The sequence below is a fragment of the Pinus tabuliformis genome, chromosome 8, assembly GCF_031772625.1.
Source record: "Pinus tabuliformis cultivar Carrire ecotype Pingquan chromosome 8, CPIR1, whole genome shotgun sequence".
Taxonomy (NCBI): Eukaryota; Viridiplantae; Streptophyta; class Pinopsida; order Pinales; family Pinaceae; genus Pinus; species Pinus tabuliformis.
The window spans coordinates 908,312,179-908,384,267 of NC_142294.1; the positions used below are offsets into that span (position 1 = coordinate 908,312,179).

At 39.3% G+C, this 72,089-nt stretch overlaps 1 pseudogene; it reads right to left on the bottom strand.

The window, feature by feature from the left end:
- Positions 1–3,137: 3,137 nt before the first annotated feature.
- LOC149238481 (alpha-galactosidase 1-like) lies at positions 3,138–52,580 on the bottom strand (annotated as a pseudogene).
- Positions 52,581–72,089: the final 19,509 nt, after the last annotated feature.

Below are 72,089 nucleotides of genomic sequence, written 5' to 3' on the forward strand. Positions count from 1 at the left end.
GATTTTCTTCCTGCTGAAGAAACAAGGTGTCCTTTGCTTCAAATTCTGATCTTCCTTCATCATGTGCTTCAGTAAAACTATGCTCCTGGGCTTCAAAAAACTCTAAATAGGTAGATGAGTAGATATATTCTTGGAAAAACATTTCAACACATGAAACATATGAAGAGGAATCTGAATGGAAATCCTGAATGTTTTGATCTTCTGTGGTGTGAATGTATTGAATGAAGGTCTGATCTTGTTTTTCATACACTGACTGGATTACCTCCTCATGAAGGTTGTATTCTAATGAACTGAGAACATTTGGATCCAAAACTTTTTCTTCTTCATCCCAGATGATTTCAGCAGCAGATTTCTCTTTCATAGGATTCTGTACTAGGCATTCTTGGTCATCACAGTCTGAATCTAGAACTGAAATAGCTGTCTTGACATTATCACATTCTGAAATTAGAACTGAACTTACTTGCATATCGTCTTCTTCTATTGACAGATCTGAACCGACACTTTTTCTTTCATCAACTTCAGCCATATGGAACTCTTCAACCTGCTGATCTATTTCATATAATTCATCTTGACTGCCAAGATGCAGAATTCTTTCATCTTCCACCGTACTACAATCTTGATCATGCTGCAAATTTTCATGATCGTCTTTATGCTGCTGAAAGGGATTTTCATACAGGGCTTCCATGATCTCATCATCCATGAAATTATCATCTTCATAATATTTTTCAAGGCTTTCAATAAAAGTAGAAGCATGTTTGCAACAGTCATGAACTAGATTTAATGATGGATAAGATTCTTTATACTTCTCAAAGAATATTGAATGAAAATCCTTTAGACAATAAATGGAAGCAGGTGGCAAACTTTCATACCAAGATCGGGCTTCGTCTTCCAGAGTAGCCATAAACATTTTCATCAAATAGTCTTCAGGAAAATCGATCTTTAATTTATGCACGTGAATGTGAAATTTCACCAGATGAAGAGCAGCATCATTACCTTCCACATTTTTGAACACAGGCAAATTCTTTGACCAATCTACCTTGGGCATTTTATTTGGAAAACCTGGGATGTGATCTCGGCTCATGGGAGCGTATCTTCTTGCAATCCGATCCATCTTAAGAAATCTCAAAGCTACTGATCCCTCTGCAGTGGAGTCACCATGAAGGATTGATTGCATGGATTCTTCAGTGAATGGAGTCGCCAGGTGAATGATTTCAGCCATCTTCTTATGTCTGATCGTTGTTCACCATCAACAATCAGCTCTAAACTTGAGATATGTACTGGGGCAAAACAATCTACAAGTAAACCATTTCGTCCCCCAGTGGAGTCGCCACTATGTTAGCACCTAAATCTACCTTAGGCTGAAAGAAGGAAAAAAGTAGGGTAACCACAAACCACGCTCAGTCTGGTAGCTAGCCCTACCAGAGCAGGAGAGGGCTCTCTCCGAGTCATGCTCAGTGGATGGATAAGAAAAATGGTCTAAGATGACTTACAATGCAATATTTACCTTAGGCTAATAAGTGAAAATGGATTTTGAAAACAATTTTATGAATGACCAAGCTTCTAGGATGCATATGGGACTAGTGCTCAGCAAAGAACAGAGAATTGAATATGAAGGCATAGATTATTTCGTGAGGCAAGGTAGGCGGAAAGTGCAGCAATTTCGGCTTAAGGTGATGCGGAATAGAAAGATTGCTAGAGAGAGTGAAAAGGGCATGGTCGCATGAATCCTTTTCAAAAGAAGAGTAACACTGCACATGAAATTTTCCCACAGGCAGAGCAATATAAATTGAATTCTACCTAATCTCACTTAGAAAATTTCAATGAAATGAAACATGAAATGAATTATGAAACATAACAAGATACATATGTAACATAAGAACACATTTGCTACACTCAAAACCACAAGAATCTCATGAAACAGAGCCACTGCTTTTCATTAATTCTCTGTCAAAAAATACACAGTGCAGAAACAGAGTTTCTTTCCCACAGTCTCCCAGAAGTTACAAGCCAGCCAACCCTTTGCAAATAACTTGCATACAATATATAGAATGTGTAAGGAAGAGATAGAATGCCCAAGGGTTGGGGAGTTACTTGAATCATTGCAAAATGGAGATGGAGAGCCAACCATCAGCTACAGGTGCAGCGCTACAAATATGACATTTGGCTTGGGTGACAGTTTTCCTTCCTTCGCCACTTGGATAGAAGCCAATCTCAAGAAAAAACACTTTAAATTCTGCCTTTGGTGCCAAAAAACCAAAGTGTAGATGAACGGGCCCACTTGGAGAAGTCGCGAACCGAAATTTCGCGAAACGGAAGCAAATTGGCAATTTTTCCTCTGTGCGTCGCACTACTTTGGGGCCTGTTTTGGGGCACTTGCAGGTGTCCAAAATGTGCCCAAGTGGGTTTGCTGGAAATCTTGTCCTATCTACTTTTTAACCCAACTGTAATTTTCAAATTTGGTCCTCATTTGCCCCTCCAAATCTCCATTCTCCCAAGACTGCTTTCTGTGTGTCAAAAAAGTGGCAGAGAGGCCATTTTTGGGTGTTTTTTGACCTTTAGGAGACCCAGATCTTGTCAAAATTTCTTTCCCGAACACCAGTATTTGTGATTTTCCATGCTGAATCCAAAAATGCAAACCATTCCTCATTTGGAGCTCCATAATTTTAGGGTCACGCCAATGGCGCGACGCACAAGGAGAAAATCCCTGTTTTTTGCCCAAAAAATTACCATGGGACCCAAAATTCCCCAAATTCCTTGAAATTTGGGCTGGAGGTTCTCTATGGGGTGCTATGATGTGCCAAGGAAGTCTTAGCCAAGATTCGAAGCCGATCTTGCTATTTTGCCTCTTTTTCCCTTTTGATGCCTTCCTTAGGTTTGCCTTCAAATTCCGTATTTGTGCCTTGCAAACCTTGTTCCGTGCCCAATAGTGATTTTTCATGTGCCTGAGAATGTCCCTGTCCTTGTTTTCTTTCGCCAAAAACTTCTCTAAGTGGATGTGGATCCTCTCTAGCCAAACCTCTCAATTAGCCTCTATCTCTTGCTGAATATGTGTCCTTTCATTTAGGCTTCTTTGGGCAGCCTGTTGGTCTTCACAGATGTTTTTCCAGCTCTATGAGGCCTCCTGGGTGCATGTACCTCTATTGGTGAATCACTGTGGGTCTCCTCCTCATGAGTGTAGACTTTGCCATCCCCCATAGAGTCAACTGAGTTATTTGTTCATCCAAATTAAGGTTGCTAAAGCGATGTGGACCTTCTTTTACACCAAGGTCAGTTAACCATCCAGGTGGAAGCATGTCTAAATCTGGCCAAGAATTCCCCCTTAAACCATTTGCTCCTATCGAATTAGATTTAGCAAAATCTCTTGACACATCGAAGTGGAACTCTACATCGCTCCAATTATCCCAATCATCATTTGTTATTCGATACATATTGACAAAAGAGTTTATTTGCATGGCCATTTGTGGTGTAGCATCACTTCCAGGTGAGAGAGAGTACACCATAGGATGATCAAGCTCTTTTAAGATCAAAATCAACTCCCCATTCAACATATTGTGTATATAATGATCTGAGGAAATCCCTCCCAGCTCCTAGGTTAGTTTGAACATTCATGAACATGCAGGCATCCAATAGCAAGTTTGATTGGTTAGACCAATGTCTTTAGCATGCCAAATCTTCCCACCTTCTTCATAAGGGACACCCTGGGATCCCATGATTGGAGTATTAGCATTAACTGCTTTGAGTACTAATTCCACGCTTGACATAAATGCCAAACTTGAGACCCATCTTATGCACATTATCTGCAACCTCTTTGAACCCTTTGCCTCCTTTTTAAGATGGCCATCTTGTGGGATTTGGGATTGGCCTTCCCCATTAATCTAAGATATCAAATCCTGGAGAATTTTGAGATGATCCTTCTTCTATTTTCCTCATAACCATGTTGTAGCAGCGTTTGGGAAGCAATCTGAGCATTCTGTACACACTGTTCTTCGGAGGTAATCCATGAAAATGAGTCATATGATTTCCATCCCCTTGGTGGAATATTTGCCTGAACATCACCTTCTGAAACTTGTATCAATATGAATTTAGGAGATTTTTTAGTGAATTTATAATTTTCATGCTTTCCTAGCTATATGCGCCGCGCCTTTCATGTGCGCCGCGCCAGTGTAAATTTACACTAGAAAATCTCTCCCAGTGCGCCGCGCTCCCTCTATGCGTCGTGCTCTTTTCCAGGTGACTTTTGGAGGCCTTCCCGGTGTGCAAATTGGGCGCAGGATAGCTCGTTGGAAAGGTATTTGAGTCTAATTTCAAACCCAACCATAATTTTTCAATTTGGAGTTCATTTTCCCTGTCAGAACTCAAATCTCCCAAGGCTGTTAAAAATGTGCCAAACGAGGCTGCCTAAAGGTAGAGTGTTGTTACAGTCAAATTTTGAATGCCTTATGCAACTCCAAATTGAGCTCATGATAGCTCATTGGAAATATATTTGTGTCTAGTTATCATTTGACTCATCAATCAAGTCATTTGGCGAACTTAGCTAGGAGAAAATTTGATTTTCCCAAGGTCACTTCAGAGGTGCATCAATTCTCCTGAGGCAACTATATTTTTGAGATTTCTCCAAAACCATAACACCTGTGTAAAAAGTGAAGGAGGTGTTTCTTCCTTGGCATGTTTTGGACAAAAACCTTTCTCATTTTTCCCAAATTCATCTTTTATTGCTCATAAATCTCATTTGAGTGAAACCTATCCCAATGTGTGGGACAAGGATTTGTCGAAATCAAGCGGAATGAAGGGGATAGGGAGTTTCTAAATTATTGAGGAAATTTTGGGAAGTAGGGAGGGATTTTAGAAAGTAGAGGAAAGTGTAATCTTAGATATTGAGTGAGGGGAAGGGGTCCAAAAAGGCAAAACACAGGTCCAACCTATAAAATTTCCAGGTTGTAGCAAGAAACTAGGGTTTGTGCGAAAATGAGGAATTTGGGGGATCTAAGTGATGGGAAGTGTTTGATAAGGTACTTTAAGGATAGGAGAAGGTGTATGAACATCTGGATACAAGTTTTTCCGATGATTTGGCCGTCCAAGAGAAATTGCCTTCAAAACCCTAGGAGAGGGAAATGACCTTACCTAGGCACAACTGAAGCATGAACAAGGTGTAAAATGACCCAGTGGGACTTGACATGATAATGAAAACTCTCTGAATGATGGTACACTCAGCTGAACTGTGACATGGACCGACATTTGGACAACGTTGACAAGGGTAAAATCAAACCCTAGACCCAATGCCTAGTGACCAAATTTTGCTTGAAGACTCACTGAAATGACAAAATTTGACCTTGACGCATTAAAATCACTTTGTAAGAGCATGTTTGATCACTGGAGCAAGGCTGTAAAGACTGACACTAACAAGGTGAATCCTATCATAGACTAATTGTTGGATAGGTAAATCCCCTCTGCGGACAGAGGCGATCCCACTAGCCTAAAACAGAACTAGCCACAATCAAACCACGCTGCTACGCAAGTTCCTAGTTATGCACCAAAGGTGAATTAAGAAGACCAACCTGGAGTCCAACGCTATGATTGAAGCAGAGTTGATATTCCCGCTCCCTCGCTCCAGCAGATCATAAACGAACACCTGCACATGCAAAGGAAGAGACAGATACCAACATAAAAACTACCAAGGCACAACTATATTTCAGTCAGAAAGGAAATAAATCAACACATCACCATAATAGACAATGAGATTGGAACTATAATAGCAGTCGCTCATTAATTAATAATAAACAGGAAAAGTTACAACCATGGTTCTGACGTTGAACCTCTCCTGGCTGGGCGAGTAACTATATGTGTCTTGCAATGCATCTCCTCTCCGGCAGCATAACCTCTCTAGCATTCACTAGCATTCCTCCAAGAACTCAAGAACTCAACATCTAACACTCCATGACTAACGACTATCACTAGCTTTTCCAATGCATAAGGACAAGCTTATATAGATAAAGAAGGGAGGAGGATGCGATGAACCGGGACACCTATTGTGGATTAACATTATCCCCAAAAGCCATTAAAGATGGAGATAGGATAGAGCTCGACATAAGACTGATTTTTTATCCTCAAAAAGCTCCATGTAATGAAGGAAACAACAGTCGGGCGTGCGTTAAGGCAAAAAGCATGACTAAACTTGGTTGGCGCGACTGTTGCTCTAAGACAGAGCGCCAATGGTCGCACCCTCTTTTGAGGATCTCCATGATTGGCGCGGGTAAGATACTGTGGACTTGCACCAATGGAAAAAGAGCACTTTTTAGGGATAATCAGTAGAAGGTGTCTTCAGGGAACATGAAGTACATACTCAGGGGAACATAATGCAAGTGTTTTTAGACTTTGTCACTTCCTATAACTCCCGGGATGAGTCCTCCAAGGTACGACAAGAGGAGTAACAGGGATGGTGACAAATTACTGTGTAACAGATGCCCCCTAAAGCATGAAGTCCGAGAGGTGGAGAGGGGTGAAATGCTTTACAAGAACACACAAGAACATGTAAGAACACATATAGTTACTGCCGCCGAGGATCTGTGTTAAGAGACATGACTGATAGTTCAATTACATGATGTACATGGTATGGTCGCAGCCATCCATAAGAGAGTACATAAATAATCTAGATCCATAGTATGGACGCAGCCATCTGGTTAGGATCAATGAATTGACTCAGGTATGGTCGCAGCCATCCAGTGAATCAGTCAAGTACCAAGAATCACGCCTGGATTACAACAGACACAATTTGCGCTCCATCTCGACCCGAACAAGAGTACAAGTTCAAGCATGTGAATATATGAGCTGAAGTCGAACATGCATGAACATCGTCTGATTACCAGTCAATAGTGGAAACTGTTAACAGACGCGAGAGGTACCACCAATAATGACAATGGTCCTCAAGGTACTATAGGTACAATCTACGGCGTGTGAATTAATGATCTGAAGTCGAACGCCCATAGAATCATTCGATCGGAGGCCAATGATGAAAACCTCACGTCGAACACGAAGAACCTGCCATTGAGGCATGCAGGCTCCAAGGCACCTGAAAGGAGTCCCTAGATCAACTTCCTGGATAATGAGTTGAAGTCGACAGGAAGTGACCTTGATCGAAGGTGGGCCATAATGTTTCCCACATCATCGACACGAGACAGAGAGATAATGTTGTGAATCAACATTGTGCGAACTATCAGAGGGAGGTTGTTTCTTTGCAGAGGTCAACTTCTCTTGAACATATCGGCGGCACATTAATGGAATTGGCAGTATTCGACATCAATGTATCAAAGGTCATGATGACGAGGCAATGAGTGGATGAGAGGTCAAATAAGGTACCCAAGTCCATGGAAGCAAGTGAAAGATATGAGATGAGATATCCCCACCCCGGACACGAAAGCAGAAAAGTGCCATGTTCAAGAGCGACATACTGCCGTCACGGTAATAATTATGGTTCAAAAATTTTCTTTTCCCCCCGCCATTTCTGGCGAGTACCCCAGTTATTTTTAACAAGCTTGATGGGGATAGCATATGCTTGTGTTGTGACAAAATCCGATGTCATTAAGTTTTAACGAGTCTGACAAAGGAAGAACTCGACGTCTTTTCATGTTTAGAGAGTTTGAAAAGACAGCAGAAAAGGAAACTCCAGGGATGTCCTTTTTCGTAAAGTTGTGTCTCTCGGGCCCGAAAAAGTATAAAATAATACCCGAAAGAACCGCCCGATCATGATGATCGAGGAGTACTTTTCATAATTAGTGATTTCGACCTGAAAAAGTAAAAAAGCGGTCAAAACCACGTCGTTTCGTAACCATTAACGAGTTTGAAACGACAAAAAACCCGGTAATATTTTTATGTTTTAACGGTCGACAAAAAGAACTTAAAACGACCGCCCCTTATTAACATTTAACGAGTCAATAGGAGCGACTCGGCAATCTTTTCCTCTTTAAATGGTCAGAAAAGAGCTGAAAGCGGACCTCCATTTTTATTTTCTTTAACGAGTCAAAAAGGAAAAATACTCGGCAATCTTTTCATATTTTACGAGTCAGAAAAGAGCGTAAAGGCGACTCGTCCTGTAGGAACGAGTGGTATAAAAGGTAGCAACTGGTTCCGATAATGGTGGAACTACTCAAAACATGTAATGGTCAAGAGGCTGGCTAATAAAACCACTCATCGCTGCGGTTCCTCAGGAAAGGAAAAACAACCAAGTGAAAGCGTATGATCGGCCAAAGAGATGGTGGCGATGGAATGAAAACAACCAAGGCTCCTCTAACAAAATTTAGCGGATAGGCGGCAATCACAAGATGTGAATCGAGTATGGGTTCATTTTTACACAAGCTTGAACCATGGAGAACTCTGCTTGGATTCGGTTTCATGTTTACACAAGCTTGAAACGAAAAACTATGCTTGCTATAAATTTGCATGCCCCCAGCATGATAACGCAAATTGAGGTACATGCCCCCCAAGCTTCATTGCATTCAGCAAAGTGGATGGAATGAAGGTTCACTCTCGAGATCGATGAAATACTCGACTTGTATTTTACGAGATCTTAATCAAAAGACTCGATTTGGAAAGGGAGGTGTTTCATTTTTTTAATGAGGTTGAAACAGTAAAAGAACTATCCTCATAACCCTTGTTTCATTTTTTAATGAGCTTGACACGAGATCAGGAACTATGCTCGGCAAGACCTAGTTTCATTTTTTAAGGAGCTTGACATAGGAAAACGAACTATGCTCCGACCAAACCTCATCATAATGAACAGGAAGTCGGGGCTGCCAAGAGTGCCACTCCCGGTGGAAGGACAACATCTCGGAAGTCAGGACCCAATGCCCCCAGGACACTGTGCACGACGGCGGTATCGCTGGATACAGGCACGGGATAGGTGGCCACGTAGTTGATCTGTGGTGGGGCAGATGCAACTGGTGGATGAAAACCAGGAGGGAATGACGACTGCGCAGATGGGACCTGTGGACGAACGAACGATAATTGATCGATAGTCACAATTCTTCCATCGTGTGGAAAGCAAACCACATGGAAAAGTGAAGAGACAAGGGCCCCCATGGCATAAACATAGTCACGACCAAGGAGAAGAGTGAAGTCTAAAGCACCTTGGGTAACCCATACATCTATATAGACGGTCTTGCCTCCCAAAGTAATAGGGAACTTTGGAAGGAGCCCTAATGGTTGGCTAGTTCCTCCGTCAAAAGCAGTCAGAGTCGATGCTACGGGCACAAGCTGTGGGGAACCCAAAGCTTGCCAAGTAGTGGCAGGCATAAGACTAACAGATGCACCCTCATCCAAAACAGTGCCAGGTATTGCCTTGTCATAGGCGTGTACCGTGACCCAAAAAGGCACATGAGATGGGAGGCGGAAGGTAGTCAAACGTCTCCAGTCGAAGGAAGCAACTGAACTACTTGGTGGGGGAATCGTATGATTGCCCCCCTGCTCGAGAGAGAGCGCAGTAGGACTCTCAGGTGTAGGGGTATTTCCAGATGTAGGAGAATCTGAGGAGATGAGAAGAACAGGAGAATGATGCTCTTCTGAAATAGAGTGGTCGGCGGGTGGTGAACTCGATTCGACACTCTTTCCGACCAATGGTTGGTCTGGAACAGGCTTGGCAGAGCCAGATTCAGGAAGAGGAGGCTGGACAAGAGAGGAATCTTGGTTGATTTCTTTGTCAGCAAGGGAACGTTCTGCAGTTGCAGAAAGACATTGATAACCAGTAGGAAGTTGGGTTGAGGGAACTGTAAGACTTTCCAATACAATAGAGGCTCTATCCATGAATGGACAAAGGTGAAGGGGATGATTACCTTCACAAAGTTTACAAGGGATTCGAATCTTCTCCTTTCCCTTACTGTTTCCAGGTTGTAAGGTAACATCGCCATGATCTAAAAGGATGATTTAGGGCAGTCTGGATCATGAGACCATACTTCTAAAACCCTGGGAATGCCAGGACAATCGCGGAGAAGGTGGTCTTCCTTGCACAACTTACAAGGAAATTTGACCTTTCGCGGAGGAGCACAAGGTGGCTCGACTGGGGTTATACCTTTATCCTCTGGTTTAGGGGTCTTCTTCTTCTTTGTCTTCTTCTTCTTTTTCTTCTTAGCCACCTGGTTACTTGAATCCAGAGGTTCACCAGGCGAAGTAGAAGATGAGGACGCAGCAGTAGGTGAAGAAGGGGAAGGGTCCACCTTGGAATCAGCAAGACGTTGTTCGGGTGGAAGAGGTGGTGGTGGACCCGAACTGAACGGAGGAGCACTAGAGGGTATCTCAGGCTCCTTCCCGGTAGATGGCGGGTAATCTTTTGTTCGAGTACTGATATTGATGGGTACTGTACCAGCCATAAACACTTGAGAACCAAAGGAAGAGGGAGGCTGAGTAGGGTCAGCCACCATTTGAGTTTTTTGAGTGTGTTGGGTGGGAAAGGGCTCTTTGAGCACCGCAGGAGTCCCAAGGGTGCCTTTTAACAAACGACTAACTTCGGACCGCCTCAGGCAATCCTTGGTATAGTGATCCTCATCACAGATAAAACAAGGATACTTGGGTTTGCGTTTAGTGTCGTCCTCGGGTTGAGGTTTTGGGGCTTCCTGTTTGGGTTGTTCTAGTTTATTTTTCGCTTTCCCTTTTTTCTTCTCTTTCGAGGCCTTGTTTTCCATATTAGATTGGACGGCACTAACCTTAGAAGTAACATTCGAACCAGGCGATGCCTGGGAAGTGGGTGCATTCGGAGCAGAAGTTATCACACTCGAGACCACCGAGTTTGAAAACAACCATACGGGCAAACCGATGGTTAACCCAGGCAAAGACAAAGTTGTGATATACTGAACACCGACATTTCCAACAGAAGGAAATGGACTAGGGTTTCCATCAGGGGGAACACCTTGGCCGGTGGACTCAGGGAAGGATGCCATTGAACGAGAAAGAATCCTACTCAAGCTAACGCAAACAAAATCTAATTGGGTAAATGTTATCGTGGCCAATAAATTTTAAGACGCCGAACTTGACCTTTTCATATTTTAAGAGTCGAGAAAAGGATAAAAGATGACTCTAGTCTCCTTCGAATATTTAATGAGCACGAAGTGACAAGAAGCTCATAGGCACCTTTTCTTTTAGGGAGTCCGAAAAGGATCAAAAGTGACTACTCTGGAGACTCTAGGTAAAAGGTTTACCAACCAATCCGTAAAACTGCTTATACACCTTGGCAATCAGATGAAAACCAAGGACTTCCCATACTGCAGTCAATCTTCCCGAATGTTGTGTTCAGTGCATTACGGCTTGTAAGGCGGCAGACTCGGCTTCCTATGGATAAAGGATAATAGCCTAGTGGGGTCTCCCGTATATACGCGACAGTACGTGGGAGCTCAGTCCGTATTGGCACCTATCGTTTCACCGTGGAGGAATCACCCAACCACTCGACGATAAACTACCAGGTTTAAATATGCCGGAACACGTCTCTAACCTAGACCTCTAGAGTATTTGCGTTATGTTCCAATGCGTTGTTATGTTCATTGAGTTTATTTTAAAGTTTATCTTCGATTATGTTTCAGTTTTTTGGTCCTACCGTATGTGATATCTCAAAAACTTCTTAAATGCAAACTATATGCCAAAATTATATCATTTGATTCGATGAATTCTGTCTACAGGAGGGTTGAGATCTTTACACAAACGAAATGATCACTCAACAAACAACAAAGATCCTAATGCAGCTAATAACAAGAAATGAAATTTTTTCTTTTTCTTTTTAATAGCAACAAATAACAACAAATGCTAACTAATATAATGCAAAAAGCTCTTTTGTTTTTTGATTTTTTAAAATGGAATAATGCATGTAAACAAACCTCAAGAGATATCCACAAGTATAAACAAACACAATTCACTTAATGGACATAGAACCAATTCAGAAACATGAAGATGAACTGTCAAAGCAAAGGAAAACACGAAGACGTTCAATGAACCATGTGATCTAAGTTCAAATGAAGTCAAGCAAGATCCAAGCAAGCTAGAAGTGAATCACTCGAAGCATAGAATACCAAATTTTAACAACCACTAGATAGATGCAAAAGAGTATCCAAAAAGCTGACTGGGTCAAGAGAAGACCGAAACAGAAACTGGCAAACACCCAAAGTATGGAAATGTAATCTATGCACACTTTTCATTCATATCCTGAAAATGAGAATTCTCAAACACACGATGATTCTAATGTGATCTAAGAACCAATCAAGTGCAAACCAAGAAAACGGGTGAGAGTTCCAAAGATCATACACTAAAAACACTCAAAGGCGATTAACACTCATACACAATTTAGCCCCCCCCGGCGAATGAGGGGGAATTTTTTTTGCAAAAACAAAAGCAAAAAGATGCAAAATTGTGAAAAGATCGAGACAAACCTCCAAGTAATGATCAAAGGAAATCAAATCAATAATTTGCCAGAAAAAGACTCAAAACCAGTCAAAAAAGACTCTGATACATTCAGATGATTGAGCAGAACAGGAAACCCAAGCTTGGGAGGCTGTAAACAAGCAAAATGAACAAGTTCACAAGGTTGGCGCGACTGTCAGGAAGAAAACTGCGCTATCAAAGGATTGGCGCGAGTTGCTTTTGAGCAACATGCGCCAACTGGCGCGACTGTCAGAGTAATAACCGCGCCAATTAAACTTGCCGGCTAGAAAAATAAATGATACGACCTCAGGTCGGGTTGACAGTGCTCAGATGGGTCAAACAGTAAAGAATAAACTCAAAACTGACCCAGGAAGCTCATTCACTCAAGAAAGCAGAAGAAAGTTAACATGCAAGACAAATTTCAAATAGCTTCTCCCCAGTGAAGTCGCCAAATTGTTGGATAGGTAAATCCCCTCTGCGGACAGAGGCGATCCCACTAGCCTAAAACAAAACTAGCCACAATCAAACCACGTTGCTACGCAAGTTCCTAGTTATGCATCAAAGGTGAATTAAGAAGACCAACCTGGAGTCCAACGCTATGATTGAAGCAGAGTTGATATTCCCGCTCCCTCGCTCCAGCAGATCATAAACGAACACCTGCACATGCAAAGGAAGAGACAGATACCAACATAAAAACTACCAAGGCACAACTATATTTCAGTCAGAAAGGAAATAAATCAACACATCACCATAATAGACAATGAGATTGGAACTATAATAGCAGTCGCTCATTAATTAATAATAAATAGGAAAAGTTACAACCATGGTTCTGACGTTGAACCTCTCCTGGCTGGGCGAGTAACTATATGTGTCTTGCAATGCATCTCCTCTCCGGCAGCATAACCTCTCTAGCATTCACTAGCATTCCTCCAAGAACTCAAGAACTCAACATCTAACACTCCATGACTAACGACTATCACTAGCTTGTCCAATGCATAAGGACAAGCTTATATAGATAAAGAAGGGAGGAGGATGAGATGAACCAGGACACCTATTGTGGATTAACATTATCCCCAAAAGCCATTAAAGATGGAGATAGGATAGAGCTCAACATAAGACTGATTTTTTATCCTCAAAAAGCTCCATGTAATGAAGGAAACAACAGTCGGGCGTGTGTTAAGGCAAAAAGCATGACTAAACTTGGTTGGCGCGACTGTTGCTCTAAGACAGAGCGCCAACGGTCGCGCCCTCTTTTGAGGATCTCCATGATTGGCGCGGGTAAGATACTGTGGACTTGCGCCAATGGAAAAAGAGCACTTTGCAGGGATAATCAGTAGAAGGTGTCTTCAGGGAACATGAAGTACATACTCAGGGGAACATAATGCAAGTGTTTTTAGACTTTGTCACTTCTTATAACTCCCGGGATGAGTCCTCCAAGGTACGACAAGAGGAGTAACAGGGATGGTGACAAATTACCGTGTAACACTAATATCATTGGTATTCAACCCAGCAATATATTTTTGTCCCATGCCCTTCAGATTTAATGTTGGGTGGACAAAATAGGAGGGAATTTCATATCTGGTTGCTCAAGCTTGGAAAATACCAATAATGGGTTCACCAACATACGTGTGGGAGAGCAAGCTCAAGAACCTAAAAAGGTCATTAAGGCACTGGTTTAAAGTTAGCTATTATCCCCCAGGGTAGAGGCGACAGGAGTTAACAAAAAAATTGGAGAATCAACATATCAAGCAAGAGAGAAAGTTGACCGGGAAATTTTTTGAATCCATCAAGAAAGAGGAAGAGTTTTGGAGACTTAAATCTCATAGCTTATGATTGCAATATAGTGATTAAAACACAACATTCTTCTACAAGTAAGATATAGCCAAGGATTCTAGAAACCAGGTCATGGAAATCACCCCTAAAGGAAGGCCAAAGGTGACTTCCTTCATAGAAATAAAGGGGGAAGCATTTCAGCATTTCAAATCTCTTTAGCAATAGGATGGGATGGTAAATTCACCCCTTGTTTAGGCTTTTCTAAGTTGTCTTCCCCCTACGATCTCATAAGAATCTAACAAGTTTCTTATAGGTGAAATCACAAAACCAGAATTTCATGAGGTAATTTGGTAATTGGACTCGAATAAAGCTCTAGGTCTTGATGGCTTTTTTATCAACTTCTACCAAGTGTTTTGGATTTTGATAAAAGAAGATCCAATCCACATGCTAAACTATTCAAAGGCTAAGGCTAAAGTTGGAGGTAGCACAAATTCCTCATTTTTGGCACTTATTTCAAAAGAATCAAATCCCTTGAATTTCTCAAGATTTCGGCCTATTTCTCTTTGTAATTCAGCCTACAAAATTATGACTAAGGTTATTGCCTCTAGATTCAAAAATTTCCTGTCGTATTTTATAATAGAAAATCAAGGAGGATTTATGTAGTCTTGGCACATACTAGATAATATTATACTAGTGCAAGAAGCTATACATTCTAGCAAAGAAGCAACTGAGGTAGGAATGGTGGTAAAGCTAGATATGGAAAATTCATTCGATAGAGTATGGCACTCTTTCCTCTTTCTAGTTTTAGAGAAGTTGGGATTATGTGTAGAGTTTATAAGATGGATCAAAGCTTGTATTGATTCTCCTTGGGTGGCCCCACTAATTAATGGAAGGCACACTTCTTTCTTTTATGTATTTAGGAGATTAATGCACGGATTCCCTCTATCTCCGTTACTATATATCATCATGGCAGAAACACTCAACAGGAATTTGAAGTAGGAAAGGCAAGAGGGAAAGCTCCGTAGGATCAATATAGAAAGAAATGTTAAATGGATAAACCACTCACAATTTGCAAATGATACTCTCTTGTTAGGAGGGGCCTATGCAATAATTACATATCATTTTTAAAATTGAACTATTACCTACAGTTGTCTAGAGGCATGGTTAATAAAGAGAAGATCCAGTTATACAAATGGAACTACTTTGAAAACACTCTCTTGGAGCTATCTCGGATTTTTGAATTCCCGATAGTCCATGAGTGAAAGTCTTTTATAGTTTATGGATATCCCGATTTTATTAGTATCTTCTAATGCAGATGAATGGGAACTAGCGTTTCACAATATCAAAGGAGAATACAATCATCGGGGGGGGGGGGGGGTTTGCAGGGGAGAGAGTGGCTTAATTTCGCATGGAAGGATGTGCTAAATAAATCAGTTCTATCAACCTTGCCAATGTATATGGGTTCAAGTCTGCTATCTCCAAAAGCAGTCACTCATCAAATAAAGTGTTTCCACTTTCTAAATTGGAATATTGTTTGCTTTCCAAATAAGTTTAGAGCGTTAGCCATTAAATATCCCAAGCATACGAATTTGGCATTGGGAAAAAATTGGTTTGACTTCTGGTTTTTGAATCAAAATAATGGTGGAAAGTCATTTTTATTAGAAAGTACTTTCACAAGAATCAAATCATTTGTCTAGAGTAGGAATTGCGGCCGGAGCAAGGCTCCAAAATGTGGAAACTCTATAAATCTATAGCTAATATCATATTGGACAATCTCAAGTGGTAGTCTAGTAATGGTGTCAATATGCACATATGGAAGTGTTGTCGTTGCTAGAACACCCACCAAAATTTCACTACATTTGAATTTTGGAGCCTAGTATCATTGTCAAATCTAGATTCACTTTGATCACCAAATGTCATTTCATGTTATTCTATGTGTTTCAAGTGCCTTTGAATGGTCTCAAGTGTCATCACATTGGTCAGAACATATTTTTGTGCATTTCGTGGTCATGACATCTTTGTTGTCATAAAACGACACTTTTTTTATCGCAGTTGCACACACTACACTCATTGCAATTGGGGAATGTGTATAAAGTGGATTTTGACATATATTCAGAATTTTTCAAGTTTTTCTAAGTTTTTTTGATGATTTGGTATGTGTCACATGTGGTTCTATGCCTAAACTCATTTTGTTCGCCCCTTGCCTCATATTCTAGACTTAGACAAATATTTGGTTTCAAAGCAAAGTCAATAAGGCCAAGAGCACATGAGCACACTCTAAAGCCTTGATGGGGAATCCTTCACTGTTTGTAAGTGCACCATGTGCCCTCCAAGGGAGCAAGGCACATTTCTTAACCCTCTTCCCCCTTCCTTACTCTAAATTGTGCCCCCCTAAAGACCATGTCTTCCTTGAGTGCACTCCTTCGACTCGAAGAAGTGCTCCCTCTCTGAGCACATAGGCACACCCTAAAGGAATTTAGCTCCCCCCTTCAGCCTTCCCCAACATGAATCTTCCAAACCCTTTGAGCACATGAACGCACTCTGAAGGCATGAAGCTCTTCCCTTAAGCCTTCAAACTTACACCATGCTCCATCCTAGGTGTCTTGAGCCCACCCTAAAGACCTGAAGCCTTCACCCTTCAACCTTTAGGAGTGTGCCCTACACCCTCTATCTCTCCCTTGAGCACAAATGCACTTGGGAAACATGAATCCTTGCCCTTCCTCCTTAGGACTTGCGTCATGCACCCTATCTTGATTGTTCCCTCCTTTTGAGCACATGCCGAAGCCCTGAAGCCTTCCCTCTTCATCCCTTCAACCTTTTAAAGTGAACCTATGCGCCCTAAAGCCCCTTTTTTCCCTCTTGAGTGCAACCAAAAGGCATGAATAGAAAATATGCATGAAACATGGTAAAATGGGATATTTTCACGTTGATGGTTTCTTGTGATTTGTAGATACAAGTATTCCAGAAACATTGTGGCAAGCACACATAAGGAAGATCAAACAAGGATAACAAAAAAAGGAAGCTCAAAAAGAACAAAGAAAATTCTTGAATATTGATGATCAAATCACCCCCAAGAATCCATTTGATAAAATACCCTTTGGAGGCTAGATGACATCAATGATTGAAGTTGCATGAAGAATGAAGATACAGTTGACAGCCATGTCACCATTAGAGAAAGTCCATGTCATCAGTCATTATTAGTCCCATTCATCAATGATAGTGAATGGTCAAGTATCATAACACGATGATGTAGAATTCATGATGTACTTTTGTACTCATTTCAAAAAATAAATAAGTGGAAGACCAAGAATCATGTACGAACTAAAGAATCATGGAAGTCCAAAAGACATGTAATGCCAAAAGTCATGTGTAAGTCCAAGAATCATTTGGAATTCCAAGGGTTGTAGAAGTCCAAAGGTCAATAGAAGTCAGCAGGTCAAGAGTCATGAGGATGTTAAAGGACTTTTAACCTTGTCTTATCCTGAAAGGCATTAGAGATAAATAGTTGGTACTTTTAGGGAGCAAGTAGTGGCTCTAACACTCCATTATTGGAGCTAGTGGTGTTCATTGTATTTATGTATCTTGGGACTTTTGCTTAATATTGAAGCCTTTTAGGCCAACACATTTTCACACATGGATTGTGAATGTTTCTAAGACTATTCTTTGAATGTTTATGGTTCATGTTTTCTTTCATTAGTACTAGAGTAATTGAACTATTTCAGTGACTTCGGTTCTTCTTGTTGGAAATGTGTTGTTATGTTTATAATGATCGTCGCATCCTTGTGAACTATTCCGCTTGATGTTAGATCAAACTTTCTCTTTTACGTGTGTCTCCATTAGGGTAGTATTATTACTTCTCTCTTATAGTCTCACTTCATTTTCCCCTCTGCAGTAAGATAACCTTGATACATCTACAATCAAACATTCACAAGGCACACTAGCTTTCTCATTAAAAAGGATATTTGCACTTATCTCTTTTGTTGGCAGCTAAATCCAAGGAATATATTTTAAAAAATGGTATCCAATTCATATTTTTGATGGGAATATACACCAAATAGTGTGAGTTCTATTTGGGACCTTATATCAGGGAGATCCCCTGTATGTTGGTGATGTCCATCGTTGTGAACATTTTGGTGCTAGAAGGAGGGCTACTAGTTTTTAATGGTTGATAACTCCACACACCCAAATCATTTTTATTCCAGAAAATGTAGCAACATTATGAGCACCATTCCAACATTGATTCATAAAGAAGGAGGATCTTCTCAACCTAGCCTAGAATCAACTTGTGAGATTACCTACGAGAAACTTTGGGAAATTCAACCCATAACCTATCAGTACACAAAGGTTATCGGACTAACTCATGGAGTGCAAAATATCTCACATTTTTTGAAGAAAGAAACAATCAGTACTAGTATATTAGTTCCTATAGTGAAATATTTAGTCTTTTCCACTCTTGAAGAGTTGGCCGAATTCGTAGACGATACAATACATCAAGATCACCTTCTACCGAGCTGTAAAAAGGGTCTCTTTCACCTCTAATTACCTCACATTAATTTTTCAATCCAGGAACGTTTTGTTATTTCAAAGAGTGTCTCAGTCTGAGGCTATCATTTGCCAGAGTAATGCTAGTAGTATAGTGCTCAAAAATACAAGAGTAAACGGATGCTTTTTTACAGCAAACTACTTTTAAAGACTAAATCATGCATTCAGAAAACTAAGAAATTTATCAATCAAGGGTTCAGTAGCAGTAACTCATCCCTTTGTAAACTGATGGGGCCAAAGGAAATCAGGGAACAGATCGTTGATCTGGGGGCTAGACAGTAAATGTCAACGCCCGCTACAGTCTTAGATCATTCTTCACACCAAAGTAACAATAACGCAAATAACAAGAAATGGAACAACAAACAAGAAGTTGTAATAACAATTAAGTCTAATAAGAAACAACACCTTAGTCTACAAGATCAAATGCAATAATCGTGTCCTACAGAAACCAAATGGAAATCCTCCACTTTTAAGGATGAATTGAACAACACACAAAAATGGAACAGCACTAATTAATAATTGACTATAGAATAGCGCTTGAAAGCCACTCATACATGCACACGACACACCTTAATAGTAATCTGATTTTGGTAATCCAGTTGTCAATCTTAGTTATAAAGAATACAACTGTATTTTAGAATGGAACAACAACGTTTATAGATTCAACAATCGCAAGGAAACATAATCCCTAAGATGAGTTCAGTAATACCAATGAATAAGTGTACACACAGGTACTCTGTAATTGAAAAGCAACAGTATTATGTAAAGACTGGCAATATTATATCAGCACTTAAAGGAACATTAATACGTTGCAAAGTTAATACAATGGTTCTGTCTTTAGAAATGATATTACTCAATAAATCAAACATAATAGAGATGTGATGTAAATTAACAGAACATATCAGATTAACAAATAATGTTGATGAGAAAACCACACATAAACCAAAAGTAATAGTACAGGAGCAAGTTTTCCTCCAGGGCCAGGCCCTTAGCCTCCAGGGGTACACCGCTTGAAGTTATTCCAGAATCAAAGATGAAATAGCAACCGAGTTTGTATTAATGCATAAGACAAAATTACAGTGGATCACTTCTCAATCGAGAGTCGATGATCAAAGTCTCAACTTTAAGAGAAATTACATAAAAACATAACAGACTCCCAGGCTAACAGTGCTGCCCCTTTTTATAATGGCGAAGGCAAAGATGTCTAGGGGTAAAAATAGTTAAAGCAGCGATCCCTCAGGATCAAAGGATCCTGAGGGATTCGCCGAACCGTTGGTTCTCAGTTATCTCTTTACTTTCTTGCGCCGAGCCGATATCTCCATTTCCTTTCCAGGGCTGATACGCTTTGATTTGGTTTGCCTTGTTTGCATATGGTTCCCCGTCAAAGGGACAGCGGTTAACCTGGCCTTGTCCTTTCCTTTGGAACGACAGTCTTTTGTTTTTCCTTCTTCCTGCATAAGAAAATGACAATTGTCAGTGTTTTCATTTTGCATATTAATCTTACAGGTTTTATTACAATTCCTTATCATCTACCTAGTTCATGATGGAAAAGGTTTGTAAGTTTTAATGAAAATATGCTGAAATAATCATCAAAAACATACCTTCTTTAGTACTCCACACACCCCCCTGCTTATCCTTTTTCATGCCCTCATGAAATCATTGTAGTTGACATGTAAGGTAGTGATAGAGTAGGCTGGAGATGGAATCTCATGTGGAGGTCTACAACCATGATGCATAACTAGGTGTTCAAAAAAATGGCCTGTCTGACCCTCATGCATCTCGTACAGGGCTTGGTATCCAGGTGCAGGGTGCCAAATAATTGGACTCCGGAACCTATATCCTAATCAGGATGGCCCTGCCCTCAAAATGGTTTCGCCATAGAGGCGCAAGCGATTAGCGGCTAACTTAAAATTTTCATAATTAAATGGTTCCCTGAGTTGGATATTCGGATTAGAGATCTGGTATCGAAATTTAGCTGCGTTAATGGCAAGGTCTTTAATAGTGAAAAAGCATTCTATTCCCTGCTGATTGATTGTTGTATGAATGGGTCCTAATGCTTCAATTACGCTTGGATTCCCCATGAGGTTCCTATGTTCCCTCCACAACTATACTGGATCCCTAGGCTCAGCTCTTACCCACAAGTCTAATCCATTTTCTTGCCTTTGGAAAGCATTATAGGCTTTAAGCCATTTAATTTGATTAACCCCAAATGAAATAAATGCCTGTAATTGGATATCCCCAACAAAATGGCCAGGGTTAAGCTCGGTCTCCTGGTCTAACACAAGGTTATGAAAATAAAACTCACACAGTAATCTTTGAACTTTTACCCCGTAGTGCTTACAGAAGTTTATAAAATCATCGATGGTATTAATGTGTATAAGGGCACCTGCTTTAATAGCCTTTATTTTCAATTGCAAATATCGTTCCATTAAAAACAAGGCATAATTCTTAGCAGGGGCTCTACATGCTAGGACGTCATTGTACAAAGAACATAAGGTATCCATCTGCTTGATAACTATATCTAACCTATGAGTTACCTTCGCGACTTTTTCTTCTTCCCTTCGCCATCCTTCAAAGGCCTGGCTTTCGGATAGATTGATGTTCCTTAGCTGTTGTTGTAGTTCTTCATACCTTTCTCAAGGAACCATTTGTTCTATGAGCTTTTCTGCTGCTTGCTGAGCTTACATCAAACCCTCTCATAGGGTTACCATCCTCGGATCACTATCCCACATGGTAGTGGAGACCAGGAGGTTTACTTGGATCTTCCTATTGTGTTTTTTCATGGCTCGCATTCCTTCAGGGGACTGTGCCTCCGTCTGTACTTCTTTCTCACAGGCCAATACATTATGGGTAACAGTCAAATGTTGTTCCTTTTGATTTTGAATAGCAGACTGCTACTCAACAACATTTGGAACAGTAGACCGCTTTTCGACAGGGTTTTGAACAACAGATGGACTTTGGTCCTTTGAACCTTTTTCTTGGGAGGTTTTGCTGTAATGGTTGCATGTCTCCCCCCAAAAGTCCTTTTTACCCTTTTTCTTGTTTTCAAAATCCTGATCTGCTATTGAAGATGAACTATTACATTCAACAGTCTTGCTGTTCTTTCTATAATCTCTTAATTTCCTCAATTTCCTTAGAAGGAACAATAGACTGTTTACTGTGGCCTGGACTATGATCTGGATCAATTCCCTAATTTTCTCTTTGGTGTGCTTCTTCGTTGCTCTACTATGGTTGCTCAAGGGCAAGAACCCTAGCTGGTTCTATTATTTCTTGGGTGACTTCTTTTTCTGCCTCCCCTTCTTCCGGAATTTCTTCTGGTGTAGTCTGGCTAGGAATGGATTGTTCCTATTCTGCATCGCTTTTCTCTCCTGTCATATTTTCATCATGAACAAGTTGACTCTCCTTTTCTACCTCCTCGGCATGTAATTATTCAGGTGCATTTCTATCCTGAGCAGAGTGTTCTTTTGGTTCTTCTTCAGCATGGAGATCTGATGGGCTGGAAGGTTGGCCATATTCATCCATATTGGCCAAAATTTTGGCCAATTCATCTTCTCTTAATGGATTTTGCAATGTGTTGCCTTCAAGTTGTTCTGTTTCCTCCTCCTGCTCAGGTTGCTCGGTTTCTTCCTCCATTTCTCCTTCCTCATTTCCCTGCATTCCTTTCTCATTTTCTTCTCCTTCTAATCGTGGGGGTTGCTCATCCCCTGAATCGTTTACCTCTACTGGTTGGCTGGTATCTCCTTGGGACTTTTCCATCCTCCCTTTAATCTGTGCTAATCGGGCCGATTTTCTTCGTTTTTCTGGATGCTTACGTGTACTGGTGGCATGTTTACGTTTTGGGATGGTGTGGTCAATCCCCCATCTATCATGGCAATTAGCTCTTCCCAGCTGCTCTGTTATTGGGTAAGGCTATGGCTAACTATTAACTGTATCAACCCATGGTGACTGACGACTGATTTTACATGTTGTGCCTTTTTCGTGCTCCGTGCAACATCATGAAGTAATGAATTTAAAAATGCAGGTAAGTTTGTAGATCATTTTTGCTTTAATACGGCTAAAAGTTTAAGGTGTCGTGGTCTTACCATGTCTTTTCTGCCTTCACAGGTGATGTAGCTCTAAATAGTCTTCGCCAATTCCACCCACAGTTCTCCTAATGCTGCTGGTAGAACCCCCTTTCCTCTAATTTTCAGGCTCTGGCCTTCCTCCTAGAAGGTTTCTATGATCTTCTACAATCTCTCCTTCTTTAACGTCCATATAGGTCTAGCGGCTGGCAGTCCCGATACCTCTACGATTATGTAATCGGTGACTGTTATTTGTCTCCCCCTCACTGTGGAGTGATCCTCTTGCAAATTCTACAAGAATTCAATTGCTACAGTCTCATTGGATTCCTGTAAGCAATTGAAATAAGTTAACCATCCTGCTCTTACCAGGATTTCCTGTGCAGCATCAGAGACTGTTAACACCTGTGGTTCTCTCTGAATCAATCTTCCTCCCATGTTTGTGGTTTCCCTGTAAAATCTCAGAATTTGACAATGGAACAACAAGCTGTTCACGCTATTAAAACACAGAGAAACTAACAGACGTAGGACTTGCTCAAAATCTAAAGGGCTTTACTAATGCCGCAGAGCATACTATGGAAATGGCTTAGGAATAGCAAGCCATGCAAAAATAAAAAAATAGTATATCGTTGAGCCGTGCTATTCCCAAGTACGAAATTTCCCGAATAGTGGTCTGACACGTAATCCAGGGAATGATGAGGTTAACCTCCCCCCCCGAAATGTGATAGGTCGTCCCGGCCGTCAAATAAAGGAGCGGCGTGTCGATCTGCCCTGGAACAGAGTCATAAAGGAATAGTGTATGGCAATATGCCATGTTTACAAAAGTGGCAGGTTACTGAAATTGAGGTGCAAGGTCGAATTTCTTAATAAGTGAGAGAATGTTGTGATATGATGCGAGGTTGGGAAGATAGGATAGTTGTCATGCATATAAAGTGTCATGCGGTCATTGTCAACTTTTCTGTCATGATTGGTGATAATAGATTTACATGCGTTTTATGGTTCGGGAAATAATATACATTCTTCTTATGTGATTCATTACTAAGGTATAAGAAACAGAAGGGTGTTGATAATTACCTATTAGTGTAAATAATGTGACTTCAATACCATTAACAGTGCTCTGCTGCCAACAGGTGTCTATAACCTTGGAAGAGTTGTTTATTTCACCCATGGAACCATGATCCTTTGTGTATACTTAGGAAATTTTGTGCGATGTCAAAATGTAGGCCATTATGCTGGCTTGGTGACCAGTTAGCCATAATTCCATTCACGAGGAAGGAGCGAGAGGTGGGCAGGCCGGATCGTGATGAGACCTCCTGTTCCAAGGGTTCTTAATTTGATATACCTTTTGGACCATATCCCTGGTGTGGTGGCCATAGTGGGAATGCTGCTTCACTTTCTTCCTCATGATCATGGTAGGCTGGCTCTTGATGAGACCCCCTATCCTGCATTTGACAACTTATATAACCAAGTCATTAAAACATCATTTTTCGCTCTTTTTTCTTTCTTTTTCATAAAGTACTTTCCCGTTTATACACAAAGGGTGGTTCAACACTCCTTAAGAGTAGGAATGGTGGAAGAAGTCTTAACATCTCAATAGGAACATGTAAACCCTTTGCTCTTATTCCTGAATAATAATCGAAGAGAATTGTGAAAATTTTAAAAGGAACCAACATGATAAAGATAACCAATCAGAGCAGAATTAGTGGAACAATGACAGCAAAAGATAATGGGTAAGTGTGTCCTTCCCTTTTTCCTCTTACCAATTCAGAGCAATTTCTTATAAAAATAGCGATTTTATAATTTACTGATTTCAGTATGTTGCCATTTTGTATCCATTGCATAAGTGCATAGTTATGTTCAAAAAGACTTGAAAGAACAGGAACAGTAGGCATCCTTAATTTAGAGCAGCAAGGGGAGCAAGCGTAAGTAAAAGGAACACGAGGTTGTTTTTGTTTCAAAAAGGAAGAGAAAAAGAATACAAGTGGTGTTCCTTTTGAAAGAGGAACAACAAAAAATCAAAAATGTTGTTCCTTTGGAAAAGGAACAGCAGAAAACACAAATGTCGTTCCTTTGGAAAAGGAATAGTAAAAATCGAAAATGTTGTTCCTTTGAAAAAGGAACAGTAGAACACACAAATGTCGTTCCTTTGGAAAGGGAACAACAAAAAATCGAAAATGTTGTTCCTTTGGAAAAGGAATAGTAGAACACACAAATGTCGTTCCTTTGAAAAAGGAACAACAAAAATCGAAAATGTTGTTCCTTTGGAAAAGGAACAGCAGAAAACATAAATGTCATTCCTTTGAAAAAGGAACAGCAAAAATTGAAAATGTTGTTCCTTTGGAAAAATAACAGCAGAAAACACAAATGTCGTTCCTTTGGAAAAGGAACAGCAAAAATCAAAAGTGTTGTTCCTTTGGAAAAGGAACAGCAAAAATCAAAAGTGTTGTTCCTTTGGAAAAGGAACAGCAAAAGCACAAGGTAAAAAAAAGAACAACAAAGTTAAAGCAAAATGAACGACTGATCCAAAAGGTGTTGTTCCTTTGAAAAAGGAACAACAAAACGGAAATGTTGTCCCTTTGAGAAAAGGAACAACAGAAAATAATAAAATTGTTGCTGCTCCGAAAAGTAACAACAAGGTGTTGATACAAAAATAATTCAACAAAACAAAGAAATTATGTACAAAGTGTGAAAGGAGGTAAATCACTTAATGAATCACAGGTGAGGAAGACTTCTCTCCCTCCCCCAAAATTTCCATATCAGAGTCTTGGCGTAGCTGCTGGCAGAAGGACTCCCGAGTGAGTGGTTTACGATAAAGTCGAACTCGGTGGCCATTTGCCTTGAAGGCATATCCAGAACCGTCAATAGTGATTAGAGTCAGAGTACCATTTTCATGTACCTTCTGGATTTTGTATGGTCCCAACCAATGAGTCTGGAGTTTCCCGGGAAAGTCCTAAAACCTAGAATCGTACAAAAGTGCCCAGTCCCCTTCGTGGAAGACTTTATTTTTAATGAGAGCATCATGCCATTTAGCTCGCTTCTGTTGGATCAGTGTAGTGTTTTGGAGTGCAGAGAGCCTGATTTGATCCAGCTCATTGATCTGTTGTAATCGATTAATTTGTGCCTCGGTTAGATCTAAGCCAACTTCCTGTGTTGTTCGCAATGTTTGGATTCTGAATTCTATGGGGAAGATGGGTTGTTTTCCAAACACTAATTGATAAGGTGAGTAACCAATGGTACTTCTCCATGTTGTTCTATAAGCCCACAGTGCTTCTGGTAGTCTGGCAGCCCAATCACATCTATGTGACGCAATGGTTTTTGTTAGGATTGCTTCTATTATTTTATTGTTGCTTTCTACCTGACCATTTTCCTGTGGGTGGTATAGAGTAGTGATTTTATGCTGGACATGATAGTTTTTGAGTATTGCAGCTATTCTGTTCCCAACAAACTGTGGTCCACCATCCATAATTATATCTCTTGGAAGACCGTAGTGCACAAATATATGGAACAGGAACTGTATGACAGAAACCTCTGTAGCTCTCGGCAATGCCTCTGCTTCAACCCATTTGGTGACATATTCTTTTGCCACCAAAATATATGTTTTCTGGTTCGAGGGTGGGTTAATTGGTCCAACAAAATCAAGGGCCCATCGTTCGAATGGTTCAATGACTAGCTGTGGATTCAGGGGCATCTCATCAGACTGACCAAGTCGTCCTACTCTCTGGCAACTGTCACAAGCTTGGACGAATTTCTTTGCATCTTTAAAAATTGTAGGCCAATAATACCCTGTTTGCAGCACCTTATGTCCAGTTCTGCGATCAGCGAAATGTCCGCCACATGGTCCATCATGGCAGGCTTTTAAAATGTCAAAGATTTCATCATCCTGAACGCATCTTCTGATATGCATATCTGACCCTGTGTGGAACAGGTAGCCTCCAACCCAAGAGAATTGTGCACTCCGCTGAACAATCTATTTTCGCTCATTAGGGGCTAGATGTTTCGGTAGTTTACCTACTGCTAGGTAATTGGCAACATCAGCATACCAGGGCGTTTTAACAGCAATAGCAAACAGATGCTCATCTGGAAATTGATCTTCAACTGTTGCTGCATCGATTGGCTTTCGAATTCGTGAGAGAAAATCGACTACAGGATTTTCTTTTCCAGGTCGATCCTTGATTGTAATATCAAATTCCTGCAATAAAATCAGCCATCTAGTTATTCTACCATTTGTGATAGGCTTGTTTGCTAAATATTTTATGGCAGAATGATCTGTATACAAGATAACAGGATATCCAGTAATGTAATGTCTGAACTTATTGACAACATGTATTACAGCTAGAAATTCTTTTTCAGTAATAGTGTAATTTAATTTAGCAGGGGATAAATTTTTGCTAATATAATAAATTGCATATGGTTTTTTATCCTCTTCCTGCCCAAGGACTGCTCCAATGGCTGTATCTGAGGCATCTGATGATATCTGAAATGGAAAATCCCAATTTGGTCCTCGAAGGACTGGGGTTGTGGACACAAGCTTCTTTAGATCCTGGAAAGCACGTTCACATTTTTCTGTCCAAAGAAAATCAACATTCCCTGTTAGTGCATACAAAGGTGCAGCAATATGTGAAAAATGTTCTATAAACCTCCTATAATAACCAGAAAATCCAAGAAAACTGCGTACCTCTGTTTGAGTGGTAGGAGTGGGAATAAGAAAAATTATTTGGATTTTGGTTGGGTCTACCTGAATGCCAGCTGCTAAAATATAGTGTCCTAGAATAAGTCCTTCAGTCATCATCATATAGCATTTTTCATGGCTTAAACAAAGCCTAGTAGCAATGCAGCGTTGTAGGACTTTTTCCAGTGTGTCCAATGCTGGATTGAAATCATCTCTGTACGGTGTGAAGTCATCCATGTATACTTCAAGTCCTTCATTTATTAAGTCTGCAAAAATGCTGAGGATAGCCCTTTGGAATGTGGCAGGAGTGTTGCATAAGCCAAAAGGTAGAACTCTGTAGGAAAATGTTCCCCAAGGACAAGTAAAAGTGGTTTTGTCTTGGTCTTCAGGGGAAATCTAGATCTGATTATATCCACTGAAGCCATCTAGGAAAGAAAAGAATTTCTTTCCTGCCAAAGTGTCTAATACTTGATCGATGAATGGGAGAGGGAAGTGGTCTTTTTGTGTTGCTTTATTTAATTCTCTGTAGTCCACACAAATTCTCCATTTCCCATTCTTTTTTGGTACCACCACAAGCGGAGAGACCCATTTACTATTGGATATAGGATAGATGAAATTTACATCTAAAAGTTTTTAAAGTTCAACTTTTACCACATATTTTAGATGAGGATTAAGTCTCCTTTGAGGCTGGCGAACAGGTCTCGCATCTTTTTCTATGTAAATGTGGTGTGTACATAATTGGGGATCAATTCCTTTCATATCAGGGTAGTCCCATGCAAATGCTTCTTTATATTTCCTCAATAAATGGATGAGCTTCATTTCTTGTTTGGAGGTGAGGTTGGCATTAATGTTTAAGGTTTTTCCCAGTTCAATTTCCACAGCTTTACTATTTGCAACAGAGGTAACAGGTATTTTTTGGTCATGTGTATCTTTAAGAGGATCTTCTTCTAATTCGTTATCGAATGCTGCCTCTATCATGTGACATTGTGTGCGGGATCTGAGTTCAGTTTGACTAATAAAATTATTAATGGCATCGTCTTCTGTTTGGTCTTTAAAATCAAGTGCCTCTTGTATAGTTAATGGAGATCTAATGTTATCAGTAAGGTATGATACAGGGTGCCTATTAGTTTTCATTATTGTTACACTTAGCTGTGCTGGAGGATATAAAGCTAAGTTCTTGATATTCACTCCTCTGGTTATGGTCATATTGCCTTGTTGGTAGTCAATGTAAGCATCGGCAGTTGCAAGCTAAGGTCTGCCTAAAATCAATGGGTGTCCATCAAGTTGGTTTTTGGGATTTATTATCAGAAAATCGGTCGGATATTCCCAGGAGTCAACAGATACCATGACATCATGTAGTGTGCCCTCTGGCCTAACCACAGACCGGTCAGCCAGTTCTAGTAAGGTAGAGGTGGGCTCTACAGATGTAATGCCTAGATTTTGGCAAGTAGTAGTTGTTAAGATGTTGATTGCAGCTCCTAAATCAACTAAGGCATTGGGGAAGGTTTGACCATAAATTTGTACGGTTACTATTGGATTTCCTGGGTCTTCGTATTTAATGGGTGTTTCTTTTCCTGATAATAAGTCAGATAGAGTGCCAACTACTTGGACTCTTGGATTGTTTGCTATATTCCTCCTTGGTTTCTTTACACACAATTCTTTGATAGTCTTTGCATATATTGGAATGTCTTGAATGGCTTGGAGGAATGGAACTTTTATGTACAAATTTTGTAATTCTCCCAGAATGTCAAAATCAGGATATTGTGTAGGTCGAGGTATGATTAATCGTTCTAGGAACGGGGGAGAGGATGTGGTTGCTTGGTTATGAGATTTTTGTTTGTTCACATCCTCTTCTTGTGACGGTTGTTCTCTAGGTAACTGATTTTCAACATGGGCTGTCTTATCTCCCTCAGTTTCAATAATACGCCCAAATATTAGTTGAAGATCATTACACTCCCTCAGATCGGGTCCTATTTCTAGTGTTTCTACAATTTGGACAGATTGGACTAGTCTATTATTTGGGTGAGGGTTGGGTTGGGTTGGGAGTTGCGGTATCAGGTTAGACTGGGGATTTTGTTGTAAGGTTGGCAGTGTAGGTTGAGGGAGCGAAATGGTTACTACTGGCTGATGCATCGGTCTTTGCCAGTTTGTCTGTCAGGCTGGACTTTATGAAGTAGGAGGGGTCCATTGTGCTGGGTATGTGTTACTTTGCCAATATGGTGGGGCATAGGGAAAATTCGGCCAATTAAATTGGCTTTCTTGATTCAGCCACAGGGTTGATGAGGGAAATGACTGTGGTGACCAATTTGGAAACGGGGGTTGAGGTTGATTTTGCCACATATTATATGGTTGAGAATTATACTGTGGGGACTGAAAAGAAGAAGTTGGGTCTGAAAACATACCAGACTATCGCGGCTGCCACTAACGGCGCTGATTGAGCAGATACATCGATTCTGGCTCTTCTTCTGCTTCCTTGTATACTTCTTTTAATCCGAGAAGTGAGGGATAACTTTCCGTAAGGTGGTATTTTGTGCAGATGGCGCATGTTTGGACTACATCTAGTGGACACTCCTTATGGCTATGTTTCTTCCTGCATCGGGGATAGAAGATTGCCAAATTTATTTCTGCCTCCATTTGCTTTTATTTGGCCTGCATAATATCAAGTTGTGTAGTTAGCATCCCTAGTATATCAGTTTTAAAATTTTCCAATAAATTTCAAATTTCTGCACGCGTTACTCCTTCTACCGAAATTTTATTATCTCTTACAAAGCGATCATGTTCTGTCGGTTTTAGTCTCGTGCTGCCTCTTGAGCTCCTGATAGATAAATCAATAATGTTAGCAAAATTTTCCTGATAAATATCTCCTTTCCCCATAATGTTTAATGTTTCAATCCATTTTTCCCTCATAACCCTAATTAATGTTGTTTTTAACACATTATCAGGTAAAGGTAGGGATGCATAAGGAGATCTTTGAAGATTATACTGAAAACGTTCCACGTACTCCTCTAATGTTTCATTTGGTCTAGCTACCATCTAGAATATTTCGTCTTTTAGTTCTCTAGACCTACAATAGTCTTGATATTTTTTTTTAAAAGATTCTTTCATTTGATCCCAGTTATTTATAACTCCGCCACCTAATCCCATAAACCATCTTAGAGTAGTCCCTTTTAATGTAGAGGGAAATAATTTCAGTTTCTGGGGGTCGGTGGTGTAATCATATCCCCTACACAGCACATCGAATTCAAATAGGAATGCATCCGGATCCTCAGATGTAAGACCATGGAATGTAGGGATATGCTGAAGAGGGATTTCTTTCATAGGTTCATTTGCTGCAGTATCCACTATGGGGTATTGCAATGTAGAGGTTTGGGTATTTGGCTGGTTTTGGGCCATTTGATCAAATATATGCCAATAACCTTCTGGGATATCTAGGAGGGTATTCCTAGGTTGAGAGGGAATGGCTTTAACAGGAATGGTTTTAATAACGCTTCCTTTATCTGGGATAATGAGAGTGCCTAATTTCTGAGGAGATTGGGTTTCTTCAAAAATGATCTTTGCAACACTTCCCTTATCTGGGCTTTTCAATGGCTGAGTTGTCTCAAGAGGAGACCTTGGTTCCTCAGTTTCCCCTGTCTCTCCTCTTCCTTCACAAAGATTGCTGAAATTCCCTTCTTGCAATAGTTATGGAGTAGAATTTTCAATTTCTTGAAAATCCTGCTGTTCAGTTTGACTATGCACCTCAGCAAAGGCTACAGATGGTGATCATGTGGCCTGAAGGGAACTAGTAGGCTGTCTGGAAATAACTTTTATGGGTCCTACTGAAGGCTGAGATTCTGCTTTCTTAAAAATTTTGTCTATAAAGGTTGATCGGCCAAGGGTCACGGCCCCTTAGCTTTTTCTGGCTTGGGTAGAGGTTTGGAATTCTTTTCTGGCTTTTTCTGCTTAGTCATGCACACAAATCAATTGCTAGATTCTACCCAAACAAAACAATTAAAAATATACAGGAAAGCGGGCAGAGGAGCAGGGCTGTTACGTGCTCCACACGTAGGTTCTTACCTTCCGTTTTTAAAACCCAATTCTTCCCTAGCAGGATCTTACACTACTCTGAAAAGAAACAAATGGCTACACTCTTTCCCCGGCAACGGCGCCAAAATGTCGAGCTGTAAAAAGGGTCTCTTTCACCTCTAATTACCTCACATTAATTTGTCAATCCAGGAACATTTTGTTATTTCAAAGAGTGTCTCAGTCTGAGGCTATCATTTTCCAGAGTAATTCTAGTAGTATAGTGCTCAAAAATACAGGAGTAAACAGATGCTTGTTTACAACAAACTACTTTTAAAGACTAAATCATGCATTCAGAAAACTAAGCAATTTATCAGTCAAGGGTTCAGTAGCAGTAACTTATCCCTTTGTAAACTGATGGGGCCAAAGGAAATCAGGCAACAGATCATTGATTTGGGGGCCAAACAGTAAATGTCAACGCCCGCTACAGTCTTAGATCGTTCTTCACACCAAAGTAACAATAACGCAAATAACAAGAAATGGAACAACAAATAAGAAATGGAACAACAAACAAGAAGATGTAACAACAATTAAGTCTAATAAGAAATAACACCTTAGTCTACAAGATCAAATGCAATAATCGTGTCCTACATAAACCAAATGGAAATCCTCCACTTTTAAGGATGAATCGAACAACATACAAAAATGGAACAGCACTGATTAATAATGGACTATAGAACAGCGCTTGAAAGCCACTCATACATGCACACGGCACACCTTAATAGTAATCTAATTTTGGTAATCCGGTTGTCAATCTTAGTTATAAAGAATACGACTGTATTTCAAAATGGAACAGCAACGTCTATAGATTCAACAATCGTAAGGAAACATAATCCCTAAGATGAGTTCAGTATTACCAATGAATAAGTGTACACACAGATACTCTGTAATTGAACAACAACATTATTCTGTAAAGATCAGCAATACTATATCAACACTTAAAGGAACAACAATACGTTGCAAAGTTAATACAATGGTTCTATCTTCAGAAATGATATTACTCAATAAATCAAACATAACAGAGCTGTGATGTAAATTAACAGAACATATCATATTACCAAATAACGCTGATGAGAAAACCATTCATAAACTAAAAGTAATAGTATAGGAGCAAGTGTTCCTCAAGGGTCGGGCCCTTAGCCTCCAGGGGTACACCGCTTGAAGTTATTCCAGAATCAAAGATGAAATAGCAACCGAGTTTGTATTAATGCATAAGAAAAAATTACAGTGGATCACTTCTCAATCGAGAGTCGATGATCAAAGTCTCAACTTTAAGATAAATTACATAAAAACATAACAGACTCCCGGGCTAACAGTGCTACCCCTTTTTATAATGGCGAAGGCGGAGATGTCTAGGTGCAAAAATAGTTAAAGCAGCAATCCCTCAGGATCAAAGGATCCTAAGGGATTCGCCGAACTGTTGGTTCTCAGTTATCTCTTTACTTTCTTGCACCGAGCCGATATCTCCATTTCCTTTCCAGGGCTAATACGCTTTGATTTGGTTTGCCTTGTTTGCATACGGTTCCCCGTCAAAGGGACAACAGTTAACCTGGCCTTGTCCTTTCCTTTGGAACGGAAGTCTTTCGTTTTTCCTTCTTCCTGCATAAGAAAATGACAATTGTCAGTGTTTTCATTTTGCACATTAATCTTACAGGCTTTATTACAATTCCTTATCATCTACCTAGTTCATGATGGAAAAGTTTTGTAAGTTTTAATGAAAAGATGTTGCAATAATCATCAAAAACATACCTTCTTTAGTACTCCACACCTTCCACCTCTTAACGAAGGGTACAAGGATGACACAGTTTTTCTTTCTAACGACCTCTTCAATGGATTAGACAGTGAATATTCCTTAGATTTTAATAAGGAAGAACACTGAGATAAGAGCATGGTCGACCAAGATTTGGATTAGATGGCCCAAGGGCCTCTTGCTCTTCTAGACAATTTACATAAGATGCCAAGACATCCAGAAAAGTTGCTTTCAAAGTATGATCCAGATAAGAAGACAAAGGCAGAAGATCACCTCGATGATTTTTACATGCATATATGAATGTTGGAGGTGAGGTACGATGATGATGCCTGCAGACTTTTCCCTTATACATTAGAAGGCAAAGTAGTAACATGGTATCAAAGTCTGCCTGTCAATTCAATCCACACTTGGAGGGAGTTTAAAAAGTTATTTCTCAAGAAGTTTCTTGATGATAAGATTTTCACCATGTTACTCAAAGATCTCGGAATCATCAAGATGGGGGGAAAGAGAAAGTGAAATATTTTAGTCAAAAATTCAATCGTATATTGAATAAGTTTCCTCGAGGAATGAAACCACGCAATTTAATCACTATTGATTATTACACAGTTGACTTGCCCACCAATATTTCCCAATTTGTGAAAAGAACCATGAAAGTGACATTGACATTAAATTTTGCAGAAGCGGTTGTCGTTGAGAAGGGCTTGCGCATGATTGGAGTTATTACGGATGATGATGAATCAAAGGACTCCAAAGAAACTAGTAGGAAGTAGCAACCTTATTCTAGTAAGGATAAAGGAAAGGAATCATTAGACATCGAGAGCTTGACCACGATGGTGAAGACACTCACCAATGAAATCTCAAAGCTAAAGAAGAGATCAAGCGAGACTTCTACCAACAAAAAGCCTCCCAAGTCCTTCCTTTTTCGAAGGAATAATAATACCAGCAACAATCAACCTTTCAAGTCTGCATAGAGCTCGAATGTTGTGATGAATATAGAAAGTATTGGAATGGATAATTATTGTTCTTTCCATCAATAATATCATTCAAAAAATATGTTCCCTCAGTGAAATCACAACATGAACGCTCTAGCTACACACATTGTGGATACCCTATTAGCAGACAAGCAGACAGAACAAGCAAAAGAAACAGAAGAACCTGCAGCAGCTGAAGAAAGAAAAAGTGTTGGACATGCAGTGAATGCATATCACTGTATCTACAATATTGACAAGAATAATGTTGAAGAACCACCACAGAATGAGCCCCCCCCCCCTACAAAATCAAAATGGTTGATACAGTTTAAGGAGTAAAGGGCCCATCTCTGAATAGGAATTGACAAGACAAAAATTAAAAGAGAAGTTGCTAAGAAGAATCTCACCACCCGTCAATCCTGCTCAGAATGCACAGAGTAAGTCTAGAGATGCAACTAATTCCAAGAACACTTCCTCCAACTGTAAAGGTAAGTCTAGCACTTCAGAATTGTCAAATAAATCCACTCTTCCAAACACTTCAACATTGCCTCCTATTAGTGAAATTATTGATTATAACATAATGGAAGATATGAAGAAGACGTGATCCAACATTTCTATCTATGAGCTCGCAAATATTGCAGGACAACGTGAACTTATTGTCCAAACCTTTTCACAACCTTCGATGAGTGATAAAGCTTCCTCTTCTCAAAATTTGTTAGGTAAATGTTCTGGTTCCCTTGAATCTATAGTGAATGATTTAACATTAAAATCTAAAACTCTTTGCCCTATGTTTTTATCAACATTTGGAATTTTCAATTATAATGTCCATAATTGTTTATTCGACTCAGGTGCATCCTTAAATGTAATGTTGTTATCTGTAGCAAAGAAAATATATGCAAAATGGGAGAAAATCGATGCATAAATTATTCAGCTGGATAGGTCTCTTGTCCATGATATTGGTGAGATTCTGAATGTGCTCATCAGGTTATCAAAAGATGATTGAGTTCACCAATGTATAAATATTGTAATTGAGGACAAACCAAAAGTCTATGGTGTGACTCTTATCAGATATTGGTCTATCAAATTTAAAGGGTATTTTACAATGGATTGATCACATTTGTAGCTTCCATATAAGAGCAAGAATAACTAGATTTGAGTGAATAGTGAGTCATACATGAAACACACCATGACACCACTTGAGGGCCATAACGAGCCTTTTTCTTTTGGCGACCTGATTTTTTGGAATTGTTTCCTTGAGACCAACCTCGGGTGTTATCAGGCACAACCATCACCCGTTCCACCAGATACATAGCTAGAGATCCTTCCTTGTTCTACAGCTGGTGCAAATGAAACGTGTACATAATAGTAGTAATAATAGTAATAGTAGTATAGGAAGTATCTTAGTAGCTCATGATATTTGGACTTTATATTTTGATGGTTCAAAGATGAAGGATGGTTTAGGAGTTGGTTTTGTTCATCAAGACCTACGCAATAAGAAGCATATCCTTTCATGCCATCTGGAGTTTGAGTGTACTAATAATACTGTAGAATATGAAGCACTTGTACTCAGATTAAAGAAATTTATTTACCTGAAGGTAAAAGGTAGAAATTTAGAAGGTAATTGGTGACTCAGAGGTGGTCACTCATCATGTATGAGATACTATACAATGTGTTGCACTGCAGCTTAAAAAATACCAGCAGGAGGTATGGCATTTGATCAATAATTTCAAATATTTCTATATTATTTCTGTTCATGGACTTAGAAATACTGCATCAGATTCATTAGAAAATGCAGCCGCTAGGATGCCACCATTGAAAAATGGTTTTTTATTAAAATTTTATATAAATCATCTGTACCAGACAATGTCACTAACTTACGTGTTTTAAATGACAAACAACTTTACTACACTTTATGTATAATGTAGACATATTCAAATATGCTTCCATAGATGAGGATGAGCATGATTAGGCTCTTCAGGAGGCATCTAATGCAACGAAAGGAAACATTATTCCTAAGGGTGTCATGTCCATAGAGAAGTCCTATGACCTGCAGAACCAATTTACAAGGCCAACCAACACAAAGAATTCAAATTTAGCATCTAAACAAGTCAATTTGGGAACTCCCGAAGATTCGAAGTATGTGAACCTCAATGCTTGTTGTTCTCCATGAGAACAAAAAGAGATTATACATGTATTCAAACAGTATCATGATGTGTCACCTAGACATACAATGAATAAAGACTTATGACACTTGTATTATCCAGAATGCCATCCCTATAAAACAAGGGGCGAAACCATTCCAATAGAAGCTACAGAAAGTTCATCCAAACACTAGAACCCCTTATACAAAAGGAATTGAGAAAGTTGTTGGATTCTTAGATCATCTTTAAAGTAATACATTTCATGTGGGTTTCCAATTTGGTCCCAATCAGAAAGAAGTCTGAAAAGATAAGATTATGTGTAGATTTTCATAACCTTAATCAGGCTTCTAATAAAGATAACTATCTAGTGCCATCCATGGAGAAGATACTCCAGACAATATCTGGCTCTGAAATGTTTTCGCTACTAGATGGTTTCTTTGGTTATATTCAAGTGCTAGTAGCAGAACCAGATAGACTGTGAACTACCTTTTGGACCAAATGGGGGACATTGCCTTTCAAGAGGATGTCATTTGGACTTATAAACGCATGTGTGACTTTCCAAAGAACAATGGAAATTTCCTCTCATGGCCTAATAGGTTAGAGTGTTTTTGTTTATTTAGATGATGTTATTGTATGCTACAAGAAAATATCAGATCATGTGTGTCATCTAAAATAGATATCCAAGCGGTCTCGAAAGTATGGATTTCTCTTATTCCTAAGAAGAAAGTCTTCAGTGTGTCCAAAGGGATTCTATTGGGGAACATCATAGAAAATACCAAAATTAAGATTGATCCCGAGAGGGTCAAAGTCATCATGCAGATCCTATTCCTAGTGAATAAGAAGGAAATGCAGTCTTTCTTAGGTAAAATCAATTTTCTGAGAAAAATCATCTCTGATTTTTCTCAAATAGTCAAACCCATACAAGAGATGATCAAGAAATATGGATGATATAATTCAGATAAACATGAAAAGGATGATTTCTCTTAGATTAAGAATTCTATTTTCAATGCACCTACGCTTTTCAATTCTGATTATGGCAAATATTTCTTGTTCTATATGTTTTCTTTGGATTCGTCAATTGTGCCCATGTTGACTCAGAAAGATATTGAAGGAAATGAGTGGCTTATCTCCTTTATGAGCATTAGTCTACAAGGCCATGTTGTAGCAGCTACAACCACCCTCCAAAATTTTACCTTAGTTTCATTTTGGAGCCTCCCTACCAACCATCCTCGGCAGCATGTCTTGCACTATCATGTACATGAGCTTCAGTGGTTTTCTAGCATTATGACAACCTGTGCATGATGGCTTGTTTCACTTCCCTCACAAGTTGCTTCCTCGAACTTTTTCCAGTTGCTGTTTGAGCAGCTCCCTTAAGAAATTGCACAATTCTGGAGGGTAACCAATCTTCCCTCCAGAAATTGTGCAACTATTATTGGCATCCTGTTGGGCTTAGAAATTGTGCAATCCTACTAGTCAACCTTCCCAGAGAAAACTATGCAATCTAACCCAGCAGGACTGCTCAGCCAAGAAATTGCACAATCCTGGGCAGTAGTCAGTTGATCACCCTAGAAATTGTGCAATCCCTCTGGGCAACCACCCCAACTCCCTCCCAAAACTACACAAATTTCTCCCTCAGACAAGCAAGTTGTTTCATGTGCCATCACGTTGACTGGTTCCACCTGGGACCGAGAAAACTTGACTTGCATGCATGGGCTGCTTTTTCCCAAAATAGAAAAAATAAACATGCAAAAAGAAGCCCTATATTTTAGGGAGATATTTTTAGTAGCTGGAGGTTACATGCAAAGATCATTTTAGAATATTTCCTCAAAGTGTCGCTTTTTCCTAGATTTGTGGCATGCACATCATGAGCCTCAAACTTATTTATTCGACATTTTAGAGCTCACTTCTTCACATCGATCTTGGAGCTCTGAATTTTGCATTAAGCAATTCCACCCAGAAGGCCAGTCTAGATTGCATAATTCCAACAGTCAACCTGTCTCCCAGCAGTCCAGATTTCCTTTTGCGCAGTTTCGGCAGCTAGTCTCCCAACCTCCCAAGAAAAATTGTGCAATCCTTTCCAGTCAATCCTTAGGTATGTTTCATGTCATTCCTCAAGTTTGCTTTGGTTTTGGCTGACAGATTTCTTGCCATGCATGTTTCCATGTCTCCAGATCTAGCAGGTGTTCGTCTGCCTCTCAACAGTTCAGGATCAATGGCCTCCAAGAGAGCAGCATCAAAGGACATCGATGGAAGCGCAACTGGAGTAGAAGTTGAGTGAGTGTATACAAGTTTGTCGATCTATAAAGACACCAAGTTGATTGTAGACAAGGACATCAAGCTGAAATGGCAAGAGGTCAATGATGCATTTTCAAGCACATTTGGGAAGACCTCGAAGACAGCCAAGTCTATTTGAACATCCACAAGTGCAGCTTCTACCAGATTGCATGTAGGTATCATGTGTTCCCATGCGCGGACATGACACATTGGATCATCTCGCACATTGATCCTTAGACAATGACATTGAGTAGTGTTAGCAGGACGGAGATTGCTACCTTTATGGCACAGGATTATGAACAAATGTATCATATGTTGAAGCCAGTGGTCACCATGGAAACACCCTTCAGCCTACCCAAAAGCAATGTCAACTCTAGGGATATCTTGAAGAACTAGGTAAAGGAGTCAGCCAAATTCAAGATGACAGCCAACCAGGTTTACAAGACGAATATATTACGAAAGGTGTATCAATACTTGGTCATCTTTGCATGTCACTTGTATGGAAAAGAGAGCACAAAGACCTTCCCGCAGAGTTGTGTGATCGCGTTGGACCAACTGGCCAGTGAAGGCAAAGCATGAAACTAGTCTGACATGTTGGCTCACAGGCTGAAGGAATGGGTATAAAGAGCTCAACGGCCACCCAAACATCGCAAGCAGAAATATACATGTCCTCTTACATCTTTGATGCAATCTGTGCCCATGAGGAGTTCCCGGGCTTGAAGTGGGCATGGACATCGGCGAAGACCTCTATGAACACTTATTGTAAAATGTTGTCTAAGTGCAGCTTCAAAGGAGTTATCACACAACTGTCAGATCATTTTTCACCCTGATGTACAAGATGATATTTGAGCAGGATCCACTTTGCATGTCGAAGGCAGCAATGGAGGCATTGATCGACATAGTAGATTGGTATGCCTCACCATCCGGCATGTTCATATGGATGTACAACGTAGAGAAGCCTCCGCATGTTTTGCTGAAGTTTTCCTTGGACAAGCTCGTCATGCAAGAAGTATCATACCACATCTTGGCAGGACTATCAGCTAAGCTGCACTGGAAGAAGAAGGCACCTTGTCCTACTCTTCCATTACAGATTGGGTTATATGAGATATGAAATTTCAAGCATACGGATGTCGAAGCAAAGGAGATCAAGAAATATCCTTTCAACACCCGAAGCTACAATCCGTATGACCCACATTGTTTTGTAAAGGATAACTACATGAGAGTACAGTTTCAGTGGATCCACTGGGCATGTCATTTGGTAGAGGAGGACCCATGGAGATATTGTTACAGCTTCTCCAGGCCCCATGAACCAGTCAGCATCACTGTGGAATGGTTAGCAAAGCAGTGTGAAGCAGCATCCAAGAGAGCAACAGAATCAGTAGCCGTAGAGGTAAACATATCAGCACACGAAAAATGCAAGAGGAAGATTGTCGATAGTATGGAAGCAGAACAAAGCTGCAAGTTCAGAGAAGACCCACTTGTGCCAAAAGAATATTTGGCAAAAGAGGTGAAGAGGTAACAACGCGACAAGAGGAACACGCAAAGGCAGAGAGAAAAATAGAGAATGGAGGAAACATAGAAGAAGTTGCATGAGTTGAAGGAACAACTGTGGAAGGAAAAGGAGCTTCACAAACAGGAGAAGGAATTGCAGCAGGAACATGTACAGCAGGGGGTGAAACATGTACAGACAGATGAAATTGTGGTCATACAGATAGTCGAATCATCCGAACAGTTGGCACCATGCAGAAAGGGTGAGCAATCGTAGGAGCATGAATTTGTTCAAGAGATTAAACAAGCACTTGAGAAGATGGATATGGATATGGAGCAACAGGAGTTAGAGCAAGACATCAACCTCATGCCTTACCACCAGGAGGTCGACTTACCAGCTTCACCAGATCTAGAAGCAGAGCAAGTCCCAAGCGACCAAGGAGACATTGAGATCCTTGGAGACAATATCTCATTCAATGAGTCACAGCCTAGAGTTGTGCAATCTCGCAGAGTGTCTACTCTAGATGATAACACATTTCATGCGCAGTTTGAGCAATGAGTGATTATGTCTAATGTGCGCAAGCATCCAACAAAATTGGTTGATGCTACCAGATCATATGCCGAAGCCACTAGCTCGAGTGTTCACTTCCTAATAGTAGAGAATGAGCGAATGGCTAAGGAGTTGCAGACAACCAAGTAGGGAGGAGAACTGGTTATGGCATCCACCCGAGCAAAGTTGAAGAAGGAAATACTAGATGAAGTATTATCCCTTAAGTCAGTCATGTGGGCATTGTATTCCAAGTTTGGCACCATGCATAAAGCAGTTGTCCATCTCAACAGTTGGCAGCAGTGATGTGCTAGGAGAGAGTGTATCTTGTCAATGTGCATATTGTTGTTGACTACATGCAAACATGGACAATGAGATACAAGGGAGACTTGTTATACTTGCCCAAGATGATGAAGCTCAGAGAGGTCATGCTGAAGGCACACATCCGAAGTTAGATACGGAACTATGAAGACCTCCCACAGCTCATTGCTAGTCTACAGGCTTCCCATGCACATGTATTCAGGAGTATGGATGTTGTTTGTGTGCACACACATGATCCAATCTTTTGGGACACTCATCCAGGCAAAGACAAAGGCACAAGTCCCACTGGAGCTTGACTCATACTTTGATGAGTTGATGCGCATAGCCACCAACGAAGACTTGGTGATCAGTTCAAACACCATGCATCAGTATGTTGTTGGTCTGATCACACTCAAGATAATGATGTGCATGTTATCAAACGAGTTGGACAAAGGAGCCTGAGCGGTGTACCCAGATGAAATGGAGGCAAGAGTTCATTTCCAAAAACATGTCACCACAGAGTACATGGACACCATCGTGGACTGCCAATCTTGGCATCGGTTCGTCACTTTCGGCCATCGTGAACATGTCGAAGAGTTGGTCTTCCCACAATTATCTAAGTCATAGTGATGTCTTAGCCTCCTCTGTTCTTTCCTGATATCTTTGGTGAACCTGCAATCCATGATTTCGCATGTGTATCTCCATCTACGGATGCACCCATTGTTGATCACTCGTAGAACACACCAGATGTCAGTTCATCATCCAACAATGGAGAGGACCAACTATTCATTGAAAATCCACTTGACTTTTCATCTACTTTTTCCTGAAACACAGAGGGTGAATTTGTCCGCTTCTCATCTTACCCTTTGTTTGATTCATCAAATCATGAGGATGTTGATGAAATCATTGATTTTTATGATCTTAGTTGTCGTGATCTATTTACTTCCGTATTCAATCACGATGATGATTCTATCATAGTTCATTTTTCGAAGCCACCTATTTATGATGATCTATCGGCCAATGAAGTCGAAACCCCCCATACTATCGATGCACTTCAGCCCAAGTTGATGGTTATGTTAGGCCCTCGCTGTCCTAAGGTTGGTTTCACTTCCGATCAGGAAATTGTTGAAACACCCAAGGCTCCTCATCACTCATTTGTATGCATTGAAGATCAATCTCACACACAGATCATACTTCCTCCACTCGAACTACACAATCCCATTGCTCATGCATTGGAGGAATCTTACATTGCAAGCACACGTGCATGATGCAAGTTGTCTTTGTTTCTTTCGTTTGCTTGCATGTCGCAGTCAAGAGTATGTGTATGCTTAACATCTACACGCAGTGTCGCACAACACCACAATAAGTCCATGGATTTTATCTCATGTACTTACACTCACTTACGTTTTGTGGACACATTTAGACTTGGAGTGTGTTTGTCTTCATTTTTATATCTTTCATGTTTGTTGTTTCACACAGTTGTGTTGTTTTCGAATCATGCCTTCACCAACATGGATCAACCAATGCATCGGTAGCTACATTGGAAGTATCACTTCATGTGATTAGGCCCATGCACCGCTAGCTTAGGAGTAGGAGTAGTGTTTGATTTTCATTTGTTTGCCTGCAATGATTTTTTTCTTACTTGTTTTACATGTTTGTTTGCCTACTTTCTTGTTTACTTACTTGCTTTTATTTCACATTTACTTCTACTTTTGCTTTGTTTTGCTGTTTTTTTGCTTGTTCCATTCGTATGTTAGTTTTGCATGAGACCGTGCACAACTCTTGAAACAAGCTGGGTAAAGTACAAGAGGACTTGTGCAATTATCAATACTTATTTATCTGTCTTCCTGCCTCTCTATGAAGAACCTGTTACCTTTAGTCCATGATACGTTGATGGAAAATACGTACTGTTTGAAGTGAACCTTGGTGAAAACACAACACTTGCGCACTAACTAGTGTCACCTACTCTAGTAGGGTTATTTTTCGGTTAACTCTTGTCAGCTCAGTCAAGTAGAGTAAGGTGAGGGGGAAAACCTTAACAAGCATGTCAGAGGTATATATAAACTACTTCTTTGAAGGAACAAACTCTTATTTTCTCAATAAGTCAAGATCCCTCTTCCGCCTCTAAAATGAATAAGTGTTATGCATAGCTATGAAAATGAAATTGAAAAAAAAATGAAAAGTGAAAGGTGTCCATCTGCCTCTCATCAGTTTAGGATCAATGGCCTCCAAGAGAGTAGGATCAAAGGACACCGGCGGAAGCGCAACTGGAGCAGCAGTTGAGCGAGTGTCTACAAGTTTATCCATCTATGCAGACACCAAGCTGATTGTAGACAAGGACATCAAGATGAAATCGCAAGAGGTCAATGACGCATTTGCAAGCACATTTTGGGAAGACCTCGAAGACCACCAAGTCTATGTGAGCATCCAAAAATTCGGCTTGAACCGGATTGCATGTAGGTATCTTGTGTTCCCATGCACAGACATGATACTTTGGATCGTCTCACATGCTAATCCTGAGACGATGACATTGAGCAGTGTCAGTGGGATGGAGATTTCTACCTTCAGGGCATAGTATTATGAACAAATGTATCATATGTCAAAGCCAGTGGTCGCCATGGAAACACCCTTCAGCCTACCTAGCAGCAATGCCAACTCCAGGGATATCTTGAAGAACTAGGTAAAGGAGCCAACCAAATTCAGGATGACACCCAACCAGGTTTACAAGACGAAGATATTGTGGAAGGCATATCAATACTTGGTCATCTTTTCATGTCATTTGTATGGCCAAGAGAGAACCAAGACCGTCTCACAGATTTGGGGGATCGCATTGGACCAACTAGCTAGTGAAGGCAAAGCATGCAACTGGTCTGACATGTTGGCTCACAGGCTGAAGGAATAGGTAACAAGGCCTCGACATCCATCCAAAGGTTAGCAAGGATGATTCTACATGTCTGCTTACATCTTGGATGCAATCTATGCCCGTTAGGAGTTCTTGGGCTTGAAGTGCGCATGGACATCAGCGGAGATCTCTGTGAACACTTATTATAAAATGTTGTCTAAGCGCGAATTCAGAGGAGTTATCACACAACTGTCAGATCATTTTGTCACCCTCATGTACAAGATGATATTTGAGCAGGATCCACCTTGCATGTCGAAGGCAGTAATGGAGGCACTAATCAACATAGCATATTGGTATGCCTCACCGTCAAACATGTTCATACAGATGTAAAGCACGGAGAAGCCTCTGCATGTTTTGCCGAAGTTTTCCTTGGACCTCTCCATTGGCCATATCGAGTTATACAAGATACGAAATTTCAAGCATGTAGATGTCGAAGCAGAGGAGATCAAGAAATATACTTTCGACACCCGAAGCTACAATCTGTATGACCCACATTGTTTTGTAAAGGATCACTGCACGAGAGTATAGTTTTAGTGGATCCACGGGGCGTGTCATTGGGCAGAGGAGGACCCATGGAGATATTTTTATAGCTTCTCTAGACCAAATGAACCAGTCGGCATCGTCATGGAATGGTTAGCAAAGCATCGTGAACCAACATCCAGGAGAGCACCAATAGCAGCAGCAGTAGAGGTAAACATACTGGCGCATGACAAAGGCAAGAGGAATATTGTCGACAGTGTGGAGGTAGAAAAAAACTACAAGTTCAGAGCATAACCACTTGTGCAGAAAGCAGATTTGGCAGTAGAGGTGAAGAGGCAACAACGCAACAAGAGGAAAGTGCAAAGGCAGAGAGAAAAATGGAGAATGGAGGAAATAGAGAAGGAGTTGCATGAGTTGAAGGAGAAACTCTGGAAGGAACAAGAGCTGCACAAACAGGAGAAGGAAGCACAGCAAGAACAGGTATAGCAGGGGGTGCAACATGTACAAACAGATGAAACTACGCCCATACAGGTAGTCGACTCATCCGAACAGCTAGCACCACATAGACAGGTTGAGCAATTCTAGGAGTAGGACTTTGCTCAAGAGATTGAACAAGCACTTGAGTAAATGGATATGAATATGGAGCAACATGAGTTAAAGAAAGACATCAACCTCATTCCTTACCACCATGAGGTTGACTTACCAGCTTCATCCGATCCAGAAGCAGAGCAAGTCCCAAGTGACCAAGGAGACACTGAGATCCTTGGAGACAATCCGGAAGGAGAGATGCACAACATCTCATTTGACGAGTCGCAGCATAGAGTTATGTAATCTCGTTGCGTGTCTACTCCAGATAATAACACATCTCCTGCACAGTTTGAGGAACGAGTGATTGTGTCTGACGTGCGCAAGCATCCAATAACATTATCCAATGCTGCCAGAGCATATGCCGAAGCCACTAGCTCGAGTGTTCGCTTCTTGATAGTAGAGAACGAGCGAATGGCTAAGGGGTTACAGACAGCCAAGTAGGAGGAGAATTAGTTACAACATCCACTCGAGAAGATTTGAAGAAGGCAATATTGGATGAAGTATTGTCCCATGAGTCCGTCATGCGAGTGTTGTGTTCCAAGTTTGGCACCTTTCATAAAGTAGTTTTCCATATCAACGGTTGGCAGCACCAATGTGCTAGGAATGCGCGTTGCATATTATTGTTGACTACATGAAAACATGGACAATGAGATACAAGGGAGCCTCATTACACTTTCCCAAGATGTTGAAGCCCAAAGCGGTTGAGATGAAGGCATGCATCCGGAGTTAGATCCAGAACTATGAAGACCTCCCGCAGCTCATCACTAGTCTACAGGCTTCCCATGCATGGGTATTCAAGAGTATGGATAGTGTTGTGTGCACACACATGATCCCATATATTGGGACACTCACCCAAGCAAAGGCAAAGGCACATGTCCGACTAGAGCTTGACTCGTACTTTGACAAGTTGATGCGCATAGCCACCAGCACAGACTTGGTGATCAGTGCAGACACCATGCATCAGTATGTCATTGGTCCATCCGTGCTCAAGACAATGATGCACATGCTATCAGACGAGTTGGAAAGAGGAGCTCGAGAAGTGTAACTGGATGCAATGGAGGCAAGAGTTCATTTCCAGAAAGATGTCACCGCCGAGTACACGAACACCATCGCGGACTACCAAGCTTGGAATCAGTTCACCATTGTCGACCATCATGAAGATGTCAAAGAGTTGGTATTCCCATAGTTGTTTGAGTCTTAGTGATGTCTTGCATGGCTTGCTCAAGCCTATTTTTTCTCACATGGGTACATGTGCAGATTGTATGTAATGTCTTATCAAGTGAAATATCAAGTGTCGATAGTTGGATGTAACAGTCATAGAGTAGTGTAAGAGTCATGAGGATAGGTGAACAATCACAAAGGGAATGTCAAAGGCCACCCCACCCTTTGCTATATATAGTCCCTCATAACTCATTGTAGAGGCTTTTTGTCAGCTAAGCTTCTGATAGGAGTATCGTAGAGAAAGCTTGGAGAGTATTGTAACGAGCCTTGGCTTCTCCACTTTATAGAGCTAGTATATCTCTTTCGAGGAGCAGGCGACAATGACTATAACATTCCACTATTGAAACTAGTGGTTGGTCATGGTTGTATTGTATGACTGGAACTTTCACTTCTTAATATAACAGATCTAGCACGTTTCATTCATATGTCGTATTGTATTTCAGCTATCTTGTTTACTCTAAATGATATATGTATATGTTTGCTTACGCATGCATGTGTAGTTATTTTATGTATATGTATGTATGGATCTTACTAAAATGTGTTTCTAGTTTAACCATCACTTTGGATTGCTAGCTCACTTGCCTTCCATGTTGTGATGCATATTTTCTCGTGTGTTCCCTTCTTAACTCCATGTTTTCACAGGTTTCCAAGGGGTGCACTCACCTCACCCTTTGTGTGTTAGAACCGCTCATGCACCTTCCTTGACTTGCTGCATATGTCACACCCTTGCTACCAACAGGGACATCTTACTTTCCTCTATGCGAAATTGCGGTCAAGGCGATGTCATACGACCCATTGTTGGGAATCCTACACCAAACGATCAAGGGTCTAGTTGGGACTTCTTACCAGAGAGATCCCCTGACATGTTGGCAGGTCCAGCACTGTCCACAGGGCCCAAATTAAATTATCCTACTTGTTGTCACTTTTTTAGCACCCATAGCACAAGTGCTTTGAGAGACATAGAAAACTTCCTAGAGATAGCCTTTGGGTCGATAGTAGACCGGTGCCTAGGAAATATTAAAGAGAGGAGTGCATGGAAGATTATCAATGGCGTCTTTTGGTTGCACTCCAATAGTCACGTAGTTTGAAAAGATAATAAAGGGGGGTTTGGTTCAATAGGCCTTCATTAAGGAAAAATTAAGCTGATACATGGATCCAAATTCTTAGGGGGTGAATTGGGCTAATCTCAAGGAGGAATTTCTGGTTCTGGTGGCCACACACAACAATGAGAATCTTAATATTGAAGTTGTAGTAAAGGTGAAGAGGAGGAGAGAAAGGAGGGAAATAGATGCGTAGGGCTGTAAATAAAATAGAATCCTAAGAAACAGTGTTCCAACAGAGGTATGGAAGATTAAAGAGGTGAAATGGTAGAAACCATGGAGCACTTATTAAGTTTTGATTCCAGATACCTCATGGGTACCTTTATCACCAAACAACATGGGTAAATCTGTGCTTATACAGGTATTGCAGGTTAATCGAATAACACAAGTAAATTTTTTTATACACAAGTACTATAGGTTATAGACTAACAGAATTAACTCTTTCTTATACACAAGTATTGTTCGCTATTTAGCAGCCTAGATAAATCCATGAATTAGAGAGAAACCAACAGCTTGATTACACTATTTCAAAGGGAGAAAAACATACATGAAGTGATAAACAAAAGAGGAAACATACTGCACATTGCTCTGATAGGAATCAACAGAATAGTTTCATTAATCCTCGAGTCCCAATCCCCAGTCCATTACATTCAGCATGTATATCGCTCTAGTCCCTCATGAACAAGCAATTAGAACCAAAATGGAACCAAAGAATTTGGACCACTGCAGGTGCAGAATTATGGAACCTGTATTAAGTGTTTCTCCCCCTTATTTATACAGAGAAGGGGGGCTTTGAATCCACATTTACAAAATATCTTAGCCAAGGGCCAACTGTCCAATTGACTAGGTGCCTCGGCCTGCGATAGCTCTGCTACCCAAAATGATTTCTAAGGATTTGATTCCTTTCTTGAAAATAAACAGAAATTATAGAATAATAGAAAAAGGGAAAACAGAAAGATGATGGAGGAAGTATCCCTCTATTGTTTCTGAGATTTCCCTTAATCATGCCACATCTTTTCCTTAGTGTGCTTCTCCTGTTCTGCATTCAGTTCCTATTGCTTTCATCTTAACTGCCTGACTTCACCACTCTCTGGAGATGATAGCGATCAATTATGGTTTCCTGTTACAGAGTAGAAGCAGAGTTTGTCCGGGCAGTCCTTTACATTTATGACTGAGTGGAGCTCCACGCTGAGGCATTAAGTCTTCTTGAGTCCCCATACTGATTTATCGTTGCACCATGCCCTTAATCAATGCCTCAGCTGTCGACCGGTACTCCTTCAAAGCTTTGTACCATGCTATTGGGGCATCGTTGTATCAAGAATTTTACACTGAGAGGCATTACAGAACAGTGAGTCCCGATATCCATTGGTGCCCTTTGGTTTAGCCCCTTTCTACCTTTCTTCTATTATGACCGGAGGCTATGACCGGGTGCTTGACCAAATATTGGAGCTCCTCGATCGGCAGATCGCAATCGGGATTTTTATATTGGAGCCGCAACTTGTTTGCAATCTCTGATTACGATAGCCCTTTAGTGCTTATCCCTTGGTTCCTCGGCCCTTTATGTGATCACGAGCCAACCCACTTATCGGAGTCCCTTTATCGAAGGTTTGCAATCGGAAATTCCTTTTTGATGCACAACACAACTATTAATCATCGATCACCCTCTATGCTTAGCCCTTGGTTCTTTTAGCTCTTTATGTGACTATGGGCTAGCCCCTATATTGGAGACCCTTTATCGGCAGATTCAAGTTAGGGTTTTTATATTGAACTGCTACATGTTTGCGATCTCTGATTTGCTATAGCCTTTTAGTGATCGGCTCTTGGTTCCTCGGCTCTTTATGTGAACACAGGCCAGCCCCCTTATCGGAGCCTCTTTATCTGTAGATCACAATCGAGGTTTTAACTTCGAGGTAAAAACATGCCTCAACCTGCAAGCGCTGATTTGTGATCTCTGATGTGACGTCATCCTCTGCCACATGTCACCTTATGAGTGGTGACACGTGTTACCCTGTTTTGACCCCTTATGACCCCTCAACACGTTGAATCTGCATGCCATGTGTCCATCGTACTACCACATCTTGTTGATGTTAGTGCCACCATTGATTTATCAGATCCAATAATATTCTACCACGTGGCCCCCTGGAGGAGAGAGAAAAGGCTTGCCTAAACTTGGTTTTACGTTGAATTTCTTTGTTAAATTGTTTTTGGAATTTCCCTGCATTTTAACACCATCGATGTTGTTTTCCCGCAATTTCTTCATAGTGATCACTTTAAGATCATCAATTGCCGATTGCCGACATGTCTTGCGCTGTTGTGATTGTCGATCGCCGATGTGCGATGTCGCTTGATCCTTTTGATATGAGAGTTGCAATATCGATGATCACTTTGTTGCTAGTCCTCTATCATTTGCGATCGTCGATATGTGAGATTGTTGGAACCTCCTATCACCGATATGTTATGTGTCATGGATGAGAAATTTCCGATCTACCAATTTGTGATATCAACGATCATTGATCGCTCATTTCACCCCAAACCTCTGATTTCCTCATCGCTACCTTAGACCTCTGATTTGCAATTTGCGATATACTCTTGGACCTCTGATATGCTCTTCTCCCTTATTTCAAAGGCAACAAAACCCATGAACTTCAACAAGCCATATCTTCTTATCCAAAAGTCCATTTTTGGGCCTCCTCATACCGTTGGAAAGTTTATTCTGAGCACTATCCTATGGAGAGGGTTTGATTTAGGTTTAAGAGATTTTGTGGTTTTGGAGATGGCTACAACTTTTATACTCTTTTTCACCCTTTTGACAGCTGAAAATAAATTTTGCAGTGACTGAAAACACTGCCATTGACAAACAAGCATATGCAATATACAAGGAAGTTAAATATTTCAAGCCCTATCCATTAAAATATCACACAATCATAGTTGTACCTCATGTATAAATCCCTTGTAGATTCAAACTTATAATTGTAATTTACTAAAACAATGGACTTGAATCTACTCTACTCACCAGCGGAAACAATTAATAAATCATGAAGCATATAAGAAAAAGAATTCAATCAACAGATTACACAATGATTTCCTGGGGAAAGCCATAACTAAAAACCCCTTCTATATGTATATTGCATTAGTAAAAAAATATGTGAAGATTACAATGCTTTGCTCAATCCCAAGCAACCTCTGTATTATCTATCTCACACCTTTCAAGACAAGCCTAGGCCAATACTTAACCAAATTTTGACTTGCCCAAGTCCCTATTTCCTTTCATTTTTTCCTTGGGAATTATCCCTATATTAATTATGGAAATTCCTCGATATGAATTGTGCAATCCTCATAGGCCTTCCTCTCACTGCATGCACCACCTGTACAATTCAGATGATTATACAACCTATAGTACATTTCCCTTGAACTCTAATATTATCTAGTTAACTCTCAGATCTAACATGCATGAGTTATTTATGAGTTACTCATCAATTAAATGGTTGAACACATGAAGAAGCACCCCACTATCTGGCCTCATACTAGTTCCTCCATCAGTTGGAACTATTTTAATTGACTTTAACTCAATTAAACTGAATTGATTAATTACAACTCAAAAAAAACTCAACCAGGGCTCCTATAAAGTAGGAGACACTCTACATGACTCAAGTCAGACCCTCAACTCGAATTAACTAATCCAACTAAGTCAAATTAACTTAGTTAACTTGTACAAGTTGTCTTGTGATGTGGAATTACAATTTTATTCCTAATTTAATTCAAGGACAAAACTAAATTAGGATTTTCTTGTTGCATTTTCAACACTCCCCCTCAACAAGAAATGGATTATCAAATACCCCAATCTTGTCTCTATGGAACTTGAATTTTCCTCTTGATACTGCCTTATTCAATATGTCTACATCATCACTCCTCTGTGCACAATCTCGTAGATGGTGATACTAGATGTTAATATTCTTGGACCAATCATGGAAAACGGGATTCTCATAGGGTTTGATACAACTATGTTTATCACAGTAAATCACTGTAGGATCCATCTGTTGACCAAGTAACCCAACAAGGATCTTTCTCATCCAAATAGCCTCACAAGTTGCTTGACTAAAATTCATGTACCATGCTTCCGCCGAAATGAGTGCAACTAATCTCTGCTGCCTGTTGTACCAAGAAATTGTTGTTGACCCAATACTGAATATTCCCCTTGATGTGATCTTCCTTTCAGATGGAATCCCTACATAATATGCATCTGTGAATTCTTACATCTTCACTCCCTCTATCCATCTGTACCAAAGACCAAACTGAGTGATTCCTCTAAGGTATCTCAAGTCATGTTTAGTTGCCTTCCAATATATTTTGGTTGGCTTAACCATTGCTTGACTAAGTTGTTTAACTGCAAAAAATATGTTCGACCGTGTATTCACTAAATACATAAGTGAACCCACAAGCTGATTGTAAATAGTAGCCTCCACTACTTCGCCTAAAGTAGCATATTCCATCCTCCAATTTCCAGCTAGAGGAGTCTCCATGGGTTTGTTTCCCTCCATGTGGAACTTCTTCAATATCTCGTTGGCATACTTTCCCTGAGAGACAAATAGTTCCTTGTCTCCTTTCCACACTTCCATACCAAGGAAATAATGCATGAGCCCCAGGTCCTTCATCTCGAATTATCTTGCAATATTTTACCAGCTTCTCATCACCTATTAGAATTAAATCATCGACATATAATACTATAATCAATAATTTACCTTCAACTGCAATATGGTAAAAATTTACATCTGCTTCACTTTTGGTGAAGCCCAACCTGGTGAAATAGCTATCAATCTTGGTGTACCAAGCACGGGGGTGCTTATTTCAATCCATACACTGCTCATTTGAGTCTGCACACATGCGAATCTCTATTGAAGGTCTCAAATCCTTCCGGCTGCTCAATGTACACCTCTTCCTCAATCACTCCATTTAGGAATGTTGTCTTCACATCCATCTAATGTATCTTCCATCCCATCTGCTGAAAGTGATAGAATATATATTATTGAAGAGTACCTTTTTACCAGAGCAAAGGTATCCTCGTAATCAATTCCCTCCACCTGAGAGAACCCTCTGCCCACAAATATAGCCTTGTGTTTTTTGACACTCCCATCTGTTGCTTGCTTTACCTTGTAAATCCATCAGGAACTCACCACTAACTTGTCTGCCGGTCTTGGGGCCACTTCCAAAGCACTGTTTCTAATAATGGAGGCATACTCCTCTACCATGGCATCAACCCATACTGGTTTTTGCATGGCTTCCTTGAATGAGGATGGCTCAATCTCTACACTCTCGCTCACCAGAGCCATATAGCAAGTGTACCGATCTGGTGACCTCCTTTATCTGTGTTGTGATGTGGGTTCTCCCACATTATCTCTAGCATCATGCATCAATCTGTCAGCTTCTCTTGTGTGCTTCCTTCCATCTATAAAAGTCTGCATGAGTGGGTGCTTCTTCTCTCTTCTCCTCTGCATGTGGCTGCTCCACATCATCTTGATGTTCTTTGAGCTAAAATCTCCTCATCTGCATGTAACTGAAGCTACCTCTCAAGGGAACATCTCATGGCCTTCTCTTCATCTAACTTTACATCTCTATGAACCATTGTCATCCTGTGAGATGTTAGGTGCACCCGATAGTTGTGAGGTGTATCAGTGCACCCCACAAATATGCCCAGCTAAGCTGTTGGCTCTAGATTTTTCCTTGCATCCTTGGTAACATAACAATAAATTGACGAACCAAATATCCTGAAGTGTGCCACATCTAGTTTCTTACATGAAAAAGCTTCTTCTAGTGTACTCATCCCAAGAATCTGATAAAGATTTATGTTCTACACATATACAGTTGTGTTGCATGCTTCATCCCACAAGTGCAATGGTAGGCCCTGGTCATGTAACATTTCCCGTGCAACTCCCAAAATATTTTTGATCTTCCTTTCAGCCACCCCATTCTATTATGGCTTATGGGGTGCTATTAACTCTCGTTGAATGCCTTTTGATGCATAGAAGTTCTTGAATTCATTCAACACATATTCCCCATTGTTATCTCTCCTAAGAGCCTTCACTTTGCTCTCAATGTCTTTCTCAACAAGTGCTTTAAATTCAAAAAATTTAGATAACGTCTTATCTTTCTTTTGCATGAAGAAAATATAGCACTTATGTGATAAATCATCTAAAAATATTTCATAATACTTGTGCTTGGTTGTGGAGGTTGTCAACAATGGTCCACACACATATGAGTGAACTCCTTTAAGGATCACTTACGCTCTACTGTCCTTATCATGAAAGGTGGCTTTGGTGTACTTTCCCAATGTACCATTAGAGGAATTTTGAGGTCTAAAATGGGCCTCCTAAGAAAATGTACAACCAAAATAAAATTTATAAGAACCAATAGGATTCAAGATGATGATGTCAACCATGGGGGATGATTCACCATTTTTGGAGTAAAAAGGTAAAAAGATTAAAAAATAATAATATTATAAAACTACTTTTTCAACTTGTATTTTCAACTTATCTCCCTAATGTTTTATTAAAATTTCAAGTGGGAGTACTCATTGGATGCAAAATTTAATTTCTCATCCAAAGAGTGCCCATGTTGCATACTTTTGATGGACCCTGCTACACGAAAAATGAGAAATGCATGAAAAAATGTGGATGCAATCACGTTTTCATGTATTTCTTATTTTTCATGTAGCAGGGTCCATCGAAAGTATGAAACATGGGTACTCTTTGGATGAGGAATCAAATTATGCATCCAATGAATATTCCTGCTCGAAAGCTTAGTAAACCCATAGGGAGATAAGTTGAAAAAGTAGTTTTTTTCTTTTTCCCTCTAAAATTTTATGATGTAATCTAATATGATTTTATTATTTCCACTATTATTTTATAATTTCCTTAGGAGGCCCATTTTAGACCTCAAAATTCCTCTAATGACCCTTTGCATGTATCTTTCTGCTCTAGTGCACCCTTGGGAAGTCCTGTAGAAATCTGTTGCATGATCTTCAAGGCTCTGTGGTACAAGTAGTCCAGTCTTATATGCCATAATTCACTGATGTCTCGTCTTTGCACCTTCTCTGCTTTTGTGCTAAAATTAGCACAATCTTCTACATCTAATTTATAGAGTTTCTTCACTCGAACCCCGATCCGCTTTACTTGTCCTAAGGCTATGTGATGAAGAAAAACCTTTCCTTTTCTAAATATCACATCGTAGCCATGGTCCTCCAACATTGCAACTAAAACAAAATTCTTCTTCAAACCTGGAACATACATGACATATTTTAATGTGAGAGGAGAACTAGACTCCCTCTGAAAAGTAACAATACTGATGTCGGTCACACTATACCTTCCATCATCTCCCATTTCGATGTGCATATGAAGGTCCTTCTCCTCCAAGCCACTGAATAATTCTTTGTTGTTGGTCATATGGAATGAGGATCCACTATCATCGATGTCACCATGCAAGAAATGAGGGTGAAATCTAACTTGAATTGTGAAGGAAGAGCTTCCCCTGCCACTCCTCCTAAGGGCTTCTTGTCAACCTTTTGTGTGGACACTTCATGGCATAGTGTCCCAACTCATGATAGTGAAAACATTTAATCTTTGACAAGTCCTTCTTCTTTCCGCCCTAACTGGAATCTCCTTTGGATTGGAATTTCTTTCCTTTCCCTTTCTTTGCCTTTCCAGAAAAGGCACAGTTCTCCTCATCATCATGCTTGGATGAGGTTCCATATTTGGTGCTCCACCTCTCTTCTTGCACCAATTTGGACCACAAACGTTCCCACTTAGGTAGATGCTCCCTCCCATTTACCAAATTCTAGTAGTTGTGCCAAATCTTGGGACAGCCTAGAATTGTTAGGCGAACCATATCATCTTCAACAATTGTAACACCAATTCTCCCAAGCTATTCTCGACATTGGGTAAATCTTCTCAAGTATTGTGGTATTGTGTCACCCTTATCCATCTTAATTTTCTGAAGCTTGTCCTTCAGTGCCAACGTCTTGTGGTTACTGCTTTTTTTGAAATAATTCGATCAAGTCATGCCACATTGCATATGGTGTATCCTTCCCATGGAGGTTCGAGACAATATGATCTTGAACTCCTTCTAGTATTATCCTTCTCACCTTTGCAACACAATTCTTCCACTCTACCAAACCTTGAGCATATGTTGTTAGAGTCTTAGGAATATCAATGTCTATGAATTCCTTCATCTTGTTGTCTTCCAACACTGCCTCCATCCTTTCCTTCCAAGCAACATAGTTTGAACTACCCTCAAGGGAATATTCGAGTCTCAATCCATAGAACGAAATCCTGCTAGCTCTGATTAATGATACTACAAATTCAATTTCACCTGCAAAAGACAAACTCGTATTATCCTCTTCTAGAGTGATTTCAGCTCTAATACCATGTAGAAATTCCTTGTACATTCAAAATGCTGATTGTAATTTACTAAAATAATAGACTTGAATCTACTCTACTCATCAGTGAAAACAATTAAATGATCGCAAAATCATGAAGCATACAATAGAAAGAATTCAATCAACACATTACACAATGATTTCTTGGGGAAATCCACATCTAAAACCCTTGTTATTTGTATATTGCATTAGTCAAGAAATATGAGAAGATTACAATTCTTTTCTCAAACCCGAGAAACCTCTGCCCTATCTCTACCTGTATCAGAGCTTCCTAGACAACCCTAGGCCAATGCTTAACCAAATTTTGGCTTGCCCAAGTCCCTATTTCCTTGTCTTATTTCCTTGGGAGTTAAACCCCTATTAATTATGGAAATTCCTCAATATGAATTGTGTAATCCTCATAGGCTTTCCTCTGACTTCATGCACCACCTGGAAAATTTAGATGATTATACAACTGATAGTAGACCACCTTTGAACTCCAATATCAATTGGGTAACTCTCATATCTGACATGCATGAGTTATTTATGAGTGAATCATCAGTTAACTGGTTGAACACATGAAGTAGGACCCCAATATCTGAACTCCTACTAGTTCCTCCATCAGTTGGAACTAGTTTAACTAAATTTAACTTAGTTAAACTGAATTAATTAATTACAACTTAAAATAAACTCAATGATGGCTCCTATGAAGTACGAGACACTCTACATGACTTAGGTTAGACCCTCAACTCAAATTAACTGAGAGCCAACTAAGTCAAATTAACTTAGTACAAGCTGTCTTGTGATGTGGAATTACAATTTTATTCCAATTTAATTCAAGGACAAAATTAAATTAGGATTTTCTTGTTGTATTTTCAACATCTCCTCCAATAGTAAGAACAGTGTTTGTGCAACAAGAGATGGGTGAGAAGAGGTCTAACTGGATGACCTGCCTTCAAGAATATGATATGAAATTGAAATTAGTTCATACCATAAAAGGTCATGGCCTATGTAAACTAGTCGGCGAAGCAAGAGATCCTCCCAAAAAATATCTTTTAGAATAGGAGCAGGAGATTGAACATGTTCCTCAATTCACATATGTTGTGCTATGTTATGCAGATCTACGAAACTTTTTTGAGCATGGCACCTCGCCCTCGTACTTATTAAATAAACAAAAGAGGTTCATTTGTTTAAACTATCTTACCAATTATTTCATGATGTGCTTTTCCAGAAGCACTATAATTGTGTCCTACTAAGGTGCCTTGAGCTGCAAGATATAGAGAAGGTCCTAAACAATTTACACGATGGACCAGCAAGTGGCCACCATGCAGCGACACTACGACACATAAAATTATGAGGGATGGATATTATTGGCCCACTCTATTTAAGGATGCTCACACTTATCTCCGCAAGTTCCAAGCATGTAAGAGATGTGATGACCACAATCAGAGGTCAGTCACCCTATTGCTACGAGTAGGAGTTGAAGAACAATTACAATATTGGGGCCTTGATGTTATTGTATATATTTTTCCTCGTTTATCAAAGAAACACTGATATATTCTAACAGCGACAAATTACTCCTCTTGGTGGTCAGAAGAAGTTCCTCTTAGACAAGTAAACGATCATGAATTCATTCAATTTTGACAACAAAATATTATAACCAAGTTTGGTGTTCCTATGTCATTTGTATTTGATAATGCGAATTTCTTTTCATCGTTGAAACTTTTTGAATTCGTATTATAATATCGAATTGCATTGAAACATGTATCTAATTATTATCCACAGGGAAATTGTTTGGATGATTTCACGAATAATAATATTATCTGCATAATCAATAAAACCATCTTCTATGAAAAAAGGAACTAGCACAAATCTTTGACCGTGTAACTCTAATGCCTTCCCTAAGAACCTTTCCATACTTCCTAGATTATGGTAAAGAAGTTATCTTGCCTCTGAATCTATATCTTCCAGCCTTTCAACTCTCTCAAGAGTCACAAGGTAGACATTTCCTTCTGGCTCAAAGAAGGATAGATACATCACTCAAGAAAGGCACAAGGCCCAAGACTGATTATTGTACATCAAAATCATGTAGAGCACTGGTTTGATAATAAGTCTAAAGGGGAAAAAATCTTTGATGTGGGTGACCTAGACTTGAAGTTGGATAAACCCCACGAAGAAAAGGACAAACACACAAAGTTCCAGCCTTTGTGGATTGGACCATTTATTGTTGATGAAAAGCTCGGCCACAATAATTTCAAGCTGAAATAATTAGATGGGAGGATTGACCCCCTTCCTGTAAATGACAGATATCTAAAGCATTACTTTTGATAACATCTACAAGCTACATTTCTTGTATAGTTGTTTCATTTCTATTTCTTTTTTTTTGTGTTTGTTCATTTGTTATGTAAGTTGTGTCTTTTTTGTTGGTCAGTGGACAGAAATAAGACCCTTGTGTAAGTGCATGCCTCAAAAGGATTTGTAGTGTAATAGTAGGGAAGTGTGACAACCATAATGCTTGGATTTTTTTTCTCCTTCCTTGTTTGTAAAATTTCCATAGGTTGAGCTAAATCCAGATGGAAAATGTGATTCGTCTAATAGGAGAAACTTGAAGGAACCTATTATATTTTTTCCTATGTTTTTATCTAAACTGCTCATCTTGGTGTAAATATACTCCCGTGTTAACACTTGTCCAATCTAGTAGAGAAGGGATAAGGGGAAAATTTAAAGAGAGAAAACCAATATCAGAGGTCTTAAAATACTTATATGGAGGGGAACCTACTCTTCTCTCAATAAGTAAAGATCCCTATTCCTCCCATTGAAAATAATAAGTGTCGATGCACATTTCTATTAAAAATAAATAAATAAAGGGTGAAAGAAGAGAAAGGCTTCCTGTGCAACGAGGTGAAGCAAGTGACTTCACCAGGGTACTTTCCAGGCTCACTAGCAGTGAAGTAACATTTTTTCTCTTGAAGTGACTCTGCCGACATAGTATCTAGGCCTGCTAGAAACATCATGACACTAGGGATGAAAACTCATACTCTGAATATCGTAAACTCGTCATGCGCATTACACTTTCCTGTATTGAAATAATTGTGATATGGTGTATCTTTTGTGTGTGTTTTGACCAGGTAGAGAAAAGTGAGATGTTATGTACAAATACGAGTCAAAAATGGGAAATCAAGGAAATCAATGCTTCCTAAAGTTTTGAAACTTTACCGAAATCCATTACCAGACATAGAAGCTGGAGTCTGCCTAGTGTGTCACCAAATGTTGTCATTGCTACAACATCCTCCATAATTTCGCTACATTTGAATTTTGGATCCTACTATCACTGTCGAATCTAGAGTCGCTTTGATCACCATTTTTTTTTCATTTTATTCTATGTGTTTCAAGTGTCTTCTAATTTTATAAAGTGTCTCTGCATTGATCGAAACATCTTTTTGTGCATTTCATGGTCATAGCATCTTTGTTGTCATAAAACGACATTGTTTGGTCCTAGTTGCACATGTTATCAATCCAATATTTCTTTTGAGTTGATGAGAAAGAAATGCTAGAAGTAACCACAAACCTACTTTGGAGATTAGGATCTAGCCTTCCTAATGCTCAGAGAGGGCTTTCTCTTTATGTTTTAACTTTGTTTAGTTAATTGATTTTAGGCTAGTTATGATTGTACTTGGGTTTTGATTTGGATTTGGTGGTGGGATCACTTACTTATATGGATAGAGGGATGTCTTTTACCATTGGGCTATGGGGTCAAATGTCAAGCAAACAGGACTGGATCAAGTTCTAAAAATAGTGTCTATAGGGAAAGGTAGCTGAGTTACTTCAGATCTCAAGGCTGGATGGTGAAGTGGTTTTCAATCGGATCCAAGGAGCAATTAAGGGTTCCTTAGACCGGATTTTGAATGAAGTGAAAGAGGTCAACCGGGATGGGAGAGCAATTAAGGATTCTTAGATCTGGATATCAGAAGAAAACATAAAAATGATTAACTGTTCAAGACAGAGTGTACTTAAACAAATTCTGAAATAAATTTCCAGTTAATTCATTCACTTTAGATAACATTTAAGTTTGTGAGATACATAAGAAAATAACAAATTTTACAAAGAGAATACTTCATTGTAATAGCTCAACACATGAATCCTGTAATGAAATCTCTTTGTTACTCGGTCTAGTCCGCTGACTTGAAAAAATTGTTACAATAACCCTTAGGTTTATGATCAATACAACTCTACAAATGTATAGAAATCCACCCTCAATACTTCGAATTGTGAAGTACTTATACAAAAATAGTTTACAAAATATCCCAAACTGTCTTGGGAATTAATCTAGGAGAAAGAAATATCTTCATGCAAGAATATAGAGACAGATGTTCAACTGTTGTATCATGTCCATGTTTATTAGGTTGTGTTGCCTTTATGCTCTGATATTTTGCCTTTTATTCTTTGCCTTGTTGTTTGTCTTCACGTTGAATGTTCTCTTCACTCTGACCTTTCAACTGATACACTTTCACCTAATACTCTTTCATCTGGCTGGCCTGTTACTTTTCTTTTACTGTGCTTTTTCACTTTGACTGTGCATTTTTATAGCAAGTCATTTAACTTCTCCCACATATCTACATCTAGTAATTTGATATTTACCATTTTCCTATAAATTTCATCTGCCTCTGTGTACTTGGTAAAAGTGGGTTTATTTACAAAAAGGTGTTTTACCTCATGTTGGAGGTAAAACAAGTTCTCAAAGGTTTGATATAGGACCTTTCTAGTAGGCATCCCCTTCATAGAGGAAGTATTTACCTGATCCCTTGCCACCTCTCTTATTCTTCTGTTGTAGTCCTCTTGTGGCATTAATTTATCATTTATCACCAAGGGATTGGGCAGACCCTTCTACCTCAAAACATCAAACTTTACCATGAACCTGTCTATAGCCAATTGCATGATTTGGCATTTATCCTCAAGGTTTAGCATCAAATTTCTCTTGGTGACGACCTTTTCACTTCCAATATTGTACCTGTCTTTTCAAGTGTCTCCAGCTCCTGTAATTCATATTTGTTTTTGGAGTTAAGGAAGTGAATGATCCTAGTGGCTTCCTCTGGCATGTCTCCCAATTCTGTTTTAACCCTCTATATGGCTTCTGTAGCCTCTTTCACTAAGTCACTTTGTTCAAAAATTACTTGAATGGATGGCCAAATATCATTAATAGAGTCAATGATATTGGCCCATAATTTTTCCTTGGCTTGGCCAAGTGGTTCCTTTAAAGTCAACTCTTTCTCTAAGATCTTTATCCTTTCATTCATTCTAGTTGCCTTCTGTACTTCTTCCTTATGCATAATTTGTGCAAGCTTATTATCATTCCCTAGACCAGTTATCCTTTCCCAAAGCTTTTTTATTTGTGTGGTATAAATGGACATGTCTTCCATTGCCTTAACCAACTTACTTGCCTCATCACATGGCTGAGCTACTGCTGTTGTCGATCCTGTTGTTGATGTAGATGTTGTGGTAGCTGGTAGTGTTGTAGCCATTGGAGCTGTAGGACCCAATGATGTTGCCAAAGTGGAAGGTACTACTGTAGTGACTATTGGAATGATAGTGGTAGGGGAAGTCTCAAGGCTAGCCTGTTTTAGCTGTATCAAGCTTACCAACTCCTTCTCCATCTCTTTTAATTGGTCATTCAATTTTAAAACGAGGTCCATCATTTCCTCCTGATGTGTTTGGATCTCAAGGACATCTTTTGTCTGTGGATGCTCTGAATGAGGCAATTTGAATTGTTTCTTGAGAGCAACAATGTCCTCATTCTTTTTCTTTATTAATTTCTCAACAGCCTTGATATCATTGGGATCATTTCCTAGCTCAACCACCAAGTCTTCCAGTGACTTGATCCTGTTGTCCTTGGCGTGTGAGGAGGCCTTTTCAAATTTATACTGTGTTGTAATGTTGTCCAATGAACTTTGAAGCTTGTGTGCAACCACAACTTTAACTATCAAAGTGGAATAAATCATCTCACCTGCCTACTTGTGGAACTCAATTTGGTCAATGGGATGAACATCCCTAGCCAAAACCTCAAAATATGATTTTCTATAGTTTGTTGATGTTTTTGGCTACTGTACTATGGGTTGCATGAATGACACTTGCATTTTTCATGTTTTGATGTCAAAGGCTGACATTAACCTGCTTTGATTTGCTGGTGTCTGCTTGGAATATTGGGCATAAGTTTCAGCCTTTAACTTCTCATTCCTCATCTTGATTTCCTTGTATTTATCTTTGATATCATTTTCTTTATCCACAAGCTTAGTGAATGAAGAAACCTCAACACTAAGTTGTCTCTCAATAAGTTGAGTGTTTGATGTTGAGGGTTGGTGAGTTTCTCTTGAAGCTGTTGTGCCTTTGCTTCTTTCCACCATTGTATCAATGTCAGTGATTTCACTGAGTCAATGGTGTCTTCCTGTTCAGTTATAAGATTAATCTTTGGCCTCTTCCTATAACTGATCTCAAACTGTTCATCTGTGGTTTCCATAGCTGAACTGGAACCTTCTTCCCTGTTTCTCTTAGGATTCCTGTCTTCATTTGCTGGAGTCTATAAAACATGAGTAATATTCATTGGTTCTCCTAGTTTTGCAACCTGCAGGAAGGAACTTGTATCAATATGTTTCTCTACATCAACTACAGTACTATCCATGTCTATTAGAGTGTTTTCCAACCATTCTGATTGGTTGGCAAACCTCTCAATGTCTGGTTTAGGATGATGGATGAAAGGTCCCAATTTGACCTTGAGCCTTAGCTTATTTATGACTCCATGAGGGTCATACTGCCATATAAAGCTGTTCTTGAATTTCATTTGTTGCAAAATCTTATCTACCTCTGGTCCAGCTTCTCTGGTATTACAAATGAAGGGGCCCAATTGATTTTTCATTTTGAATTGGGTTTTCTTCCTAGCTGCTAGGAAATTTACTTCATCAGAATTTATAATCTGCCTAAAGTATTATAGTGCAAATATCCTCATGGGGAGGTATCTGGGAAACTTGTATGAGGCAAGTTGGCATCCATAAATTGTTATTTCTGTGTGGTTATGGTACTGATACCAGTCTCCCACCTTACTATTCTTTTCCAACTGTAACACCCTTTTGATCTCTTGACTGATTCTGGGCTGAGGGCTACTAGCATATTCACAACTGGATGGACAAATGAATCAATGAAGTCCTTTTAAGTGAATATAGTGGAGTACTTTTGGATCAAAAGTGTCCAATATATAACTAACCTTGGATTTCCTTTGGTATTCAACTTCTGGATCTTTACAAGGAATTTCTCTGATTGGTAGTACAAGAACATATAAAATAAAACTGAAGAATACTTGAAAACTCTCTCAGTTGGTAGTCTAGTGAACTGTTCATGCATCCTCTCTGCTATGAACTGAGCATAGCTGTAAATTATAGCAGGAGATTTTCCTTGGCTAAAGATGGAAAGGAAAGCCAGGACAACTTCATCCACATGCTCATCTATGGTGTATCCTAAAATGCAGGAGAGCATGGTTATGATTTTTCTGCCTCTCTCAGAAAAAATGGTGACGGCATATGGAGGGATTTTTGTAGGGGTATGACAATCCTCTATGATGAAAGTTTGGAAAATTTGGGCTATTCTGGGAAGGTCTAACTTGGTATAGAGGTACAGCAAGTCTCCAATAGAAAGTGGGGTCTCATTTGGGCTTGGTTGGACCTGTAGCATTTGGTTAATGGATTCTGTAGTGATGGTAAACAAAACTTGTTGGTCAGGGGTGACAATTTTGCTTTGGCTGGGAATGTAGCAAGCATGATAGAAGTGGATGATTTTTGGGAATGGTTGTACTTGTGGAAACAAATACTTGGGCAAATTACACTCCCAAAGCTAAATTTCATCGTTCTGGTTCAATAATTTGTCCTTACTCCAGTAGTGGAGCTTTAGAAGGTAGGCAGGGGAAGCAATATCCTTTATTTGGAAGTCTTTGTCTACTAATGCAAGGTGGTAAATGTCTAGGTGAGGGGTTTGCAGAGGTCTCATGTCTAGAGAGGTTTGGGAAGCCATAATTGGGTTTACAGATTTGAATTAGGCTTGTAGTGGTTTCAGGAGTGAGGTTTAGAAGCTCTAGTAGAGTAGAAGAATAGTTACAGTCTGTAAAAGAAGGGTTTGGGGCATACAAGTAAGTTTCTCTTCAATTTAGGAAAGTTTCCTAATTAATTTCAATTAATTAATTGTTTCAACTAAACTGTGTGTTTTCAAATTGAAGGGTCGTTCTGGTTTTTCCCAAGAATACCTGGAAATCGATGGTTTGACGTGCAGGCTGGGTTCAGTGGAGAATGCAAATGGTGCCTGTGGCTTCAACTGTTAACTGGTTGCTTCAATTAGGTATTCGGAGCTTCTTCAGGCAGCAGAAGGTGTCAAATTGGTTGAAGAGGTTTCAGGGTGTCGCAAATGGCTAAGCGGCAGTTTACAGTGAAAATGCAAGAAAAGAGTGAATTGGGGCTTTTTCGGCCTTTTAACGAGTAACGGTCACATTTTGACACAGAAATTATAAATGAACAGTGGGTAGTTTCTGGTTTATGCGGGGAGGTGATTTTCTAGGCCATTGCACTTCTTTTGGAGGGTGGGCGGTATTTTTCGCGAGAACATAATCTAGCCTAATGTCTCCACATAACAGAACAATGCCCAGGAAAAACTGTGAATCTCACGTGCTCTCGAGCCACTATCAGTCGAACAATGAATCCGCGCGATATGGCTATACACCGTCGAATCTGGGGGCAGGAGATTAGAGGGCTATCGCGCAATTGAGTTGCACGGTGAAAATCGGGAAAGGGATTTGCAGGGCCCGGGATTTAATTACAGTTAATTGTAATTATTTAACCAATAATGTCGAGAGTTTCAATATAAACATATGGTTAATTAAGGTGGGACCATGGTTTTGTGGTGGGGGTTTTTTAACTACACCAAGGGTTGGTGGGTTAAAAAAAGGTATCGGGGGAATATGAAGCGGGGAAGTTAAGTAGATAAAACAGGGGCATAAAAACTTATTAAGGGATTTTTTTGGGTTTTGAAGGGAAATAGGGAAATTAATAAGGGGGGGAAGTAATATTTGTAATAGGGAATGGGTTTCACACTAGGGAAAGGGCTTTTTAGGAAGGGGGGTGATTTTTGAAGGGTAATTTCTAGGGAAATATGTGAAACCAAGGGGTAAAGATCAAAATGAATGGAAAAAGGGTATTTTATAAGAAATGAAGGGGTAATGGGGAAATTAGCAAATAAGCATGTGGGGGTGTAGTGAAATGAGGGGAAATTAGTAAAACAATCTTGGTGAATATCCTTTCTTTCTCGCATTTCCTCCTGCACATGAAACATAGGATTAAGCATGATAAATGTGATTTTGACTCAGCAACCTTATGCATTTGAAACCTTTCTTCTACCTACCCTTTATTTACCCTAACATTTTTTCTTCATTTCATTTGGTGCATTTGAGCTTGCTGACCCTTTATTTCCTTTTCTTTTGACAATCAAACTATCTAATTCTAACCTTCTAACTTCCAATGGCTAAGATTAAACTAATGAGCTCATTTTTATTCTCTACCTAACTATTGATCTACCAAGGTTAAACAGTTTGGCTAGATCTTTATTCTCTGTCTATCAACATGAAATTCAATGCATGAATGAGTTAAGATTAAGGTATTTGACCATCATGGATTGTGGCATTTCTTACAAGCTACACACAACCTTATTTTTCATAGTAAAGTAAAAAGTAGTGGCATTTGAATTTGCACACTTTCATGATCTGTTTTATTTCTTTTTGGGGTTCATATTTTTCACTTTTTTATATATTTTTCTTTCTTCTTTTCCTTTTATTATTCTTTTAGGACATACCCTCTTTACATTATTTTATTTTTAATATGGAAAACATTTTGCAGAAAGAAAAAGTATGTACAATATTACAAGACTAACCATAGCCAATTCAAAATTATGAATCCTATTATTATAGGACCCTAACAGTGGCTCCACATGGGGATGGAATTTCCTGGTGAAATGTCAAGAACTTTAAGATCAGTAGCCTTTGAAACTGTGACTGTAGTTAACTTGTAAACTACTCTTTTGTGATTTTGCTTTATTCATACTTATGATGGTGAACCCTTCAAAGATCAGGGCCTTCTCTCCGGGCTTCAACTTTGAAAAGATTACCATCCAATCCAATCTAAACTATGCAATGTTATATACAATGAGTAAAGTAAATTGAACTACTGTTAATATGTGTATAAGTAATGCTTCAACATTCTACCATTGGCAGGTCCTCCTGGTATATCTGTTCCATCTAGTTCTCTCAACAAAAATGCATTGTTACTTCTGTAACCATAAATGATATAAGGGCCTTGCCATAGGAAATCAAATTTGCCATGTTTTCCATTCTCCTCTTCTAGAATCCCATTTGAGAACTTTATCACCTATTTAAAAATCATCAGCTTTGGTCTTTTTTTCAAAAATCTTTTTGATTTTATCCTAGATCACTTGTGATTTGACATAGACTTCTCTAGTTTGCTGCAAGTGTATTGTCTGACTTATCCTTCTTTGGATATCATTTGGTTCTACCTGCAACTCTTGAATGATCTTCATCACTGGTACTCCTAAAGAGGATGGAAAAACAACATCCATTCCATATACTAACTGATAAGGAGATGTACAGTGGACTTTTTGGTAGTTAGTCTATCTGCCCATAAGGTATTTACCATCTTTTTTTTCCATGTCTTCTTGTTGTCTTCCAATAGGTTCTTAATGATATTGACAAATCTTTTGTTTGAGGATTCTGCAATTCCATTGCCTTGAAGGTAATAGGTAGTGGAATGGCCAAGGGTAATGTGATATTTGTTACAAAAGTCTACCATTTTCTTGGATTTGAAAGAAGCTACATTATCAATAATGAGCTTTTGTGGGCATCCAAATTTTGATAGGATATTGTTTTCAAGGAATGAGATAATGACAGAGTCTACAGCTTTTCTAGAAGGGATGGCTTCTATCCATTTAGTAAAGTAATCAGTGGCCATCAAAATCCATTTATGTTGGGTTGAGGAGGATGGGTGAATTTCCTCAATGAATTCTAAACCCCATTGTTGAAATGGAATTTCTATGGAGATGGGTTTGAGAGGCAAAGGTAAAAGCTTCCTTTTACCCTCAAATATCTGGCACTTATGACAGGAGGTCACATGTTTCTTGACATCTGCAAAAAGGGTGGGCCAGTAAAAACCTGCCCTCAAAATCTTGTAAACAGTTGTTTTCGAATACAAGTGTCCTCCACAAAATCCTACATGAAATTTTTTCATAACTTTGTCAGCTTCATCTTTCAATAAGAAATTTAATAAAATGCCACCATTATCTTTCCAAAATAAAGCATTATCTATGACACAATATTTCACTGATTTCATTTTCAAAAATCTAGCTTTAGTTCTAGATAAACCATGAGGAGCTTGTAAGTTTAGTAAAAAAAATATGATATCTGCATACCAAGGTGAATCTGTAAAAGGTTCACTGATCTGTGGAGTTGCCATCTCTTCCTGATCATCTAGGGCACCAATGAGATTTATATCTAAGGCCTGACAGTTCGATTTAGCCATGAGTTTAGCTAAACCTTGGCCTTTTATAAGTTTTGTAGGCTTAATTTTTATTTCATATTCCAGAATAGTGGCAATCCATTTGTCTCTCTTTCCTTCGGGCCCATTCTATGTCAGAATGTCCTTTACTACTGAATTTGGAACATAAGTAATGATATGTGAATACAAGACATATACTCTGAAATCTTTAATAGCTTTCACTAAAGCTAGTGCTTGTTTTTCCATTATGTTGTACTTTAGTGTGGCATATCCTAAAGATTTACTGAAAAATTCAATAGGTTGCTCATATCCTTGATCATTCTTTTGCAACAGTAGTGCTGCAATAGTATGTTCTGAAGCAAAAGAAAAAATTATAAAATCTTTTTGGAAATCAAGACTTATGAGGACTGGAGTTTTGGTAAGGGCTTCTTTGATGGCCTCAAAAGACTGTTTAGCCTCTAGTATCCACTTAAGTGTTGAATCTTTCCTTAACATGTTATTTTGTTCTCTAATTAATTCTACTAAGTTTGAAATGAATCTCCTAAGAAATTTTTTTTTCCTAAAAATGACTGTAATTCTTTGATGTTTCTAGGATGAGTGATGGTCAAGATTGTTTCTATTCTAGATAGATATATTCTGAATCTATCTTTGGATATTATGTGTCCCAAGAGTTTACCTTCTTCTAGACTAAAGAGTGTCTTTTTGGGATTTAAGGAAATACCAAATTTTCTGCATTTAATGAAAACTCTTCTTAGGTGATCTAGATGTTCGTTATGTGATTTAGAAAATATTGGGATGCCAGCTTGAGAAACAACTAGAAAGTCATGGATTTCTTTGGCAAAGGCTATATCCATAGCTCTCTAGAATGTTGCTCCTGCATTCATCAATCCAAAAGGCATCTTCAAATACATGAAAGTACCCCAAGGAGTAGTAAATGCAGTCTTTTCTTGGTCCTTTGGTTGAACTAAGATTTGGTTGTATCCAGAAAATCCATCAAGTAATGAAATTCTGGATGAGCCTACTACCCTCTGAAGAATGTGGTCCATTTTTGGGAGAGGATAGTTTTCTTTTAATGAGACTTTGTTCAAGTTTCTGAAATCAACACAGAGTCTGATTTCTCTTGTTTTCTTCCTAGTAGTGACCAAGTTAGAGACCCAATCTGAATATCTAATGGGTGCTATGATCTGTGCATCATACATCCTTTTTACTTCCTTTTCAATGAGTGGCATAAGAACTGGATTAATTCTCCTAAGTTTCTATTTAAAGGGTTTATGATCTTCTTTGATGGGTATTTTATGTTGAATTATGCTGGGATCATAAGAATTAAGGTCTTCATAACTCCAGGCAAAGACATCTTGAAACTCTTTGAACAGACTTATGTATTTAATCTTTTCATATGGAGGTAAGGCTTTTGATATTTTGATAAGCTTGGGTTTTTCTTCAGTTCCTATGTTACATTCTTCTATATCTGCTCTTAAAGGCTCCATTTTTGGTTTCCTAGCTACATCATTTGAATCAAACAAATCTTCTAATGGGACTAATTCCTTAGGCAAAAATTTATTTTTAAGTTTCATAATTTCAGGATCATCATTCATTATTTCTTCTATTTCTACATTTTCTAAGTTATCTATTTCTACTTTAATGAAATTAGTGAGTTTACCTATATCTAAAGCATTTACATCTATCTCACTATCTATGTTATTATCTATTGTGCAATCCGTATCTATATTACAGTTTTGAAACTCTCCTTCAGCATTCATGAAATCATAAATTTGAGAATATTGTGAGAAAATCCACCAATATTTCAAATTTTCAGGTATAACAGGCCTATGTCTCACTTCTGCAATGTACTGGTGGTTGGGCTAAAAAGGAAATTTGCAGGTACTAGCAAAAGTGGCCAAACTGTGAACCTTCATATTCTGTTTCCTAGGAATGGCTGCAAAATTAGTTTCCAGAAGCTCTTTAACCAAATCTAGGACAAACTCTCTATATTGGCTAAGTCTGGGATTATTTACAGAGTATTCACCTTTGATTTGTTTAATAATCAATTCTGAGTCTCCCATTATAGTCCTAAGATTAGAGCTTCATATTCTGCCATGTTGTTTGTGCATTTAAATTTTAATCTAAATGCATGACCTTCAGAATGATTATTTTCCATGTTGTGAATCCAAACTCCTGCACCTACTCCTAATCTATTCACAAAGCCATCAAAATCTAAATGCCATAGGGACTCATGAAAAATGTTTTCACTATCAGGAGCTTTGTATTTTTCTTCTACAGTTGTGATTTCATTTTTGTCATTTTCTGAATTATACAAGATGAAAGAGTCCATATCAAAATGCATGGAGTATATAGGGAAATTATGTGGTTTTTCTGCACTACTCACCATGTATTTCATCAATGTTTCTCTATAAAGATTTTTTTGTTGTCCAAAAACATATATGGTGGCATATGACATGTCTAATTGTAAAGATCCCTGCAATTTTTCTCCCCATGAGCGAGATAACAACATTCCATACTTGGGTGGGATATCATCAACTACTATGTCCATGACAATACTCTTTTTTGGGAACTAGACTAGAGTTACACACAAATCTTTAATCAGGACAAGGCATTTGACTTGGCTAGAATAAAAAGAAAATAGGTCTTTGTATGGTCTGGTGATATCTAAGTTTAGTCTCTCCATGATTGGTTTTGGCATTAAGTTATGGGATGCCCCTGAGTCTAGCATAGCACTATGAAAGATTTTATCATGAACATTCAAGCTAATGTAAAGAGGAATACCCCCTTGCTGATGTGTTCCATTTACTTCAGGACCAAACAATAACTCAGGTTGATCATCATTCAAATTCACAGCATCTTGTCCTTCACCTATATTTAATGATTCAGTGATTTGTGATCTATATGATTCATTTTTCACTAGCTCGATCAAAGGGACTGATATTTTCAATTTTGCTATCTCATTCTTAATGTTGAATGGCAATTCAGTTTTGCCTAATTGGATGAAATCTTCCTTAGAAAATGTGGTCTGTGTGTTTTTATCTTCTTTTTCAGTACTAGTAAATTCATTTTGTGTCTCAGTGGTTTTGTTTTGAATTCTGTTAATTGGAATGGTCTGAGTAACAGTTTCAGTTTGAGTTTCAAATGAAGTTATATCTACAATTTTTGGGTTAGAAGTCTCCTGAGTTCCCCTAGGGAGAATTTGTAGAACTTTGGTCATAGGAGATTCTATTATCTTTTTAGTTTGGGTTTAGATTGATATCTTAGTGGTAATTTCATTATTCTTTTTACTTCTTAAGCTATATTGTTTGTAAACCTCATATATAGTAGATTCATAGCCTTGTTTAAAGTCGAAGGACTCTCCAGATTCTAATTGCAATTGTTGCAGCATGTACAATCCCTGCTCTTCCTGAGTAAGAAAAACAAAATATTCATTTTTAATCCCTAATAAGTTTATCTGGGTGTCATCGTCTCCCCCATGGTTTTTTTAACCCTCAGCATAGTTTTCCTGGATGGGTGGTTTAATTTTCTAATCTGGTATTGCTTTCTTTCCAGTGTTAGGATTCTTCCTAAAGTTGGGGTTTCTTACTGGAGGTGGTTGTTGACTCTCCCACTGAGTTTTTCTTTCCATGTTTTCTAATCTATCCATTATTATTTCTACACTCTTTGCTAAACTATTTATTTTACCATCAGAAGTGGAGGTTTCCTCTTTAATGACAACTCTCTTTTCATTTCTCATCCTAGCTTTCTTAGCTAATAGCTTGGCTTCTACACTAACATCATTACTTTGCATTTGTTCCAATGTTTCAGGGTTTCTTTCCCTTAATTGGTATGACATATCAGTGTCAAAACCATCAGGGAATTTGATGAGTGCTAGGTCTAGTGGAGGTTTAATATTAGCAGGGATTGCATTGTAGATGCTATTGAACCTAGTACAATAATCCTGAACTGACTCATTAGGAGCTCTTCTAATGTTATCATATTCAGATAGTATTTGCAGAGGGTTTTTCTTTCTCTCCCATCTATCAATAAACAATCTATGAAAAGCAACTAAATCTGCAATATGATTAGCTGGTAAACCTTTGAACCATTTCTTAACATCCCCTGTCAATGTTTGGGAAAATAACCTCATTTGGACATCAGACTCATCAATCTCATGCAACTCAAAATAGTCAGTCATTTTATTCACATGCTATTGGGCAGTATACTGACCAGTAGCATCAAAAAGAAAGATTTTGCTTTGATAATCTTGGGGCATGGCATGGAGCTATGCTGGTAAAACTAAAGGTGCATATCAGTCTGCCATGGCTGAGATTTTGGTTTGACTAGGGGGAAAAGTAGTGGTGATTGAGGAATGGCTTGAAATGGATGGAGATGAACTAGATGAGGTTGAGGTGTTTGGTTGGATAGGAAGTTGATGAATAACTGGTTTAGGGGAATGACCTGTGGTGGATATTATAGCCGAGGTGGTAGTAAATGAAGGTGTATTTTCAGTATTTGAAGATTCTACAGAAATTTCAGAGGCAGCAGCAGTGAGGGAAGCTAATTCAACTGATTGTTGAAGATAAGCATCGTCTATATGGCTTATCAATCTAGAGGTTAAAGCTTCTAGCTTGTCAAAAGTATACAACACAAGTTTATCTAAATCTGGATGTATAGGAACCTTTTTTGACTCAATGAATTGAATAAAATTAGGGTCTAACACAGTTTCATGAATTGCATTTTCTGATTTAGTTCTAAACAATGAAAGGTCAAATGAAAAATCAAATGGAATGCCCTCTAAAATTGATAATTCCTCGGGGAGTGAATTTGCTTCAACTAACTAGCTACTACTTGTTTGA